Here is a 68,144-nt window from a genome sequence, read left to right as displayed (position 1 = left end):
ATGGAATCATAGAATGGTTCAAGTTGGAAGGGACTTTGGGGATCATCCCGTTCCACCCCCTGCCCTGGGCAGGGACACCTCCCACCAGACCAGGTTGCTCCAAGCCCCCTCCAACCTGGCCTTGAACCCCTCCAGGGATGGGGCAGCCACAGCTTCTCTGGGCAACCTGGGCCAGGCTCTCACCACCCTCACACCAAAGAAGTTCTTCCCCACATCTCAGCTCCATCTCCCCTTTTTCAGTGTCAAACCCTTCCCCCTCGTCCCATCGCTCCCCTCCCTGATCCAGAGTCCCTCCCCAGCTTTCCTGGAGCCCCTTTAGGGACTGGAAGGAGCTCCAAGGTCTCCCTGGAGCCTTCTCTTCTCCAGGCTGAACCCCCCCAACTCTCTCAGCCTGTCCTCCCAGCAGAGGGGCTCCAGCCCTCCCAGCATCTCCGTGGCCTCCTCTGGCCCCACTCCAACAGCTCCGTGTCCTTCTGATGTTGGGGGCTCCAGAGCTCCCAATATGTCCCACGTGAATCTCTCCAATTTCAGCCTCCTGCCAATGAACCACCATGGAGAACCTGACTCCATCTTCTCAATAACCTCCTTGTAGGTGCTCAAGGCTGCTGTTATGTCGCCTTAAGACTTTTCTCTTCTTTAGGTTGAATAAGCCCCTTTTCCTCAGCTTCTCATGAAGAAGCTCCAGCTTCCAACAATGCTCCAGCCTCCAGCAGTCTTGGTGGCCCTCCACTGAATTCACTCCAGTTCATTGATGTCTGTCTCATATTGGTGGCCCAAAACTGGACACAGCATTCAGATATGGTGCAATGAGCGCTGAGTGGAGGTGAAAAAGTGACAAACCATCGGAGAACGTGGGGAGGATGCAAAGGATCCTCGATTTTTGGAGGACAGGATGATGAGGACAGTTGTGGCGTGTCTGCAAAGGTTGACATTCACCAGGGCTGAGAGGTGGGGCTGAGGATTCAGCGCCGCCAGTTCAAGAGCAGGTCATGGGATCTGAGAGCGGAGAAGATGTTTATGCAGGGTGACCGACCCATGAAGCCTTATCACATTCTTGGCTGAAGAATCGGAAAAATTCACGGGGGAGCTCACCGCAGGGCTCGGAGGAGAAACAGCGTTTCTCAGCCGGCGCCGTGGGACATTATTCCATGCACACCTCACGCCTGAGGTGCTTAATGGGCACTGGTCACGGTCACTGGTGAAAACACGGATCATCTCACAGCTCGTTTGGATTCAGCAACTCCGAGTCTCAGCCTGAGACATCCCGGCGCTTGAGCGCGGTCCTCAAAGACTCAGTGACATTCATAAACTATTGGATGTCCTTGGGATGGGTGGCTGCCTGTCCTGGGTGCCTTTGCCTGGGGGAGGGACATGCTGTTAGTGGGTTTTTAGCATAAAAGCCCTGAGATCTGCAAAAAAACCCCTCTTTCCTGACGGCTCCTGCAGCGATCGCAGGAATTCAGATGCTGTGTGCACATACCTGAAAGAGCAATGAGCGGCGTCAGCAAATGCCCGTCAGCTCTTCTGTGTCAAAACAGGTGAAATCAGCTCCATCTCCGCTCTCTGCCCAGACTCTTCTCACACCTACTTTCCGCCAATTACCCAGCAGAAATTTGGAGACGACTTCTGTAGTGTCATCCCATCTCTGCTGAGGCTGCCCGAACGGCTGGGGCAAAGACAAAAAGATTTGGTGGAATAATTTTTTTTTACAGGTAGAAAATGTCTCTGCCCTTATCAGAAGCAAGAAAGTCTGTGGGGTTTTTTTATAGATGCCCAATGTTCAAATGGACCAGAGAAGCTGTGGCTGCCCCATCCCTGGAGGGGTTCAAGGCCAGGTTGGAGGGGGCTTGGAGCAACCTGGTCTGGTGGGAGGTGTCCCTGCCCAGGATGGGGCGGAGTGGTTTAAGGTCCCTTCCAACCCAAACTGTTCTGCTAGTCTATGATTTACAGAAGACCAGGCCACAGCAAAATGTCATCCAGAAGGATTTGGGGGCGTATAAGAAGGGGAGCATGTTTTGGGGAGTAGGTCTATCATTTAGACCAACCTCGGAGATGATCAATGTGTCTTTTAAAAAGCTGTGGGAGGGATCTGGAGATCACAAGTGGGTAGATCTGTCTCCAGGCTGGGTGCTGGGTTCAGGAGATCTTGGGCTGTTCCCACAGAAAATGACGGGACATCAACGCAGGTAAATACCGGGAAAGAGTAATTGCTGCTTTGGAAAGTGGAATGAAGTGGCCTTGTGGACATAATGTACATCGATTTCTAAAGAAATCCATTGTCTTGTGCTCCTTCACCTTTGCTGACGGGAAGGAAACGACTCTCCTTCATTAATAACCATTCACCAGACGATGCTCATGGGCTGATGGGGGATCGGCTGCCAGGTCCCTCCAGGTACCCAGGTCTGTGTTGGTGCATCCCAGCTCTGCACTGGGTGCGATGGGATCAGGGAGAACTGCTGGGATACAGGGCAGGTTTGGAGGACGGGTCTGTCGAGGAGCTCGGCTCAAGGCCATGGGTACCAGCTCTAGGATGCAGGAGCAGAACCAACGCACAGAAATACAATGGGCTGCAGCTGATACCAACCCCAGGCTGATGAAGAAGAGACCAACATGTGCGTCCCTTCGTCAGAAACAGGATGCGAGCGGTGATGTTCGTTGCGATAGGCACCCAGGAGAGGCTGACATCACCCTGGGCAGGCTGCTGCCCTGCAGACCTGCGTGTCTGGGCCAGCCACGGGGAGAGAAACGGGCACTTGAGGGCATGAGTCACCTCCTCCCGAGGTGAAGGTCTCAGCCAGCTCGGGAGAATCGCACCCCAGAAGCAGTTGCACCTCCAATTCCTGCCAGCACTGAAGGCAGGTCGGGCAGCTGGCACCAGCGTGCACCTCGATGCCTAAAGAGTGGTTTAGGGCAGTGATCTGCGTTTTGATCAGTTTGATGTCACAGTGCAAAAGCGTGTTGGTCCCCAGGTGGAAAAGCAGGGCCACCAGGATCAGCATCCCCCCAACACCCCCCCAGCAAATGGGATTTTCTACATCCATGGAGCAACAAACCCCAAATTTGCAGGAGGATTCTCCAGGTAAGGAGAAGCTGAGTGTGCCTGGAGGTGCCAGGGGGTGATCAGTCTCTACGTCCTCCTTCCTTGCCCAGGAGAGAAGCGCAATCACTGGACAGGAGTCCTGCCCCGTGTCCAGCTGATGGCCAGCTTTTTTGGGGATGTTAAGCTCGAGGAGATGTGGTTTCCACAATTCCCTCAGCCTCTGCATCGCCCCTGTCCATGACCGTGCCCCTTCTTGGACAAGAGGAGTTTGGAGCATCCCTGGCCAAGCGGAGGGGTGGGCAGTCACCGACACATGGGACGCAATGGCAACCTCAGGCTGGTCTGGGGATGAAGTTGATTAGAAGCTGCTGGAGTTTGCACGACCTAATTAAAGATTCACTGAGCTGACACAATGAGGGGAGCCAGAGCAGCAGTCCCGGCGCTCGCTCTGTGTTTCCCCGTGGGCTGCTCTGGGTGATGTCTCAGGGCAAGACACACATCACATCCTCAGGGAGTCCCTGCTCCCACGGGACCAGGTGGGACCTGTGTCCTCCGGCCACGTGGGGACACGATGGCCCCGGAGAACGGGGCAGTGGGGTGTTTTAATGCCCATTTTTCCACAGAGCTGTTCATTTTGCTGTGCGAGCAGTCTGAGGCTGAGTGAAATCCAGCTCCGTGTCCTGGCTGACCACACGGAGAGCCGGAGCCAGGGATGGCTGCCAGCACCTCGGCAGACCTTCTCCCGGCAGTTTGTGCCTGTTCTGCATTAGCAGGAGCCCACGGCAGCGGCTGCTGCCCACCCTGGGACATCATCCCCATCCCAGGACACCATCCCCACCCCAGGACATTCCCACCCCAGGACGTCCCCATCCCAGGACATCATCCCCAGCCCGAGCGACTGTGGGTGGCCCTACTCCGAGGGGTGGAAACCTCTGGCAAAGGCGGACGAGATGGGAATGAGCAAGCGGGGAAAAGGAGGAGGAACCGCTTCAGATGTTCCTGTTCAACAGCTCGGATTTGGCCCGCTCACATTTCTAAACCTAACGATGTTTTTTCACTTCTCCACCCACAAAGAGGCTTCCTGCCTCCTCGGCACTGCCCACAACAACCGGGCAACCCCGGATGGCATCTAAATTTTGCAGAGATTTGGACCTTGGCCCTTTTCTCCACCACCAGCACCTGGTGGCCAGGTTGCCCAGAGCAGAGTCTTCCTCCCGGTTATTGCTCCTGCAAAGTCACGGCAACAGCTGGGAAACAGCCGGATTTACCGGATGAGGCATCGCCTTCCTCCTCCTCCTCCCTCCGCCCCGCGCTGTAGGTGGGGAAGCTGGATGTTGCCTGGATCTGGGAACAAAAGGAGGAAAATCGCTGGAGATGGGGGTAGCCCTGTTTGTTTTCAGAGCACTGGAACCAGGTTGATATTTTATCCCGCTCATCTCCGGAGAATTTGTCCTTGAGGCTTTTTTTTTTTTTCTCCTTTAAAGAAGCATTTCATATATGGGAATGACTGGGGAAAAAAAATATAAATGTTTAGACCTTGTGAATATTAAAGACTCAGAGACAAAAGGAAGAAGGAAAAGTTAAGGAAATGGGGAGGTCCCAGCCCTTCCTGGTTCGAGGGAGGGTTAGAAATGCTGCCTTAAAATGCCCCTTTGGGAAAAACTATTGTTTTTTTCTTCTCTCATTAATCTTTATTTAACCCCCCCGCAGCTGCCTGCCGGTTCCTCACAGTCTCCACAGGCTCCCACCCACCCTGTGAACCCCACTGTGGTCTGTAATTCAGTGTGTTGGTGCTGGGTCTGGGGGACGTGGTCCCTCAGATGCCACCGAGCCACCCTGTCTCAGCCTCCCCCCGTTTCCGTCTCCTGCTGATGTAGTGTCTCGGTGACTCAGTGTCTCCTCCGTAGGTCTCAAGGACTTTGTAAAGCAAAACCTCTGAATGTGAGTGTTTCCAAGGGGCCTCAGCCGTGGTGGGAGCCCGGAGCGGTGCGTTTGCAGCCGGGAAAACTGACCCAGAGCCTGGTTTTCCTCCTTGTGTTGGTTCATGTCCGTAAATCAGACCTGCCTGGGACCATCCTCGGCACCCAGACCCGCTGGGCCAGGGGTGCTGACACCCAGGAGGGATGGACTGGGTTGGGGTTAGGGTTAATTTTAGGCTTAGGGTTGAGTTTAGGGCTGGATTTGGATTAAAAAATGCCCCTTTTCCAGGCAACCCCCACCCCTGCACAACCCAACGTGGCCAAGGGCTCGCTTTAATCTCGCTTTTCCCAAGTGAAATCTGCCACTTCTAGACCAACCGTAACGCTGATTGTTCCTGATTTAGAGATAGTTTGTCTGCGGAGGGGGGTGGAAGCCCTGGGTTTCTGGAGGGCTGATGATAAAGCCCTGCTGGACTCAGATCTGAAGCGTTCGCAGCTCTTCAGAGGCACAAATCTGGGAACCGTGTTTCAGGAAGGATTGGAAGCGGCGAAGTGGTATGGAAATACCGGGAGAACAAGATGCATCACGTTCTCCAAATGATAATTAAAGGAGTATCAACTGTGACTGCCGGGGAGATGGAAATCTTCCTTCCTGAGAGAGCAGCATCACCTCCACAGCAGCATATTCCTGCTCGAGTGACAATCCAATCGATGATCCCAAAATGGTTCATACGGCTATAGGTACTGCTAAACACTGCGGCTAAAATAATACCTATAGCTCTTTTCTTTTCCACAAAACAGAAAGAAAAAAAACCATACAATGGAGTGTGTTAATTCAAGAATAGCTGCTAATTCTGTACCAATTAGGAGATAAAATGCAGGAGTGGGACTGCTTATTAAATTACAAATCATGCAGACTAAATCTGAAGATTATTTAACACCAAGTGTTTCAGTAAGACACTTGCAAAACTGCATTGGAATAATAATGTCACCGTGGAAGCAGTATTAATCAAAGTAATGAAAATATAAATTAGGAAAGGCTTAGCCAATAAAAAGGAAATATATATAGTTTGAAGAAAAGAAATACATAAAGTAGCTACATTAAAGAATAAACCAACATGCTTAGAGTGCAGTAATTTAAAGACATTTTCCCTAGAATCATATTTTCAACACCAATTTGTTATCTTGTCCTGGTAAGCCAAAGAGATGATAAATATAAAAGATTTCTTCTATAACCATCTGCCAGCAAATAGACCCGTCAGCAACACAAAGAGTTCAGCCATTTCTTCTTGAGCTTCTTCTGTGCAAATGCACTAGACCCCGCCACTAATTTTCATGGAACAAAGGCAAAAGAGGTGGTGTAAGGGAAACATCAGCATTTGACTCCTTCTACCTCTGGGTAACGGTGGACGGAGGGGGAGCAGGTTTCGGCGTTTCGCTGCCCCACGTGTCTGCGGCTCCGCTTCAGGACAGCCCCGGGGCTATGAACAGCCCCCGCGCAGTTCACAGGGTCCCAGACTGGCCGGGGTGGGAAGGGACCTCTGGAGATCATCTCCGCCAGCCCCCTCCCAGAGCAAGGTCACCCAGAGCAGGTCCCACAAGGTCGTGTCCAGGGGGGTTGGAATCTCTCCAGAGCAGGAGACCCCACACCCTCTGGGCAGCCTCTTCCAGGGCTCTGCCACCCTCACAGCAAAGAAGTTCCTCCTCGTGTTGAGATGGAACTTCCCGTGTCCCAGTTTGTGCCCGTTCCTTCTTGTCCTGTCACTGGGCACCACTGGGAAGAGTCTGGCCCCATCCTCCTGACACCCACCCTTTAGCTATTGCTCAGCATCGATGAGATCCCCCCTCAGCCTTCTCTTCTTCAGCTGAACAGACCCAGGTCCCTCAGGGTCCAGCAGGGAGATGCTCCAGCCCCTCATCATCTTTGCAGCCTCCGCTGGACTCTCTCAAGCAGTTCCCACTCCTTCTCAAACTGGGGGGCCCAGAACTGGTCCCAGTCTCCAGCTGGGGCCTCCCCAGGGCAGAGCAGAGGTGGGGGATGACATCCCTCAACCCACTGGCCACCTCAGGAGACCATTGGCCTTCTTGGCCACAAGGGCACATTGTTGGCTCACAGGCAAGTTGTTGTCCACCAGGTCTCCCAGGTCCCTCTCTCAGAGCTGGTTTCCAGTAGGTCACCCCCAGCTTGTCCTGGTGCAGGAGGTGATTCTTCTCCAGGTGCAGGACCTTACACTTGCCCTGCTTGAACTTCATGAGGTTCCTCTTCGCCCAACTCTCCAGCCTGACCAGGTCTCGCTGGACGGCAGCACTGCCTTCTGGTGGGTCAGCCACCCCTCCCAGCTTTGTGTCACCAGCAAATCTGCTGTGAGAACAGGCTGAGAGAGTTGGGGGGGTTCAGCCTGGAGAAGAGAAGGCTCCGGGGAGACCTTGGAGCCCCTTCCAGTCCCTAAAGGGGCTTCCAGGAAAGCTGGGGAGGGACTCTGGATCAGGGAGGAGAGCAATGGGACGAGGGGGAAGGGTTTGACACTGAAAGAGGGGAGATTGAGGTGAGATGTGGGGAAGAACTTCTTTGGTGTGAGGGTCATGAGAGCCTGGCCCAGGTTGCCCAGAGAAGCTGTGGCTGCCCCATCCCTGGAGGGGTTCAAGGGCAGGTTGGAGGGGGCTTGGAGCAACCTGTTGTGGTGGGAGGTGTCCCTGCCCAGGGCAGGGGGTGGGACAAGATGATCTTTAAGGTCCCTTCCAACCTGAACCTTTCTATGAGTCTATGATTCTATGACGCTGCCCGTACAAATCCATTGCCCCAGTCCCGAGAACCCCTGAACCCCAAGAGCTGCCCATCGCAGTGCTGGGCTGGCACGGCCCCACTGCAGCAGGGGGAGTCCCCCGGGAGCCGCCGGCCGGCGTGGGTACCCCATCCTCGCTGGGAAAGGCCAGCCCTGGAGCTATAAAGAGAATTATTCTGACATCTCTCGAGCTTTATTCAGTGCTGACACTGTGCGTTTGCTGCTTTTCCCACAGAATGCCGGGGCTGGCCCACTGCGTTCCTGGAATGCTATTTCATCCCCAATTTGATTTACGAAAGAAGCCGAGAGGAGCCTGGAGGTGGAGAGGGCTTTAAATTGGCCTCGTAGATCTTTCTGGCACAAGGGAAAGGCTGGGAAAGCACCCCAGAAATGGCCTGGAGAGGGTTCTGGGGTGGGCTGGAGGGGTCTGAGCTGCCAGTGGTCCCCACCAAAGCAGCACCCCCTGGTGTGGGAACACATGGGGGCTCAGTGGTGACCGCTGCCCTTGGCAGAGCTGCACCCCAGCCCCATGGCAGCACCCCCTAATTTTTCCCCCTGCCCATTGCTTTCACCTCACCCTCCCAGTCCCTACCATCACTCCATCCTCCCAGTTCTCACCATCTCACCATCCTCCCAGCCCTCACCATCGCCCCATCCTCACAATCCTCACAATCTCACCATCCTCCCAGTCCTCAACATCACCCCGTCCTCCCAGCCCTCCCCATCACCCCAGGAATAGACTATTTCTGCTGCCACCTTTATTTATGCACAGCTATTTAAAGCTCCAGGCTGTAGGCAACGTCTGGGCACTCGCCCTGGGAATGCTGAGTCCCTCAACCAGGGAAACGACCCCAAAACACAGCCGCTGCCCCCTGTCCCGCTGCCGTCCCCACCACCGAGGGGATGGCTTTGCCGAGTGCCAGGAGATGGGGAGCCAGGGCCATGGGGAGCCCCGGGGAGCAAAAGCCAGCCTTCCCTGTCACCCTGCAAGCCCTGCTCTGATTTACAGCCCCTGGGAAGGGGCCAGGAAGGGTTTCCCAATCCCGCCGGTGGGGTTTATTGTAGCGATGCTGACTGGGAACACTGGCTGCAGCTCCCAGACCTCGGGGAGCTTCTCATCTCCCGGGGAACGGGCACGTCCTGCTGGAGACTGGGCTCCGGGAAACTGCCACCGCGGCCCCTTGGTGATGAGGGGTGGCGGGTGCATGTCAGAGCAGCTCTGAAATTAGTGATTTGTGCTAACGAACAATGGGGAGGCGGCCGGCAGCAGAGAGCCCTTGGCTCCAGCATTGCCAGGGGGGACTCCGGCTGCCGCGGGGGCTGCGGTGCCCACGCCGGGGGCACCACAACCCGGCAGTAAATCGCAGGGAGACAGGAGGTGACAACGCCACACTAAATCATTTGTGCCCTGAACTACCCGGGAAAATGGGAATAATTTATTTAACTTTTTTTTTTTTTTTTTCCAGAACGTGGCCCTCAACAGCTGTTCTTATGAATTATCCCAGTCCTGAAGGATCTTGTTAAGGGATGTGCATCGCTCCCACCGAAGGTCTGAGCACTGATGAGATTTGAGGGGTCAAACAGCACCGACACCAGCACCACCAGTTTCACCGGGAAAGACCCGGGAGCAGCAGCCCAAAGCTCTCCCTCCCCAAAGTCACCCGGCTCCGGCAGGTCCCCGGAGCCGAACACGCTCTGCACGAAGGGTGCATTTCCACGGGGCCGGGCCTGCCAGCTGCGGGAGATTAATTATTATTCAAGCGCAGATAAAACGAGCAAGTTAAATACAGCGATAAGGAGTTAGATAAAGCAGAGCTGCCCTGTTTGCATTTTATGGCGAGGCAGGAGCTCGCTGCTCGGAGCCAACCGGCCTCGGCAGCCGGGGCAGCCTGTTGGAAACGTGTCCCCGCGGCCGGAGCCAGTGACCCGGCACGATGGCTCGGCAGAGGGCTGTGGCTCCGGCAGCAATCCTCCGGCATTCCTGAGCCCGGCTTGCACCGGGGGAAGGGCACGGGCGTAGGAGCAGCCAGGGATGTTGGGTGCTGGGTTAATCCCCGATGGGATCCCACTCCCTGGTCAGGAGAGCTCTGCCATCAGATGAGCCACATCCCCTGTAGCTCACAGGACTGATTTGACCTCCTGAGAAAACTGCACTTTTAGTAGACTCTAGTGGCTGAATTGGTGACAATATTTACTTTATCGCCAGCTCTGGGGTGCAGGTTTCAAGGTCTCAGTGTTTTTGAGGTGTGGGGATGAGGAGGAGCGAAAACCGGGCACTTGCCCCAATCCAACGGGGTTATTTCATACCATGAACGGCACATTCCATAGAAATTAGAAACTTTGCTGAGGAGTTCTCTTTCTCTCTCTGTCCCTTGGTGGCTGCCACCCCGAGAACTCCTTGCCCCGGTGCCGGAGCCCTGAGCCCTTCCCTCCCTCCCGAAGCCCCAGCGCTCACAGGGTCCCACATTGGCTGTCCCTGCCAGGGGGGAACCAGCTTCTGCTGATGGGATGGGCTGGGGATGGTCCTTGGGTATTTTATATTGGTTTTGGGATCAGCAGTGTTTCTTTAGTGTTATTAATGTTAATTATTTAGTCTTATCCTATTGAATCTATTTCAACCCTCATGTTTCCTTGTTTTCCCCGATTCCCCTTCCCGGGTGGGGAGGGGTCATCAGGTGAGAGAATAATTGTCTGAACGACACTAAATTGTTAAGGGTCTCTCAAACTATAACAGGTACCCCGTCCCAGTACACCCCATCCCTAAAGCATCTTACTGGCCCAGCAAAGACAGGACACTGGGCTGGATGGAGCCAGTTCAGAGTATGCCGATCTGCCATCCCTGGAGATGCTGGACTGTGGTGGGATGCTAATCCCGAGGGATTGGGACCTCCAGTGGCACCCACGGCACACGGCGGCTGTGGGGTCCATGTGGATGGTTGCTGGCCCCACTTCCCACATGCCATCCCACTTCCCGAGTGGGGCCGCCCCGCACCATCCCTTCCAGCCCTGCTGCACTGGCCACAGCCTTGGAGCGTTTTCTAGACTCCAGCAGGGCTGGGAGCCGTTCCTAGGAATGCAGGGTGGGTGGAAGCAAGGAGACGGTGGAGAAGAGGCAGGGAGAGCACTTTGGCGAGGGTGGTGGGGCAGCCTTCATCACTGGGTTTAAACTGGGATGGGGTGGGATGGAATCAGATGGGGTGGAGTGGGGTGGGATGGAATGGAATGGAATAGGATGAGGTGGGATGGGAATGGGATGGGATGAGGTGGGGTGGGAATGGGATGGGATGAGGTGGGGTGGGATGGAATTGGATGTAGTGGGATAGGGTGGGGTGGGATGGGGATAGGACAGGATGGGGTGGGATGAAATGGTATGGAATAAGATGGGGTGGGATGGGAATGGGATGGAATTCGATGGGGTGGGGTAGGGATGGGATGGAATAGGATGGGGTGGGATGGGAATGGGATGGGGTTGGGGATGGGGTGGGGATGAGACGGGATGGGGTGGGAATGGATGGGTGGAGATGGGGATGGATGGGGTGGGGTGGTGGAAACATCAGCCAAGGTGTGGGGAGAGGGAGAGGAACCAGCCATGGTCCTTGGTGGGGCAAAGGCAGGTGTCACATCCTTGGCACATTGTGCTGCATCCGCAGCAGCTGCTCAGGTGGGGCTCCCCTGGGGAAACGCCACTCCAAGAGCCTCCTGCCTTCCTCACACCTCTTCCTCCTTCTCTTAATTGGCTCTAATTTGCATGGGGGTGCATGTCTGTGCAAGGTAGGGAGCACTCGCCCATGTCAGCAGAGACCCAGGGGCCTGTCAAAGGTGAGCAGATCCTTGATGTGCAAAGCACAAGGCAGCCCAGAGCACTTTCCATCGGGCCGGGGAACTTTCCAAAGGTTCCTCCCTGCAGCGGCTGAGCCAGCATCCTCCCTCGGACGGATCCTGGCCTGCTGCCCCGCCAGCGTTTCCATCCCAGCACCAGCTCCTCGAGAGCAGGAGCAGCTCTCAAGAATCCCTCCCGGGTGGGCTTTGCCAACTAGTGACAGGCAGCCAAGGAGGGGGTAGGTTCCTTGAACCCAGAGCCACCTTTGCCGGTGCCAAACTCTCCTTCCATCACCCCGCTTCGGGCTGCGGCAGGAGTGGGCTGCAGCCAGGGAGGTTTCCTTTAAAATGGGCTGCAGGGGCTGGGAGGGGTGGAAAAATGCGGTGCTGGGATCCCAGTATTGTTTAGTGCGAGGTTTGTGCGTGTTGCACACCCGGTGTCACCTGGAGTGGACAGACACCTGGGAAACGGCAGCTTTGGGGCTCTCCTGGGGTCATTGGTGCGACACGGGAGAGATGCCCACGCGGGTGGGGGAGATGCCCACGCGGGTGGGGGAGCTGCACACACAACCCCGAGGTGACTCAAAGCCAGAAGCCCCGTCTCACTGGGACGAGGCGCTGGCACAGCCCCCGCAGCAGTGTTTTGGGGTAGACCCCGGGCCCCCCATCGCCCCATCCCCTCCCCTCTGCGGTCCGTGCCCACAGCAAGGGGCTTGGTCTGGGGCTGAGAGGGGAAAAGCTTTCAGCCCTGGTGGTTTCCTGGGAAAGGGGGATATTTTAACGTTGTAAATGTAGAAAACACCCCGTGAGAAGGGCCAGGAGGAGCCCATGGTCTGCGCATTCACCCACCCCGTGCCAGGCTTCGAGACAGGGGTGCAGAGAACACATCTTTTGCAGCAGAATAATCAAAAGGGAACTTCTGCACCCGTTTCCACAGTGTCCCCAGTGCCCAGGACATGCCGCCTCCATCCAACCCACCCACGTCTGCTCTGCCCCTGGGGCCTCAGCGGGGAAACTGGGCCAGCAGCGCTGCAGGACGGGGAACTGCTCACCGTGCATTTTAAATGTCACTCACTGAAGTGTTTTCCAGCCAGAACCCGGCCTCATCCAGCCCCTGCATTGCCCCATCTTTCCCTGCCTGGCTGGGACCCACTCAGACCGGTACCCATACTGGGTTCCCAGTGAAAAATCCTGGGAGTCCTTTAGCGGGATCCTGGCAGGGATTTGCCCGGAGGCCGGTTACGCAGCAGCCCTGATGCTCCGGTTTGGAGACCCTGGACTGAATCACTGTGCAAGAGAGCGGACCCCGGGCACGGTGTCAGTGGTGACAGATCCCAGCGTGAGGCTCCTCCACGCGTGGGTGGCTGTTGTGATCCCCGCTGGCGGCAGAACCGGCGGCTGCAGCGGCGCCCGAAGCCTTGAGGTCTCCAAGAAAATGCCTTTTCTGCCTCCGAGGGTGCGGGGGCGAAGCGGGGGGTGGAGGAAGGATTGCTGTCCCCGTCCTGCACGGCTGCTCGGGGATTTGCCCAAGGCCACGCAGGGAGATCCTATCTCCCCAGGCCCGTGTGGGGTGGCCCCGAGGAGTGACAGTCCTGGGGAGCCTGGCGTGACCCCTAAAGTCCCTGGGGTGCCCGATCCAAAGAGGAAGCAGGAGTGTGTCAAGGACGCACATCCAAACTGCTTGGATCCAGCTGACAGTTCTCATCACTTCGCTATTTAGGGCTTATTTAAATATATATGTTTTTAAATATTTTTTTTTTTTTTAATAAAAAAATCCCAAATTCAGGGTTTATTTTAAAAGTAAGAGTTCCCTTTGGCAGAAACACCTTTCTTTTTAGCCAAAAGCCCCAGCACAAGCACTCCCAGGGCCGTTGGGCCACGCTCCAGCCCTGCTCCTTTGTCCTCCCTGGCCGGAGGCTGGGGGCCACCTCCCCAGTACAAATCACATCCCAGTTTCCAGCATCTCTGTGCCCTGTTCTCCCCGTCCCCCCAGGCTGGGCCCTGCAGGACCGGGCAGGGCAGGGGGGGGTCTCTGTGGTTCCCGAGCCTTGGGGTCTTGGTTGGGTGCACAGGGGAAGAGCAAGGGCTCCTGAAGATACCCTGAACCCCAGGGTCTTGACGGGGTGCTCAGGTGAAGGGCAGCGGCTCCTGGAGACACCCCAATCCCCAGGGTCTTGGTGGAGTATGCAGGGGAAGGGCAGGGACTCCTGGAGACACCCTGAACCCCGGGGACTTGTTGGGCTGCTCAGGGGCTCCTGGGGACACCCCAATCCCCAGGATCTTTGTGGGGTGTGTAGGGGCTCCTGGGGACACCCCGATCCCCAGGGTCTTGGTGGGGTTCACAGGGGAAGGGCAAGGGCTCCTGGAGATATCCCGATACCTGGAGTCTTAGTAGGGTGCGCAGGGGTTCTTGAGGACACCCCAATACCCAGGGTGTTGGTGGGGTGCACAGGGGCTTCTGGAGACACCCTGATCCCCAGGGTCTTTGTGGGGTGAGTAGGGATTCCTGGAGACACCTCGATCCCTGGAGTCTTGGTGGGGGATGCAGGGGAAGGGAAGGGACTCCTGGAAACACCCTGAACCCCGGGGACTTGTTGGGGTGCTCAGGGGGTCCTGGGGACACCCCAATCCCCGAGGTCTGGTGGGATGTGTAGGGGCTCCTGGGGACACCCCGGTCCCCAGGGTCTTGGTGGGGTTCGCAGGGGAAGGGCAGGGACTCCTGGAGACACCCTGAACCCCGGGTGTTGGGGTGCTCAGGGGCTCCTGGAGACCCCCCAGGGTTTTGGGTCGCCGGGGGCCGCGCAGGGCTCACGCTGGACGAGGGGGTCCGGCGGGTGTGTGTCCGGGCCGAGCCCCCCCAGGATGCTGAGGACCGGAGGGGTGTCCCGGTGCCGAGGGCGCGGGGGGGGGTGTGTGTGGTGGTGGGGGGGGTGTCTGACCGTGGGACCCCGGGGAGGGGCTGCGGGCGGGCCCCGATCCCGCTCCCGCTCCCGCTCCCGCTCCCGCTCCCAGCCCGCTCGGGGGCGGGGCGCGCCCAGCCCGGCGCGGCGGCGGCGGCGGCGCCGAGCCCGTCCCGTCCCGTCCCGTCCCGTCCCGTCCCGAGCAGCACCGCGGAGCCGCCGCCGGAGCAGCCCCGGGGGCTGCGGCCGCGATGGCTTCGCCCCCCCGCCCCGCCGCCGCATGAAGGTTGGCGGGGCCGGGGCGGCCGGGGAGGCGGCGCGGCGGGGCCCCGGAGCCCCGGTAACCCGCAGCCGTCAGGGCACACGGCGAGCCGGGCTGGAACCGGGGGCCGGTGCTGCTCGACCCCCCCCGCCGCCGCCGCGGCCGCCCCCCGGGGGAGCCGGGGCTGACGGTAACCGACTCTCGGTGCTCCTGAAGAGGATGCACTTGTTCCGGAGCTCCAGCTACGAGATCCGGCTGGAGGGCGAGGGGGGCAGCCTGCCCCGCATCCAGGGCATCCGCTGGGTGAGTGCGGGCTGGGCGGGAGGGGGGCGGCACGGCCGGGGGACCCCCTACCACCGAGAGCCGCGGGGGACGCTCCCCGGGCCAAGGAACCCCCTTCGCTGCTGGCTTTCCCCTCTTAACGTCCCTCCTTGCCCCCATGGATGGACTCCAGGCGAAGGAGCTCCCTTCGCCTCCAGCTTTCCCCTCTCGGCATCCCTCCTTGCCTCAGGGGACGGACCCCGGGCCAAGGAACCCCCTTTGCTGCCAGCTGTCCCCTCTCAGCATCCCTCCTGGCACCAGGGGACGGACCCTCGGCCAAGGACCCCCCTTTGCTGCTGCCTTTCCCCTCTCAGCGTCCCTCCTTGTCCTGGGATCCTGCACTTGGCCGAGGACAGGGTTCGGTGAAGTCGCCCTAAGAGCCAAGTGGGCCCCCCCCAAAGCTTATCGCCGCCTCCAGCCCCGCTTTCTGAGCAGGGCTTTGCCAGGGCAGGTCTGGCCTTTCCCTGCCTTCCCAGCTGGGCTGGCAGCGGGCTGTGATCTGTGACCCGCACCCTGCTCCCCCTTCCTGTTTGTTGGCTGGGAGGCCGGGCGTGCAGGGAGCCAGGGGTGCAGGGAGCTGGGTGTGCAAGGAGCCAGGGGTGCAAGGAGCCAGGGGTGCAAGGAACCAGGGGTGCAGGGAGCTGGGTGTGCAAGGAGCCAGGGGTGCAAGGAGCCAAGGGTGCAGGGAGCTGGGTGTGCAAGGAGCCGGGTGTGCAAGGAGCCAGGGGTGCAGGGAGCTGGGTGTGCAAGGAGCCAGGTGTGCAAGGAGACAGGGGTGCAGGGAGCCGGGTGTGCAAGGAGCCGGGTATGCAAGGAGCCAGGGGTGCAAGGAGCCAGGGGTGCAGGGAGCCAGGAGTGCAAGGATCCAGGGGTGCAGGGAGCCAGGCAAGGTGTGCAGGGAGCCGGGTGTGCAAGGAGCCGGGTGTGCAAGGAGCCAGGGGTGCAGGGAGCCAGGGGTGCAAGGAGCCAGGTGTGCAGGGAGCCAGGCAAGGTGTGCGGGGAGCTGGGCGTGCAAGAAGCCAGACGTGCAAGGAGCACGTTTCTGCCACTGCCTGCCCTCACCCCTTCTCCGGGCAGAGCTCGGCAGCCAGGCATGAAAGCAGCCCGTGCCATTGTGCCGCGGCGTGCGGGGCAGCGCACCCCAACCCCGAGCGTGTGAACAGGAAAGACCTTCCCCTGCGGCACACGGGGTTCAAAACGTTCCCTCCCCGCCAGGGCCAGGCCGTTTCTACAGGAGAAACCCGGCTCTTGGCAGCGGGACGATGCTCAACATCACGTCCTCCCTCCCCGGCTCTGTGCTGTCCCCTGGGGGGTCCCTGGGGTGCAAAAGGTCCCCGCTCTTGGCCTCTTGCTGTCCCCTTGGGACTGGGAGGTGACCCTGGAGCCTGTTCACCTGCCCGGGCTGAGCTTCGTGACCTTACCCTTCCCACACTGCTTGACACGAGGCAAATGTTTTTAAGGAAAAAAGGGGAATTTCTTTAAGGGATTACCCCCCCACCACCACCTTTCAGCATTTCTGTGCGGCCTGGAAAGCTCCTTCACAAAAATAAGAGTTTTCCTCTTGTTTTTTTTTTCCCCTACTTCCTGATTTTTTTCTCCCCAGAACTTTTTGGAACTTACTTTTGGGGAGGTTTTTTGGGTGGCAAAAAGCCAGGGAGGTCAAGGAAAGCAGCGGGCTGGGGCGTTACTGCCAGACTAGGACAAACCTGACAAAGTCTGGCTGCGCGGTGGCACGTGCAGGAGTGTCCCCCCCCCCCGAGTGGCTCCATGTGCACGGGGACAACTGTTTGAGGGGAGTGGAGCTGATCTTTCCTGGGAAAGGGGAAGGTTTCCCCACTTTTTGCAGGTGCCCGTTCCTCGGGGAAGGGGCGGGAGAGGTGAACGGAAAGGAACCGGCTGGCTGTGCCTTGGAGCAACAATATTGTCCCTTGTCCCCATCGCTGCAAGCCTATGGCTACTGGAAATAACTTCTCGCTTGGTGGCTCCGTCTCATCCCTCCTGGCGACCTGTTTCCCTGATCTCGGTGCCGGCAAATCCCTCCCAGCTCTTTCTTGCCACGAGGCTCCATCAGCGGGACATCGCAGCCCGGCGTCCCCGAGCAGCTCCGTCCTTCACCCTTCCCAGAGTACAAGTGCCATCGTGTCACCGCGTCCCTGGAGAGGACGGAGGGGACAGAGCGGGTCCCCCGAGCCCCCCTCCCTGACGAGGCTCCCGGGGGGGATGGCAAGCCCCTGGCTGGCTGCCGGGCCCGTGGAGGCTGCGGATGGGCGAGGACTTTCTCTGGAGCCGTAAAAGCCTGAAAATAACTCCTGTTGTTTTCCTCGGGATCCCAAACAAAAGCGGCGCGCGAGCGTGGAACGGTCGCTGCCGGCCTTGGCCCGCCGCCCGCCGCTGCCGGATTTCTGGAGACAGGCAGGATCCCAGCGCCCGCGTGTCCCGTAAGCAGGAAGATGGAAAGAGGCGACTCCTTCGGAAGCCGCTCGGAGACGGCAGCCACGATGGCTGCGACAATTAGGCAGGGGGTGAGGGTGGGGAGGGCATCCTGTGGGGCCGGACCCGGGAGCTGGGGAGCAGGGATGCTTTGGGAAGGGGTTTTCGGGGCCAGATGTGAGATTTTTGCGTGTGGTTCAGAGCTGGTCCGAGCGCTCATCCTTGGGCAGGGTTTTTCCGAGTCTCCTCTGGTGTCCTTGTCAGCGCGGCTCGGAGCAGGACCACGGCGTGTCCTGGCTCCCTGCCTCAAGGACAGACCTCACTTGTGGGGTGACGGCAGAGGCTGGCTGGGGACCGGAGCGGTTGGTGCTTGCACCTGAGAGGGGTGACGTGGACCCCCGGGTCCCACGGGAGGCAGCTCCGCTCTCCGGACACGGCCCGGCTCCTATTTGCAAACATTTGCTCCGCGATTGCCAGCGCGTTTCCTGCTCCATGGGGCGGTCACGAGGCTCGGGAAAGTTTGCAGAGTGAGTAAGTCACCGTGTCCCAGCCTCCGCGGCAGCGTGGCCGGGTCGGGAGTGTCCCCAGGGACCTGCTGCGTTCCCGCAGCCGCTTGTTTTCCATCCGCTGCCCAAATCTCTCCTAAACCAGTTGCAAAGTGCTGGGGGCAGGTTGGTGGCTCCAGAGGTGTCTGGAGGAGGATCTCATCCTCCCTGGGGTATGAAGCCCTGGGGGTATGGAAAGGGCTGGAGGAAATGAGGGAGCAGCTGGAGCCAGGCAGGGGATGGGACAGGAAGGCAGAGCACCCACCTGAGCACCCATGGGTGGGTGTCCACCTCCATCACCCTGCCAGCAGGTGCCAGGGCTTTTTTGGATTTCCCTCACCTCCTGGTCGATGGTTTTTGTCCTTTAATTCACTTGCAAAGAAGGCTTCTGCAACTAATTACTCCTGCCCTTAATTGAGGCTTTCATCCGGACTGTCCCTCTTGCTGGGATTGCTCAAACCTTCCCCACCAGCCCAGAACCAGCAGATCTGAGGAAAATTTGGCCCAGAAGATGCTGTGTTTTCAGTGCCCGCCCCCAGCCCGGAGTGCTGCAGACCTCTTAGAGCTGGGAAAAAATGGGGGAGACCACAAAACCGTCCCCTCGAGGTGAAGAAACCCCGAGGAAGGATGGTCCTCACCCCGTCTTGGGGTTAATGCTTTAAGTGCATTAACTGCTGGGGCCAGGGCAGCGCGTGGAGGAGAACAGGTCTGACGGGTGCTCACCTTCCCCAGCCTGTGATTTATGCAGCACACGCAGATGAAAAGGTTGTTTATTCAGGGAGCCCTTGTCCCTCTGGGCAGCACCTTGGATGGGAGTGGGGCCGCCTTTGCACCTGGATTGGGGCTGCAGCCGGGGTGGGCGATGCCTCATCCCTTCTCCCACACCTTTTTTTTTGTCCCTCTGCTTTTTTTTGTCCCTCTGCCCCTCTGCTCCGCTCTGGGGAGACACCCCCCCCAGTGCTGCCTCCAGCTCTGGGGACATCAGGAGAAGGAGCTGTTGGAGCGGGGCCAGAGGAGGCCCCAGAGATGCTGGGAGGGCTGGAGCCCCTCTGCTGTGAGGACAGGCTGAGAGAGTTGGGGGGGTTCAGCCTGGAGAAGAGAAGGCTCCGGGGAGACCTTGGAGCCCCTTCCAGTCCCTAAAGGGGCTCCAGGAAATCTTGGGGGGGGACTCTTGATGAGGGAGGGGAGCGATGGGACGAGGGGGAAGGGTTTGACACTGAAAGAGGGGAGATTGAGGTGAGATGTGGGGAAGAACTTCTTTGGTGTGAGGGTGGTGAGAGCCTGGCCCAGGTTGCCCAGAGAAGCTGTGGCTGCCCCATCCCTGGAGGGGTTCAAGGCCAGGTTGGAGGGGGCTTGGAGCAACCTGTTGTGCTGGGAGGTGTCCCTGCCCAGGGCAGGGGGTAGGACTTGGGGGGGCTTTAAGGTCCCTTCCAACCCAAACCTTTCTATGAGTCTATGGTTTTCGCTGGAACATCATAGAATCATGGAAATGAATTCTGTGATGGAGAAAAATGAACACGAGGATTAAAATCAGCTGCCAACAGGGGATAACCAGAGGGATGAGTGGTGGTGGAGAAGCCAAGGACTCAAGCGTGGCCCGATGGGAATCGGCATCACCACGGATGGTGGAGCTGGACCTGGATCCAGATCATGTCGCGGCTGTTGGCAGCCGGTGCATCCCCGACAGCCGGGACCCTGCTCAGACAGAGACGGTCCCCAGCCGTTCCCGACAGCCTGATGACAGATCCCTCCAGGAGGGACTTCCCGAGCCATTTCAGGGTCCCTGAGCTATTTTAGGAGTGGTAAACGGCATAGACATTAAAGACATAGACATTAAAGAGGAACCGGTTTAGAAAACAGCATTGGATCAGCTCATGGCGTGCAGATTTAAGTTAAATAGAATGAAAAACTCGGTGGGTGAGTGGGGTTTTCCACCCCCCAGGGGTGCCTTTTTCTCCTTTAGGCCAAGGGAGCACTGAGTTGCCGGTGGACCGGGTGTGCCATGGATGAGTGAGGTTTCCTATTTTCCTCTCTTCCTACTGACACCCATTCCACTATTTACTTTTTTTTTTTTACAGCTGCTGAGGCCTGAGTTCACATTTTCGGTCACCGCCACAGTCTCCTGCTGGAGCTCAGAGCCTCTGGCCACAAGGGAGGGAAAATTGAGCTTGTTTTCTTCTAATATGCCTTATTTTAGGCATGTCTGCTTTGAATTTTACCCACTGCTGTTTCCCTGTACCCAGCACGTGCTCGGTGACTTTCTGCCTTCGTTGGGCCATCGTTTCCAGCATCTCCCTTAAAATCCTTTGGAAAAACAGCTTCACATTCGCCGGCTCCAGGGTGAAACATCCCCCATAGCCATTCGGCTGTTTGGCTGCCGAGCTCCTCCCGGCACATGGAACCGCCACGTCCCAGTGGTTCATTACAGCTGATTTTTCAGGATTTATTGATTTATTTAAGTTTTTCTGGCTGTGCTGTGATTTGAAACCCATCCCCGGACATGGTACCTGCAGGGAAGGGTTCAGACACGTCCTCCTCATGGCTCTCTGCTCTCCTTGCCCTCTGCAGGAGCCCTTGCTCCCCATCATCTGGGGAGCGGATCTGGAGATCTGGTGGGACACCCTGGCCATGGCTTCTGTCCCTGGTGTCCTCTGCGAGCTGACCCTCCAGCTCTCTGAGGCTTTTTTGGGCCCTTCACATGACCCGCCGAAGTTTGGGATCTTTTCCGTCCTCTTTGTTTGGACCTGGCTTCAAAGCTGGAGGAAAAACCCCGGGCTCTGGACACCTCTCCCTCCCCGGGGGCTGTGCCAGCTTCCCCAAGCTCTCTCTGAAGTCCTTCTCCTCCGGTGGCAAGCTCCGTGCCTTGAATCCCGTGTCTTTGATCCCTGTTTGCAAGGATTTTACTTCTAACTTCCTCCTTTTATCTCCCGGCTCCCTCATTTGAATGCACTTCCCTTTCTGAAGTTAAACATAACTGGGGGGGGGGGTGTGGGGGGGGGTGAGGTCCCCCGGTGCTCACGTGGGGACGGTGGGACACGGTGGGACGACAGTGATGATCTGAGCTGGATCCAGGCTCGATTTCCTGTTGGGACATCACAACTCGCTGCTCCATGATGCAGGATTTTTAGTGGTACCCAAAGGGGTCACCCTGGGGGGGAGCCCTCCCTGCGAGCGCTGGTGTGGCGAGGGGCACGCGAGGGAAAATGGGTGTAAAGAAGTGAGGATTTAAGGTGACACAGAAAAAAAAAAAAGGCAGGTTTCTGGCTGCAAACGTTCACGGGGGCCGTTTTCTGCGAGATGGGACAGAGGGAAGGCTTTGCCACGGTTTGAGGAGGTGGTTGGAGGAGGTGGGTGCTGAGACCATGCAGGGACACTCGTCTCCTCGCCTGATGCAGAGCTGAGGCTGAGCTGTGCCTTGGGGGAGGCAGGAGCCCCCCCAGGGTGAAGGGGGGACACGGCAGAGCCCCCACGGCCACCGACCGTGCCCAGTGGTGTTCCTCAGGGGTCGGTACTGGGACTGGTGCTGTTTGACACCTTTGTTGGTGACACGGATGGTGGGATCAAGGGCACCCACAACGAGTTTGCTGACAACACCAAGCTGTGTGGGGCAGTGACACGCTGGAGGGATGGGATGGCATCCAGAAGGACCTGGACAGGCTGGAGAGGTGGGGCCATGCCAACCTCCTGAGGTTCAACCAGGCCGAGTGCAGGGTCCTGCCCCTGGGACATGACAATCCCAGGCACAAATCCAGGCTGGGCAGAGAATAGACTGGGAGCAGCCCTGAGGAGAAGGACTTGGGGGTGTTGGTGGGTGAGAAGCTCAACGCACCCCGGCAACATGCACTGGCAGCCCAGAAACCCCCACACCCTGGGCTGCATCCCCAGCAGCGTGGCCAGCAGGGCGAGGGGGGGGATTCTGCCCCTCTGCTCCGCTCTGGGGAGACACCCCCCCCAGTGCTACCTCCAGCTCTGGGGCCACCAACATCAGAAGGACACGGAGCTGTTGGAGTGGGGCCAGAGGAGGCCCCGGAGATGCTGGGAGGGCTGGAGCCCCTCTGCTGGGAGGGGGGGCTGAGAGAGTTGGGGGGGTTCAGCCTGGAGAAGAGGAGGCTCCGGGGAGACCTTGGAGCCCCTTCCAGTCCCTAAAGGGGGGGCTCCAGGAAAGCTGGGGAGGGACTCTGGATCAGGGAGGGGAGCGATGGGACGAGGGGGAAGGGTCTGACACTGAAAGAGGGGAGATTGAGGTGAGATGTGGGGAAGAAGTTCTTTGCTGTGAGGGTGGTGAGAGCCTGGCCCAGGTTGCCCAGAGAAGCTGTGGCTGCCCCATCCCTGGAGGGGTTCAAGGGCGGGTTGGAGGGGGCTTGGAGCAACCTGTTGTGGTGGGAGGTGTCCCTGCCCAGGGCACTGGATGGTCTTTAAGGTCTCTTCCAACCCAAACCATTCTGTGATTCTGATTCTAACACCCTTCTTTTTGGTTTTCCAGACCCCACTTTTGGACACTGAATCCACCCTGGACTATGGACACAGCCTCACCCAGGTGGGAAAACCCACAAGGACATGAGTTTGGGGAGGGGGGAGATGGCAAAACATGTCTTGAAGGCTGGGAGGGGTGGGGGGGCAGGGCACCCCCATGCCCTGGGGTCCTTGGCTCAGCTCTGGGATGCTCGGCCATTCGTGGGGATGGGTGATGGAGATCCTGGGGTGGGTGTGAGGTGCAGGGTGCTAGGGCACGGTTGACCATGCGAGGTGTCAATACAGTCAGGGTCCATGCCTCGCCACCCATGCCCTCCCCACTTCTTCTGCAAGCTATAAAATGCCTTTCCACCCCCAGGCCTCCTCGGAGAAGATCTGGCGAGCTGGGAAGCTCCTCTTCATCCACCTCACCAGCACCCGCCCCGGCCTCATCCGGGACCACAAGCATCACCTGCGGCATCACAGGTGGGACGGTGCCACCGTGCCATGGCGAGGACACCCTGGGCTGCCCAGGACCCCCACAGCCCTCCGAGGAGGGCAGCACTTCTCCTGCCCCTGTCTTCTGGTTTGAGGAACCCACAACAATTTATTGTTGTTTAGAAAATTATTGTCTCACCCAATGACCACTCCCCACCCCGGAAGGGGAATCGGGGAAAACCAAGGAAACATGAGGGTTGAAATATAAATAGATTTAATAGGAAAAGACAATAATTAACATTAATAACACTAAAGAAACAATATTGATCCTGATACCAACACAAGGACCATCCCCAGCCCATCCCATCAGCAGAAGCTGGTTCCCCCCCAGCAGGGACAGCCAATGTGGGACCCTGCGAGCGCTGGGGCTTCGGGAGGAAGGGAAGGGCTCAGGGCTCCAGCACCGGGGCAAGGAGTTCTTGGGGTGGCAGCCATCAAGGGGGTGGGAGAGCGTAAGGACTCCTCAACAAAGTTTCTAATTTCTATGGAATGTGCCGTTCATGGTATGAAATAACCCCGTTGGCAGCTTGGGGTGAGTGCCCGGCTCTCGCTCCTCCTCGTTCCCACCCCCCGAAACACTGAGACCTTGAAACCCACACCCCAGAGCTGGCGAAAAAGTAAATATTGTCACCAGTTCAGCCACTAAAGTCTTCTAAAAATGCAGTTTTCCTGGATGTTGGAAGAGAAATGAGTCCTGTGTCGCTCAGACCAGACACCGTCCCAGGCTGGGGCTCCCCTGGGGGTCTGGGCACCACAGCCCTGTTCTGGGGACAATTCTCATGTTTTTTGCCCTTGCAGGCAGTGCTGCTCGGGGAAGGAGCTGGTGGACTGGTTGCTGAGCGCGGGGCTGGCCGTGCAGACACGCAGCCAGGCCATCGGCGTCTGCCAGGTGCTGGTGGACGGAGGGGTCCTGACCCACGGTGAGGGCTGCCGGGGTCTCCGGTGGGTGCACGTGGCACCCCGTGGGTCTCCCGTGGGGGCACAGCCCAGCTCATGGCGCTCTCCCCCCGACCCCGCAGTGAAGCAGGAGTGGCATTTCCAGGACAAGGATACCCAGTTTTACCGCTTTGCTGAGCTGGAGCTGAGCCCCGAGCCCGGCGCTGGGCTGCGGGATGCGGAGGAGCTGCTGGAGGCACTGGCCTTCCTGGCCCAGCTGGGTCCCGACGCGCTGCTCACCATGGCCCTGCGCAAGCCGTGAGTGACATGGGGGCTCCCCAGGGGCAGGGAGGGCTCATTTTCACCCTGGAGTCCCAAAGGGATGGGGTGACCCAAGCATCCCTCCATGGCTGTCCGACCCGGGGGAGAAAGAGGGTGCTGGACCAGGGGGTTGTGCCTGGGGAGGGTTGTCTGTGCCCCGAGATGTGGTGGGGAGAGGGGGCACAGATGGCTGCTGACCCCCCCCCCTCCCTCCCAGGCCTGCCCAGCGCACAGAGGATGAGCTGGAGCTCATATTTGAGGAGCTTCTCCACATCAAAGCCGTGGCTCATCTCTCCAACTCGGTGAGCGCCGCTGTGCCTGGTGTCCCCTGCGGTGCCTGTGTGTGTCCCCAAACCACTCCTGGTCCCCAAATCCTCCTGCCTCCCATCGCCTCCCGCCTGGGCATCCTCTCCTGGTCCTCTCTGAGCATCTCTGGGCTCCCTTCCCAGCCTGTCCCCTGTCCCCATGCGTGTCCCCTCCTCACTCGGTTCCAGGCTGGGGTGACCCTGATGGCAGATTCCCTTCCCACCCTGTCCCTGTGTATGTCCCCTCCTTGCTTCGCTCCAGGCTGGGGTGACCCTGATGGCAGGTTCCTCTTGCCGCAGGTGAAGCGGGAGCTGGCATCCGTGCTGATGTTTGAGTCCCACCAGAGAGCAGGCACCGTGCGTGAGTATCATGTGGCCCAGGAGCTGCGCAGGGGGACCCCAGGACCCCCAGGAAAGGGTCCCCAGCCTGGGGAGGGTGGATGGAACCATTGCCATCAGTGTGGATGCTCCTGCTGTCTCCTGGTGGACCAGGGATAGAGGGGACCGCAGCACTTGCCGTGTTCACCTGGGCTGGGGGCTCAGGTTGAGGGGGCTGAAGAGGGATGCTTGTGGGCTCCCCCTCTTTGACTGCCCCCGTTTCCCCTGCAGTGTTCAGCCAAGGAGATAAAGGCACGTCCTGGTACATCATCTGGAAGGGCTCAGTCAATGTGGTGACCCATGGCAAGGTAGGGGTGTCCCTGTGCAGCCAGGCTCTCCAGACACCTCATGTCACTGTCCCCCAGTGGTGACGAGGGCTCCCACCCCATCCCTCACCCTCCTTGGCCTCTCCCCAGGGCTTGGTGGCCACCCTGCATGAGGGGGACGACTTTGGGCAGCTGGCATTGGTGAATGACGCGCCCCGGGCAGCCACCATCATCCTCCGAGAGGACAACTGCCACTTCCTCCGGGTGGACAAGCAGGACTTCAACCACATCCTCAAGGTGGGTAGGGGGCACCGAGACCCAGTTGGGACACACCGTCAGCCTCTGTGGTGTCTGCAGGGGAGGACACTTCTCTGCGTGCCCATACGGGGTTTTGAGGTGCCACCAGCCAGCCAGGGGTTGCTTGATGGATCCATACTGGGGTGATGGCTGGTTCTTCTCTCTAGGATGTGGAGGCCAACACCATGCGCCTGAAGGAGCACGGGAAGGTGGTGCTGGTCCTGCAGAAGAACCTGCAGGGTGGCAGCAACCAGCCAGCCGCAGCGCGGAGCAGCAGGTGACTTGATAATTCAACCAGGGCAAGTGCAGGGTCCTGCACCCCCTGTACCAGGACACATTGGGGGTGACCTGCTGGAGAACAGCTCTGTGGAAAAAGACCTGGGAGTCCTGGTGGTGTTGTCCACCTCCTATTGTGGAGGACCATGAGCCAGCAATGTGCCCTTGTGGCCAAGAAGGCCAATGGTCTCCTGGGGTGCTTCAAGAAGAGTGTGGCCAGCGGGTGGAGGGAGGTCATCCCCGCTCTCTGCTCTGCCCTGGGGAGGTCACAGCTGGAGACGGGGACCAGTTCTGGGCCCCCCAGTTCAAGAAGGACTGGGAGCTGCTGGAGAGAGTCCAGCGGAGGCTGCGAGGATGATGAGGGACTGGAGCATCTCCCTGCTGGACTCTGAGGGACCTGGGTCTGTTCAGCTGGAGAAGAGAAGACCGGGGCGGGGGGGGTGTCTCATTGATGCTTATAAATGCCTAAAGGGTGGGTGTCAGGAGGATGGGGCCAGACTCTTCCCAGTGGTGCCCAGTGACAGGACAAGAGGGAACGGGCACAAACTAGGACACGGGAAGTTCCATCTCAACACGAGGAGGAACTTCTCTCCTGTGAGGGTGGCAGAGCCCTGGAAGAGGCTGCCCAGACAGGGTGTGGGGTCTCCTGCTCTGGAGAGATTCCAACCCCCCTGGACACAACCCTGTGGGACCTGCTCTGGGTGACCCTGCTCTGGGAGGGGTTTGTGGGAGATGATCTCCAGAGGTCCCATCCCACCCCATATCATTCTGTGATTGTGTGACAGCAGCCTGTCCTTGTTCCCTCCTTGCAACCACGCTGCCTGTCCCGCTGCCTCCTCTGGCTTCCCTTGGAGGAGTCTCGATGGCCCCAGAGGGGGATCAGGGATGCCAGCCCATGTTGAGCAGCTGTGTCGAGTGGCCCGGTGGCCCGGGGTGGTGGCCTTGCCCACAGCTGAGGTGCTGTGTCCGTCCCTGATGAGCCTGCTGCTCTGCCCACCAGGTACTTCGTGATGGCTGGGACACCAGAGAAGATCCTCGAGCATCTGCTGGAGTTCATGAGGCTTGATGCCACACTCTACGATCCCGTGGGTAAGTGGGGGGTGTTCCCCCAGCTCCAGGGACCACATCCCCGAGCCACCCTGAGATGGGCAAGGGGACCAGCACCAAGCGGGCTTCCTTATTCCCGGTGTTCCACCCCAAAAGCTGCTCCTCTTACCCTAAAATCCCCCGTTGGGGCCGGGAGAGGAGGCAGCCCCGGGGCAGGGAGCGTCTCCTCTCTCGTCTGCTCCCGCGTCCCTCCGTCTCCCTCTACCTTTGGAGTGGAGCAAAACCGGGCGAGACAGGAACCAGGAGATGTCCCCAGCGGGTAAAAAATCCGAGCTGGCGTCATCGTCCTTGGGGCTCTCTCACGGCCAGCGCTGGCGCTTTTCCTCCAGCCCTTGGATTTTCTTTCAGCCCCCAAAACCTGCAGCTTTGCCAGCCCTTTCCGTCATTTTTAGAAGCAAAAACTGACCCGCAATGAGCACGGTCACTAGTGGGGGACACCACAGGCCAACCCCACACAGGGCAGGGGTGACTCGTTTCTGGCCAGCTGCACCCACCTGGCTGTGACCAGCGTGTCCCCAGCCCACTGGCCGTGGTGACGGGCAAATGATGGTGGCCTGGTCTCTTGCAGACACGCTGCTGGGGGATTTCCTGCTGACTTACACCGTGTTCATGCCGACCTCACAGCTCTGCAGAGCTCTGCTGCACCAGTATCCTTCTGCGGCTGGAACTTGGGGGGGACCGGGCTCCATCCTACGCCACGCACCCCCCTGCCAGGGGCCAGCGCACCCAGCGTGGTCCCTGTCACCCCAGTGGGACCTCAGGGGTTGGTCGGGGAGCCCCAAAACCCCCCAGGCTCTTGGGCACAGGGCACATCCCCATCTCCCATCCTATGGGGTGCGCAGCTATGGGGGGGTCCCCGTCACCCGTACTGGTGCCCTTGACTGGTCCCAGTTTCCGTGCAGAGCCGCTGGAGGGCTCGGAGCAGGAGAAGGCCACCTACTCCCTGCACAAGCGGCGGAAGATCCTGCGGCTGGTGAGCCAGTGGGTGCTGCTCTACGGGCGGCTGCTGCAGGGCGACCGCAGCACCATGGCTCTGCTGCAGGTACCGGCAGCGGGAGAGGGCCGGGGGGGGCGTCCCCAGAGGGGTCTGGCTGTCACCATCCCCTGCTGACCACTGGCCACCTTCCTCCCGCAGAACCTGGCCGACCTGGCCAGCCAGGACCCCCGCCTGGGCGGGCTGGTCCAGGAGCAAGCACAGGAGCGCCGACGGCCCCGAGCGTGAGTCCCCCCGGGGATGGAAGGGTGTCCCCATCCAAAACAGAGCCCATCCCTGTCCCTAGAGCCACCGCTGGTACCCGTGTCCCCAGGTCCCGCACCCCTCATGCCCGGGGGATGTTGTGCTTTTCATGGGGCTGAGCTTTTGGCCAGCAAAGCAATGATTGCCACAACTGAGGGGATGCCAGCAGCTCTTGGGCCACCTTGTCCCAAAGTGGGGGTTTCTCGGCCACAGGCAGGGTGTCAAACACTGCTAGGACCCTCTGGTGCCCAGGGATGCCTGGGGGCTTGGTGGTGGCCTGGATCCTGGGGGCTGCAGGACCCGGTTCTGTTTCCAGCACGGGCTGCAGGGCTCTGACACCCCCTTTATCCTCTCCCTGCAGGCTGGAGAACGGAGACGGCAGCGTTTCTCCCCAGCCCAAGGTAGGGGTGGCCCGGGGGGGGTGGAGTGCCAGGATGAGAGGGGGTGGAGAGTTGGGTCACCCCTGCCCTCTGGGGACCCCCGGCAGGAGGGGTGGTTGGTGGGGTGGCATCCTCCCCGCTCTCTCCCACCTTTCCCGCAGGCTCGGAGCTCAGGGAACTGGCTCTCGAGCCAGGAGGAGGCGATTCTGAGCAGCGGCTGTGCCTTAAGAGCCCAGGACAAAGGTATGGTTACACACAGCGGGGACTGTCCCCTCCCCAGCACCTGGGATGCTAAAACCCTTTCGTCCTCCCCTCGTAGTGCCCTACGAGATCTACAGACCCGACCACTCGTGCCTGATGACGGTGCTGCCCGTCAACGCCTCGGTGCGGGACATCCTGCGGTCCCTGGCCCCCCGGCTGGGCCGGGACCGGGAGCACATCCTAGTGAAGGTGAATTCGGCCGGAGGTGAGCGGGCTCCCCCCCGGGGGATGTCACTGTCCCAGGGTGGCAACTGCCCCCAGCCCAGCCAGGATCGGACCCCTTCTCCATCCCGGCACCGACCATCCCCTCTCCTGCAGATAAAGTGGGGCTGCAGCCGGATGCCGTGGGGGTGTTCACGGCGCTGGGGCTCAACGAGAGGCTCTTTGCTGTGAGCGTGGAGGAGCTGGGCAGCCTGGTGAGCAAGGGGCGGGGGGTTCTGGGGATGGACAACACTGGGATGTCCCCCCCTGAGCAGCATTTGGGGCTGTGGTGCTTCCACAGCAGCTCAGGGTTGGGGGTGTCCATCCCGGGAAGGAGCTGGTGTTGCCTTCCCTGCAGTGGCTAATGGCCCGAGGGGTCGAGCATCCTCTCTCCTGTGCACAGACCCCCCACCCTGAGCAGCTGGGCCCCCACGTCGGCTCCTCAGAGACCCTGGACCTCATCAGCTCCAAGGACCTGGCCAGCCACCTCACCGACTACGACTGGAACCTCTTCAAGAGCATCCACCAGGCAAGACCAGCCCCCACAGCAGGGCAGGAGATGCCCCCAGGGTAGCTTTCGGGGCACCCCTCAGCCACCACATTGGGCTTTGCAGGTGGAAATGATCCACTACATCGTGGGGCCGCAGAAGTTTCACGATGTGACCACGGCCAACCTGGAGCGGGTGATGCGGCGCTTCAACGAGCTGCAGTACTGGGTGGCCACAGAGCTGTGCCTCTGCCCCGAGGTGGGCAGGAGAGCCCAGCTCCTCCGCAAGTTCATCAAGCTGGCCGCACAGTAAGCGCCTTGCCACCCATGTCCCTGCGAGGATGGAGCCGGTGGTGGCCTCCTCACCTGACCCTGTCCTTGCCTGCAGCCTCAAGGAGCAGAAGAACCTGAATTCCTTCTTCGCGGTGATGTTTGGTGTGAGCAACACGGCTGTCAGCCGCCTGGCCAAGACCTGGGAGGTAACTGCCTCCGGGCTGCCTCCAGGTCCCTGGAGGTCCCTCGAGATCTGTGGTGATGGATCCGGGTACCCTGGCTTGGGCAAGGCTGGCCCCAGTGCTGGGGTCCAGGCAGACCCTGCCCCCCTAAGTTCTGAGCAAGGGAGATGCCAAGGGCAGGGAGTGTTTCCCACTGGGCAGGGGACCAGGATTAGCCCCAGGGTCTGGTTGGACCTAGTTGGGGGCCAAAGTGCCCCCCACCGGGGTGACAGTGGGCTCCGAGCATCTCTGGGGGAGAGAGAGCTGGGGTGCCAGGGACAGTGACCCTCTCTGGGAGGTCTCCTGGGGAGGGAGAGATGGGGTGCTGACAATGGTCACCCTCTCTTCCTCTCTGGGGATCTCTGGGGGTGGAAGAGCTGGGTTGCCAGTGATGGTGACCGTCTCTGGGGGATGTCTCTGGTGGTGGGAGAGCTGGGGTGATGGTGACCCTCTCTGGGGGTGGGAGAGCCGGGGTGTCAGAGATGGTGACCCTCTCACAGGGTCTCTGGAGGTGGGAGAGCCAGGGTGCCAGTGAACCTCTCTGGGGGTGAGACAGCCGGGGTAATGGTGACTCTCTATGGGGGTGGGAGAACTGGGGTGACAGTGACCCTCTCTCTGCACAGAGGCTGCCCCACAAGATCCGAAAGCTGCACTCAGCACTGGAGCGGATGCTGGTGAGTGCGGCCCCTTCCCACTCCGTATCCCCCCTCCCAGCAGGGTTTGTCCTTACTTCCCAAAGGGTGTGAGATCACAGGGGTGCCATGGAGGTGCTGGCCCCCCTTTTCTCCCCTGCACCCAGGGCAGGCAGCACCTGGGGCTGTGTTCCCTGCGCTGAGGTCCTGTTCCATCCCCAGGACCCGTCGTGGAACCACAGGGTCTATCGCCTGGCCGTTGCCAAGCTGAGCCCCCCCATCATCCCCTTCGTGCCCCTCCTCCTCAAAGGTGGGTACCTCGGCCTGGGAGCTGCAGGTGCAGGTGGGAACAGGTCAGACCGGGGTGATGGGGACCCTTTTGGATGCATCCAGCCCTCCCCGGGGACCAGGAGTCTGATCCCCCCAATCCCCCCCCCCCCCACAGACATGACCTTCATCCACGAGGGCAATCGCACGCTGGCCGAGAACCTCATCAACTTTGAGAAGATGGTGAGTGAGGCAGGTTGGCTCCCCCGTGGACCCCCACCTTGGGGGGATCTGCTTGTCCCCCCCATCCCCTGGGATGCAGATCCAGAGCGTCCCCGTGGAGTTGGCGCAGCCCCCCCATCCCCACCCCCCCCCCCGGCAGCCAGGACCCCTGGCCGTCCCTCGTGCCCTCGTGGGGGGACACGGGGCGGCCGCTGCTGAAGCCGGAGGGGACCGTGTTTCACCAGCCGGGGCCGGGTGACAGCAAGTGACCTTTGTGCATTGCCCACAGCACATGATGGCAAAGACGGTGCGTGTCCTGCAGCGCTGCCGGGGCCACGCACACGGTGAGTGCTCCCGGGGGTGGGGGGGGGGCTAAGAGGAGGGGCCTGGGGGTCAGCACCCCCCTGGGGATGGGGCTGAGCTCCCTCTCTCTCTCTCTCTGCCCCCAGCTCCGCTCTCCCCACTGAGAAATCGCTCCCCGCACCGGCCGGAGGACCCCAAAGCCGTCAGGATCTCCACGTGTACGTCTGGGGCTCACCCATCCCCACCCCCACCCCTGCCCTCGGGGGGACCCCCCACTCCTTGGGGCCAGCCTGGGGGAGCGGGCACCCACCGTCCTTGGGTGGGGGGTCCTGTGGGGACATCCCAGGGGCACCAGCCTGGCTACTGTGGGTGAAAGCTGGTCCCAATGCTGCTGATGCCTGGGAATACCCAAGGATGGAGGCCGAGCTCCCTCTCCTGCGTGGGGCAAACCCACGGGTCACTGGAGGCACCAGTGGGCAACTCCTGGGGCTGAAGAGGGTCAGGGGGTGCTTCCAGCATGTCGGAAGCGCTCTGGGTGTTAGGCAGCAGGATGGGGCACGCTTTGCCCCATGGAGCAAGGCTGTCCCCACTTTCTCCTGCTTCTTCAGCTCCAGCGGGTTCCTGGAGGTGATGGAGGGGGATCCATGAGCAGAGAGAGAGGGGATGGAGGGGATCCATGAGTCAAGGGAGAGGGGACGGAGGGATTCATGAGTCAAGGGAGAGGGGACAGAGGGGATCCATGAGTCAAGGGAGAGGGGATGGAGGGGATCCATGAGCAGAGAGAGAGGGGATGGAGGGGTCTTTGAGTCAAGGGAGAGGGGATGGAGGGATCCATGAGTCAAGGGAGAGGGGATGGAGGGGATCCATGAGCAGAGAGAGAGGGGATGGAGGGGTCTTTGAGTCAAGGGAGAGGGGATGGAGGGATCCATGAGTCAAGGGAGAGGGGATGGAGGGGATCCATGAGCAGAGGGAGAGGGGATAGAGGGGTCTGTGAGTCAAGGGAGAGGGGATGGAGGGATCCATGAGCAGAGAGAGAGGGGATGGAGGGGATCCATGAGTCAAGGGAGAGGGGATGGAGGGATCCATGAGCAGAGGGAGAGGGGATGGAGGGGGGATTTCAATGAGCTGAGCAAGAGGCCATAGAGGGGGATCAAGAAGATAACTGGAGATGATGGAGAGGTTCACTGAGCTGAGCTGGAGGTGCTGGAGGGGATCAGTGAGCCAAGCCAGCAGCAGTGGAAGGGGATCAGTGACTCAGGCGAGAGGCAGTGAAGGGGGATCCATGCAATGAACCAGTGTGATGGAGAGGGTTGGCAAGTGGAGCCGGAGGTGATGGAGGGGGATCGCTGAGCCCAGCCCTGATCTCGGCTCTCCTGGGCAGGCTCGGAGCAGTCCCTGAGCGTGCGGAGCCCTGTCTCCACCTGGGCCTACCTGCAGCACCTCAAAGCCATCGACAGCCAGAAGGAGCTGCTGCGTCTCTCGCACGACCTGGAGTCCTGAGGGGGCCGGAGGGGGACAGCGGGGATGTGGCAGCCCCTCTGCCAGCGGCAGGGACAGCCCCGGTGGCTCTGCTCCTGGTAGCACTGGGCACGGGGCTGTGCTGGAGCTGGCCAAGAGCAGCCTCTGGCTGCCGGCACCAGGTCCGGCACTGGGGTGCCGGGATGCAGCTGGGCTGTGGCCATCGAGGGCCAGGGACAGCGGAGTGAGCAATAGAGGTATTTTTGTACGCAAGGCTGCACTCTCCTTTCTTCTCTGTGCAGCAGCCTGGATTCACTCCCTGCACGGGCCAGGGGGGAGAACGGAGCCCTGGATGCGTCCCCTGATGCTGTGCCCCTTGGGGGTGCTGGGCTGGAAGATGCCCCTTGCTCCCGGAGGGACTCAAGCCAGATCATCCCTGTGAGCAGGGATGTCTCCATCGGGGTGCAGACACCTGGGCTGAGCCCAGGATCTGGCTCGTGCTGCTGCGTTGCCCCATGGATCCTAGGGGCAGCCCCAGAGGGGACCTGCCCTTTCCTCTGTCCTGTGTGTCCCATGGGAGGTGTTGGCTGCGTCCCCTGTCCCACCCTTTGGGAGCTGTGTGACCGCAGGAACCAAGGGGAAAGTATCTTGAGCCCCCCCAGGACTGTTGGGGCTTAAACCAGCCATGGGCTAATCACAGCCTTCTCTGTGCCTCAGTTTCCCCACATGGATGGGGCCAGGCATAGCCACGTACAGCCATGGCGTGGAGGTAGGAGAGCATCCCTCATGGAAGGAAGCTATGGTGGTCTTGTGATGGAGATGGTGACCTGCTCTGGCTGTCCCCAGCCCCTGACCAGTTGCTGTTGGGGGTTTGGGGGAGACGTCTCTGAAGGAGGCAGAACTGATGGACCCCGGGGGGGGGGACCCCTCTCCCTCCTCCCAGAGCATCCCTGTCTATGCATGGAGCAGTTTTAGCAATGACCTTCCCAACGCTCGGAGCAGGCCTGGGTGAAGCTGCGGGGTTCAGGGGAGTTCGCAGCCCCCCAAAGCTCCCGCATTGTCCAGGTCCCAGTGCAGGGGAGGCTCGTAGCCCCTGGCAGGTCTGTGCCCCAGCCAGGACACCATGGAGCCACAAGCCAAAGCCCCCCAAGCCTTGCCCCAAGGGCTGGGCTACAGGGGACCAGAGCTCTGCTGCATTAATTGCTCTTCTCAGTATCGCTGTGCGGATGAATGGGTTGCTTAAAATAAAAGTCCCCATCACACCTAAATAATGTTTCAGGCCATGCAGCCGGCTACGAGGGTTCCTGGCAGCTCCCAGCACCACGTCCATCCCAGGACCCCTGCCCCTCCCGCCCCAGTGTAAAGCTTGGCTTTGTGGTTCTCTGCTCCATTGGCCATGCTTGATGGGGACCAGGTTGTGACACCAGCCATCTCCCAGGTTCCTAACTCCAGCCCCATGCGTGGTCCCAGCAGCAAGCGTGTCCAGGCAAGCAAGGGAAGGGCAGAGAAGTGATGGCAATTCCTTGGCATCTGGACCCAAATCGGGCAGCCCAGACCTCCTGCAGTCACCTTTCCCCAGCTCTTTGCCCTGAAGGACCAAGGGAGCCTTGAAATGGAAGAGCTTGTCTGTGGGGAACGAAGGGTTAAACCAGAGTTGTGTGTTTTCCAGATGTTTCTGGGCCTGTGGATTACCTTCAGTCTGCAGGTTGGCTGGGTCGATGGATGTGTCTGGGGGCTTCCCCCTCGGCTGCTAGCGGGACACTGGCCCAATTGGCTGGAGAAATCTCCGCTTGAGTGGAAAAGCTGACCCTTGTCTGGTTTTCCTGGAGCAGGCTGTGGAGAGCATCCTGTTGGGGAGCTCAGGGCGGTCCGTGCCCCTTCATGAGCCTGTGTCGTCCACAAGCCGTGTCTTCCCAAGGAGCAGGAGTGTGAAGGTCCAGCCCCACCAGCAATTCCCATGGAGCTGCAGAAGCCCCAGAACATCCTGGGGGTGAGGGAAAACCTGGAGAAACAGTCCAGATAGTGGAGTGATGGGACGAGGAGGAAGGGTTTGACCCTGAAAGAGGGGAGATTGAGCTGAGATGTGGGGAAGAACTTCTTTGCTGTGAGGGTGGTGAGAGCCTGGCCCAGGTTGCCCAGAGAAGCTGTGGCTGCCCCATCCCTGGAGGGGTTCAAGGCCAGGTTGGAGGGGGCTTGGAGCAACCTGGTCTGGTGGGAGGTGTCCCTGCCCAGGGCAGGGGGTGGATTGGGATGAGCTTTAAGGTCCCTTCCAACCCAAACTGTTTTGTGATTCCATGATAAAAGGGCAGTGAACCCAGGGCGGATGTGAAGAGGAGGATGGTGGTAGGGGACGAGGATGAAGCTGGGTGTTGGGCAGCCCTGCTGGTAGAAAACACCGGACTGTGGAAAAATAAGAGGGTGGATGTTTGCGTCCTCAGGCAAGATCATGGGTAAAACTAAGGTCTGGACGAGGGTGTAGTGCAAGGGATGAGAGATACCAGAATTGTTGGGCACAGGAGCAAGCGTGGCCACCAGGACTCCGGGGCGGCTACCAGGGGCTCAGCATGAGCAATTGCCATCTCCTCTCCTTGGCTCTAACACAGGAGCAACATGGAGCCAGCCCCGGGGTGCTTGACTCACCCCTCGTGGGCGAGTGCCCTGAACAGGGTGACAGGGTTCGGTGACAGCCAGCAACACTGTCTGTCTGTCACCAGTGGTTGACTCTGGACCGTGGCCCAGCACACGCCGACCTGCTCCTGTCCCAGGATCTGCAAACCACGAGAGCGGGCCAGGAGAGGCAGGTTGTCCCCAGGGACATGGTGGGCTCTGGTGGCTGCAGGTCCAGCACCACTGGAAGGTTGAGGTGGGAACAAGGTGTGTGGGACTGTGGCGATGTGCGAGTACAGCCGGTGGGGAGTCTTCACACCCAGCCACCAGCTTCTGGAAGGTGTGGCTGAGGAACAAGGGCAAACACGCTGTTCCTGCATCTTTGCTGATGGAGCTGACGCTCCCAGTTCAGCCCAAGGCAAAAGGCTTCATCCTCCCCGGTGAGGCTGGGAAAGCAACCTTCTGCAAAAAGAGATGGGCTCCACCTCCACCATCCTCCATGGTGGGCTTCCAGCTCCCTCACCATGCTCTGAGGGACTTGCTCCAACTCCAGATGCTGCAGCTCCTGCTCTTCAGGGCATCTCAGAGGAACAAGATGGATGTGTGACGGCTGCGGCCAACCATCCAATGTCCAACCCCCAGCAGGGCCCGAGGCACCGCCTGGATCCTGGCAGGGCAGGGGTTGGCTTTTGCATGAACCAGTTGATGGACTCAAAGAGCAGCCCCAGCACGGGGTGACACAACGGCTGCTCTCGGGGAGGACAGGTCAGTGGGGTCACCAGCCGGGGGCGGAGGGTAGGAAATGACTGAGGCGTGAGAAAGAAGCCAAACCTGGTGCTTATTACACCAAACGCGGCTCTCCCGTGCCAGCTAACGCACCCGGGGGGGAATAAGGCTGTCGCAATGCTGCTGTGTTGGCAGGAGGAGGTGCAGGCAGCTGCCTGCTCTGCTGATGGGGGTTAGAAACTGCCCCCCCCTTGTCCCAGGGGGAATTTGGAGGTCAGTCCTCACCTGCCGAGGTGGAGATGGACAAGGAGTGACCCCCTCCTTGGTGGGGACACCCTGCCCTAGATCTGCTGATTCTGGTGATGAAAGCATTGGGAGCATGACTGTCTGGTAGCCACCATGGCAAGCTGCCCAGGAGAGCCTGGGGCTGTTTACAGAAGCTCCAGGAGCCTCCAGGTGAGGAGTCTTCCCGACATCGCATCAGACAAGCACCTGGCCAAACCAGAGGGACATGGGACACAGGGGACCAGCCAGTATTGGGCCATCCCTGGGTCTGTGGCAGTGCACGGGAGAGGAGGCGGAGAAGCGGCTGGTGGAAACCATTTGGGCTTTGGGCAAGGCTTGTGATGAGGCTTCCTGAGAAACCACCTCACCCTGTGAGGAGAAGCCAGAAACCAGGCGGTGCCTGTGATGGACCCTCGGGTGCAGCACCAGCGTCCGCTGCTGGTGTCTTCTTTATTTCCCTAGAAAGCCAAGGAAGGGCGATGCTTGGGGACAATACCCTGCTCCCAGGTGGATGAGCTGAGGTTAGCCCATGCTGGCCCTTGAGGGACCGTGGCTGGGAAGAGACAGGGAGATGTGAGGAAGAGCTGAACTTGCCCAACATCTTTCGGCAGCAAAACGGGTTGAGGAGGTTCCTTCCTGCTCATCCCAGGGCTCTGCTCTCCAGGCCAGAAGGGGAAAACAACAGTTTTTAAACCGGCCTCCAGGAGGATGGTGGCTTGAGTCTGGGTTATTTTGCTGACGTGGTGTTGAGCTGAGCTGGGTAGTGGAGGGACGAGGATGGAGATCGGCCCAGGGACAGTTGAGGTGCCCCTTTGAGGACAGGGAGGTTGAGCCACAGTTCAGAGGCAGCGCGAAGATGCCTTTGGAGGCAGGATGGGTGCTGATCTATTCCAGTCCAGTCACTCCCATGCATTTGGGTGTACTGGTCAGCACGTACAACACGCTCAAGGACAAGGAACAAGTGGGATCTGGGTCCCCCCCAGGCTGTGGTAGAATGGAAAGCTGTCTCCAGCCAGATACACCAAAACACCCACCATCTGGAAACATCTTCCACTGGGATACTCTGAATTGAGCCAGGGCTGGCCCTGCTGTGGGCAGGGAGGAGGTTGGTGACCACTCCAGGCATGGGCTGAGTTCCCCTCTTGGAGTTACCCGGGGCCATGGAGGCTCCCTGAGAAGGGCAGCCCCACGCAGGGTGGGGATGGACCAGCTCTGGGCTCGACCCAGGAGTGAGACCACACTGGGATGGCCCACAAAACCTGCTCCCTGAGCAGCCTCGATGCCGAAGCCTGGCTTATGGTTATGTCTCAGGGTTTCCTTGTGCTGCTGGAGGACCTGGAGGCTTCAGCCAAGGCTGGTCTCTGCCGTAAGGGGAGCACAGCCTCCAGAGACAGCGGCTGAGGAAGGAGAGATCGTTATCCCCAATTAACTGGGGAGCAAAAAGTTGTACCCAGTTAGCACCAGTTGTATGGGAGCGTGTGGCCCATCGAGGGACCAGGCTGTGGCACTGGCCACCAGGTTGCATCTCTAATGGACCCATTGGGCTCTGGGGGGGCAAAGACCCCCCTGAGAAGGTTTCCCTGTGCTCCTCAATCACCCCCGGGGGTCAGGCACACATGGAGTGGAGCAACACTGGGATACTGGATTTACCAGCCCTGCTCCCACTCCAGGCACCCTATAATTAAGCCGTGCACATAATGAGTTTTGCCAAAGTTTGGGTGCAGCTTGCCCGTGAAGTCCTCGGTGGCATCATGCTCCTCCTTCCCCCCCTTCCCCCCCCCCCCCCCCAAAGCTCCCGGGGGACCCACATATAGCAGGGAGTGCCAGGGAACAACGTCATTCCCAACCTGCTCTCTGGGAGGCTCTGGAACGCCCAGCCCCACGTCTACAGAGACGATGAAGAGCTGGATCCTCCTCGTCGGGGCAGGAATAGCCCTGGGCTGCGCGTCTGGCAGTGAGTAATGGAGCCTTGCTTTGGCAGAGGGGCTAAACCTGCCGGTGCCCCCGATGGTAAGGGGCCAGCGCCGGGATGAGAGCGGAGGGTGCTGAGGGCGATACCCTCAGCCGGGAGCTGGGCTGTACTGGGGAAGCTGGTTCCTCGCCAGGCTGGATCCAGCAGAGCTTTGGAGGGGAAAGGCTGAGGGATATTCTTGTGCTGGAGGGCTTCCTCCAGCCCTGGGGGGCTCAGCTGGTGGAGATGGTGGTTTATCCTTCTCTTGGATGGGTTGAGGCTTCTCCTGGGTCTTTAGCCTTCCCCACCAGTTGCTGCCCAGTGCATCTTGCTGTGCTCTGGTCATGCAAGCCCACCTTCCTCTGGCTCCTCCAGCCTCCCACACTGGGGGAGGACGAAGGGAAGTATTTTTCTCATACTTTATCCCCAATCTCCCCGTGGGCGGAGGGGCCAGTCAGATGTCATGCCAAACACAACGTGAACTCGGGTGTTTTGCCCTTTAGGACTCTGCGGTTGTTACAAGAGGAGACAGGCTGGGGGAGACGATAAAGAGTAGTGCTGTCTTTAAGGCAGATGCTGTGACAAGTAGTGGCTTGTGGGCACCAGGGTTTGGCTCTCGGTTGACCAGGATCCTGCTCGACTAAGGTACCCTCATTGCCATCATGTTGCACAAAATGTGAACTGTGATCTATTTGCAAGACAGGAGTTCCGTCACTCCTGAGGCTGCCAACGGGCTGGAGCTGGTGTTTCAGAGACAGATGAGTCCCCCCCGGGATTAATGGTGAGGAGTTTTGTGGGACCAGTGGCAGAAGAGGAGCTCCCAAATCTGGCAGGAGGATTTGCTGTGATCTCGTCTTGTTTAATGCAAGCGCCAAGTTATTCTTGCTTGAAGGTGTAACTGGGTTCGCTGTGGCTGGGAAGGTGGGCGGCTTTGCTGGCTTGTGTCGTGGTCTCTCCTTGGCACACGTGTGGGACCAGAGCTACCAGAGCATCACCCCGACGGACCTGTCTGAGCTGTGACACCTTCACAGTGTAATCACTTGGCTTATCCTGGGCTGGGCAGGACAGCGGTGGGAGGTTTTTGCTTGATCATCTCACAGACAGCTTGCACCCAGGGTTACATGTGGTTTCAGGGGCCAGGAGCATGTAAATAAAAATTTGGGGAGCTCAGTTCATCAATAGCTCTTTTGTTGCAGGTTAATTTGTCCTTCAAACGGGCCCTTTTAGAGTCGGGGTTGGTCTTCGGTCTGCGTTTGCACAGTGCAGTGAGTTTTTGAGTCAGGCCAAGGACTGAGGCTCTGAGAGGAGCCGTAACTCGTGTCCGTGCACTAAACGAGGCTGAGATCCGCCGGGAGGGCTCCGTCACGTCTCGGACGTTTCCCCACACCTTGGCGAATGGAGCCGCTCAGGAAACGGCCCTGCGCTTTTTCGGTCAAGGCTCTTCTTGGCGGAAACGAAAGGGAGTTTGTTCTTGTCCAAAAACCTGTGCTCAGGGGAGGGATGGATCTGGCCGAAGGGCTGAAAATGAGAAAGAAATGTTTGTCTGGCTTTTGTGCAGCCAGAAAATATCCTCTGGCTGGACCGGCCAGATACCGAGTGAGTATTGGAGCGTTGCTGGCCATGTCCTTCTGTGTTGGCCACTGTCCCTTGGATGGTGGAGAAGCCTCGGCAGCCCACAGCTGAACCCCTCGGGCAACGGTGCAATGCAGAGCCTCCTCTGCAAAGCTCCCGTCCTTGCCTGAGTCACTGCACGTCCCGGTATCAGGGCTTTGCTGGGACACGCTCCGGCAGCACGTGCCCCAGGACTGGGAACGTCTCAGCGGTGACTGATGTGTGGGCAGTTTCTGCCTTGCACAATTGCTCCAGGATTGCTGCTGGAAAACGAGCCTGGATGCATGATTCAGGATGATTTATCCTGGCTGTGGCTGCAGGAGTCAGAGGGATCCATCCTGGGGACAGGGATCTCAGGTGCCAGCACCATCGGAGCTCCAGACCCAGCTCCTGTGCTGAGTGGACTGGGGAGACTGGGGGTGTCTGGACACCATGAGCATCACTCGCCACCCAAACCATGGGATGGCCCTTCCCTCTGCAGCCCTTCCCAGGAGCAAAAATGGGACTAAAGTAGCATCAAGGGCTGGTGGTCTCCAGGAGCATCTCGAGCCACCCCTTCCTACTAACACCCCTCTTGTTATAAAGCGGGTTTGCAGAAAAGGACCCAGTGTCCAGAAGCCAAATGGGTGTCAGCAGTGTCTCTTTGCAGCAGGGTCCACCAGCTTGGTCTGGGTTGGCTGGTGGGGAGAAGAGGTTCTCCCCCTCTCATCAGCACCTGTGGGACCTTGGTGATGGGGTTCCGAAAAGCACAAGTAATTTGGGGGAAATGCCAGACAACAGAGTGAGCAATGCGGTTGTAGGGACAAGCCATCAAGCGTGACCAACACTTGGAGGTCACTCTGGTCGCTGCTGTATCAGGAGTTGCCCTGAGGGTGTGTTTCACCTGCTGGAGATCAAGGCAGGTGACCCAGAGGTGTCTAAGGTGCTGTGTGATTGCAGGGTTGCAAGGGAAAGCAACACCCTTTCCTCCAGGGATCCCTTTACAGGCAGCCGGGTTGGGACATGGCTTCTCAGGGTGTCCTTGGAGATGGTCACCTTCCTGGCTGGAGCAAAGGGATGCCCAGAAAGCCATGCCCAGGCTGTCTGGTGTCCCATTACAGAATCACAGACTGGTATGGGGTTGGAAGGGACCTCTGGAGATCATTTAGTCCACCCCTCCTGCCAAAGCAGGTCCACCCAGAGCAGGTTGCACAGGAACATGTCCAGGCAGGGTTTGAATGTCTCCAGAGAAGGAGACTCCACCACCTCCCTGGGCAGCCTCTTCCAGGGCTCTGCCACCCTCAAAGGAAAGAAGTTTCTCCTCATGTTTAGACGGAACTTCCTACGTACAATTTTGTGCCCATTTCCTCTTGTCCTGTCCCTGGGCACCACTGGAAAAAGACTGGCCCCATCGTCCTGACACCCCCCCCTTTAAGTATTTACAGGTGTTGATAAGATCCCCCCTCAGTCTTCTCTTCTCAAGCCTAAACAGACCCAAGTCCCTCAGCCTTTCCTCATAAGAGAGATGCTCCAGGCCCCTCAGCATCTTTGTAGCCCTCAGCGTACCCTCTCCAGCAGTTCCCTGTCCTTCTGGAACTGGGGAGCCCAGAACTGGACACCCCATTGCTCCCATCAGGAGCTGAGGATAAGGCACCTTCCCTAAACATGCAGTCTCTGGGCTGTCTCTTAGACAAACCCCATGTCCTTGTCCCCTACAGCCCCTCTTTACTTGACAGCAAGTGTCCACTGTCCTTCTGAGACATGGCACTTGCTCTACTCTGGCCACAGCTTGAGCTGCTGCATTATTTTTAGCTTTGCCACCGTGTGTAATAAAGCACACGCTCGACGATACATTTATCATCTAAATAGCTGGGGAAGGAGCTCCCAGTTTTCCCAGCATTGCAGAAAGAGTGATGGCCAGGTCACAAACAAGGGCGTCCGGAATGTGGCACCACTCCTCCGGGCCAGGGACAGTGGGACCTGGGGCACTCCTGCTAAGCCTGGCATTAAAGGGGTGAATCAGAAGGAGCAATTAATGGCCAAGAATGTGTTTCCTGGTGTGAAGTGGCCCTGACGTGGTGGTGGACGTCCATGGCCAAGGAGAAGTGACCCATGGAGATGGGTCCTGAGGATTCAGCCAGTCGAAATGCTACCCCTGAATGCTGACAAAGGACCCCAAACTGCTCCGGGACAGGAGCCTGGTCCTTCAGGCTCCCCCAGGAGGGGAGCGTGGGCAGGAGGAAGGATGCTCCTGGGTCATGGGTGGCTGGGGCAGGGTGGTGGGTCTGTCCTGAGGACCACCCTGTTGTTTCTCTCTCCCAAAGACCTCTACACGGCCCCTGACTCCTGCAAGGGACGCTGCCAGGAGCCCTACAGCCCGGAGGACGAGTGTCACTGCAACACTGAGTGCGAGTGGCACCGCAACTGCTGTGAGGATTACTACAGGCTCTGCCGAGAGGGTAAGCATCCGTCCCCGCTGCCGGGGGGCTCAGGGGAGGTTGCTCGCCCCCAGAACCCAGCTGAGGGGTGCAAAGGGATTGGTTTCAAGCCTGTGTCAATATGTGTGTGTTATGGTTTGAGGAACCCACAGCAATTTATTGTCGTTTAGACAATTATTCTCTCATGTGATGACCCCTCCCCAGCCAAGAAAGGGAATCAGGGAAAAACAAGGAAACACAAAGGCTGAAATATAATTAGATTTAATAGAATAAGACCATGTAATTAACATTAATAATACCACTATCGATCCCAATACCAACACAAGGACTATCCCCATCCCATCAGCAGAAGCTGGTCCCCCCCAGCAGGGACAGCCAATGTGGGACCCTGCGAGCGCTGGGGCTTCGGGAGGAAGGGAAGGGCTCAGGGCTCCGGCACCGGGGCAAGGAGTTCCCAGCCACCAAGGTGGGGGAAGAGAGAGAGAGAGAGAACTCCTCAGCAAAGTTTCTAATTTCTATGGAATGTGCTGTTCATGGTATGAAATAACCCTGTTGGCAGCTTGGGACAAGTGCCCAGGTCTCACACCTCCTCATCCCCGCACCTCGAAGCACTGTGATCTTGAATCCTGCACACCATAGTGGGCTATAAAGTAAATATTTTCACCGATTCAGACAGCAGAGGATTTTAAAAGTGCAGTTCTCCCAGGCATTAGAAGATAAATGAGTCCTGTGTCCCTCAGACCAGGGCAGAGTGGTCCTGGGCAGCCCCAGCCCGTGTCTTCATCACCCTGAGCTCCTTCTCCTTTCCCTGCAGGTGGGGAATGGGATGAGGATGCAGCTCGCACCCGCGGTGAGTAGCTCCGCTCCTGAGCGAGGGCCATAAACCACCCCCCCAGCTTCACCCCAGCTCGCTCCTCTGGGGGTCGGTGGCATCGGGGTGTCACGTTGGTATCTGTCCCTGTCCCTGCCCGTGTCACCCCATCACCCACTGCCCCACACCGTGGCGTGTCACTGAGGAGCAGACGGTGGAGTGAGAGCCCCGGCATCGCCTGTTCACCAGCAGCGTTACCTCCCTGCGCCCCAGCCAGGGGACGTGGGCCGGCACCGAGCCGCCAGGGATGGGGGCAAGTTGGCTTCTGCATCCCCTGGTCACCGCGGACCTGAAATGTGGGAGACGGAGGGGTGTTTCAAAGAGCAGTGTCATGTGGAGGCTGAGGGGAGACCTTCTAACTCTCTACAACTCCCTGAAAGGAGGGTGTAGAGAGTTGGGGGTCCGTCGCTTCTCCCAAGTGACAAGTGATAGAAGAGGAAATGGCCTCAAGTTGCGCCAGGGGAGGTTTAGGATGGATATTAGGAAAAATTTCTTCACTGAAAGGGTTATCAACCATTGGAAGAGGCTGCCCAGGGAAGGGGTAGAGTCACCATCCCTGGAGGTATTTAAAAGCCGGGCAGATGTGGTGGTGAGGGACATGGGTCAGTGGTGGTTTGGGCAGTGTTGGGTTGATGGTTGGACTCTATGTTCTGAAAGGTCCCTTCCAACTGAGACGATTCCATGATTCTGAACCTGGGAGACAGGGACTGATGCTTCCCAGCTCACCCAGTGCTTAATGAAAGGCTCTCATTCCTCCAGCCCAGGGGCTGGTTCTTGTCCCCAGGGCATGGTGTGTGTTGGGACACCCCTGCCACCATTGCACCCCTTGACCTGCTGTGTCCCAGGATTGTGACATCCTGATGCAGCACCCAACGCCGCGTCACCCTCGCTTCTCCGTGGCTGATCTGCAGCCTTAGGAGCTGCTGCCTGCTCTTGCCAACCTCCTGCCTCTCCTTTCAGAGGGTTTCTCCAGCAGCCGTGATGCCATCACTGACGAGGACCTCCTGCAGGTGTCAGAGCAGCTTTACAAGGCGGACCACAACAAAGCCCGGCCCACGGACATCGCCATTAACCCCCAGTACCAGGCGTCCCCCGACGAGACGGGTGACCAGGAGGACCGGTCCCCACTGCCGTGAGTCTGCACCAGCATCCTCAGGGGGGTGGCGAAGGGCCACCACAGCAGAGACCATCCAGCCAGGGAGGGCTAGTTTAGGAAGGGACCTCTGCTTCCTGGCTGAGTGCAGGATCCACTCTCTCCAGGCTCTACAGATACGTCAATGAGAAGCTTTTCTCCAAACCCACCTATGCCAGCTTCATCAAACTGCTGGACAACTACCAGAGGGCCACCGGCCGGGAGGAGGAGGTGACGGCTGAGGAGCTGAGGGAGCAGGACAACTTCCTCCGGGAAGTGATGAAAACCGAGCTCATGAAGAAACTCTTTGCCTTCCTCCACAAAAAAAGTGGGTCTGGAGCAGGGCAGAGCTGCTCGGGGTGGAGAGTGTGGTCCCTGCAGGTTGGGGATCCCAAAGGAGAGACCAGTGGAGTGGGGGATGAACTTGGAGGATACAGACTGGAGGGGAATGGGAGAGGGCTACCAGGACATGGGAGAATTGAGCTGGGTTGCTCTTGAGTGATAGAGGTGGGGGACCCCTGGCCCCCTCCCAGGACACTGCTCCCACCTCATGTCCCCTTCCCTGCAGACCGCTATGGCTCTGAGCAGGAGTTCCTTGCCGATTTGAAGGAGATGTGGTTCGGGCTCTACTCCAGAGGCGACGGCGAGCAGGACTCCAGCGGCTTCGAGCATGTCTTCTCAGGTAGAGCCCGCGCCAGGAGGACGGGGGCTTCGGGAAACGCTGGGCTTGGGGGAGCTCACCCCAGGGTCTCGCTTGTGTTTAGGGGAGGTGAAAAAAGGGAAGGTGTCTGGATTTCACAACTGGATTCGCTTCTACCTGCTGGAAAAGCAGGGCACTGTCAACTACTTCAGCCACAACTTTGAGGGGCCGGTAAGTGATCCCAGGGGGTCCACAGCTGTGCACCAGCTGGGAACACCCCGAATGTGCCACATCCTGAATCAGCCACATCCCAAATCAGCCACATCTCGAATGGAGTGAATCAGAGGCATCAGAGATGCTCACATCCCCTCTGGCTCCGTGTGTGGACCCTGGGATGGAGACAGGGTGGGAAGGTCCAGAAAAGACCATGAAATGGGCAAAAGGGGCTCCAAGCCCAAAAGTGAGAGATTTGAGGTTGGGGGCTCTGTCTGGTGGCCCCTCAGACCAGCTGAAAGCTGCTCTGGATCCATCCCTGGAGAGGTTGTGAGGATGCCCGGCTCCGTAGGCAGATGGGCTTTTCTTGAATTCCCTGCCCTGCGGCACCCGGAGCCCAGCGGGGCCAGGGGGCTGATCCCCGAACCCCCTTTCTTTAGTGGGACACCTACCCCGATGTGCTGGGGCTGCAGTTCAGCTGGGATGGCTTCTACAAGGAGGTGGGCTCTGCCTTCATCGGCTCCAGCCCCGAGTTTGAGTTTGGCCTCTATACCTTGTGCTTCATCGCGCGTCCTGGGAGGGCGTAAGTACCATGTGTCCGTCTGCATCCGTCTGTCTGTCCTCTGGCCCTGCAGCCAGCAGTGCCCTCCTGAGCCCCATCAGCAGCCGAGTGGGTCCCCAAGCCCCACACAGCTCTGGGGATGGAGCAGCGCTGGTTGGGGACACCAAGGGCACCCCAGAGATGCCGTTGTGGGGCTCAGGGGTGGAGCAGTGCTGACTGGGGACACCGAGGCCACCCCAAAGATGCCATTGTGGGGATCAGGGATGGAGCAGCACTGGTTGGGGACACCAAGGTGGGGATACCACTCCAGGACAGAGCAGGGCTATGATCCAGGCTGTGTCCCCACAGATGTCACCTGAGCCTGGGTGGCTACAGCCTGAGCATCCAGACCTACCCCTGGACCAAGTCCACCTATGGCGATGGCAAGAAGTACATTGCCACCGCCTATGTGATCTCATCCTGAGACTGGAAGATGGGGGGTGACCACAGCCCCACGCTGGGGCCCTGAGCTGCCCCACACCAGGGACCCACAGCACTGGGCAGGACTGGTCACACTGGAGGTGGACGGCCGTGCCCTGGGACCAGCGCAGGGCACTGGAGGGAGCCAGGCAGGACGGTGGTGGCCGTGCCCTGCGTGGAGGCAGCGAGAGGATGGAGGCAGCGGCTGTGGCATCCCCCCAGTGCCACCGAGTGTCATGTCCCCCAGTGGCAGCAGAAGAGCAGGAGGAAGCGGGGGGGGCTGGCAGTGGAAAGGAGCACCCCCAAGAGAAATAAATACTGACCCTGAACGGAGAAGTGTCCGATTCCTGGGTGCTGGTCCCCCTCCCCGCCACTTCTGTGCCAGGGACAGGGCAGGTACTGGCCCGGGGGGCCGTTGGGACCCCCAGCTGGTGCCAGGGCCACATCCACCCACACACCAAGCCTCCAGCCCCGGAGCTCCCCGGTACAGCTAGTGGCAGGGGAGGGGGGATACACGGACACAGAGCAAAGCCTGTGCCTGCGGTGATAGTCCCCCTCTACCACTCCAGGAGCCCTGTCTGGGGTTTGGGGGGGCTGCAGCCTCCCATTCCCCCCGGGCAGTTGGTCCCCCAGCTGCAGGGTGGCACTTGTGCCTGGCGCCATGGGAGGGCACTTGTGCCACTGGGAACTGGTTATTTGGGGAACCCAGGGGTGGGGGACAGCCGAGAGCCCCAGGACTGGGGCATCTTACCAGATCCAGCCCCTCACTGCCCTGGATCTACTGGTGTGAGATGGCGGAGGAGTGGGGATACTGGAAAAAGCAAGCTCCCACCAGACAGGGTCAGTAACACCATCTGTGCCACTTACCCCTCCAGTGTGGCACCCAAAACTTGTGCCCTAATTCCTTTATCCACCCCCCCACCCCAGCTTCTCCGGGTGCTGTGGGCTCAGCCTCACTCCCTGATGTCCCTGAGCCCTGGGGGTCCTGCCCCAAGGGTCCTGCCCCGAGGCTTCGCCCCACTCAGGGACCGAGGAGACATCTGAGCTGCTGGGCCCCTGGGTCTCTGTCCCCGAGGCAGCTTCTCCTTGGGGGCTGTCACAAGGATATTGGGGTCTGCAGAAGGTGCATCCTCCATCCTCGCCCAGCTGCGCCCTCCCTGGGGGGCTGTGGGCCCCCAGAGACCCCCCAACCCCACACCCAGAGCTGGGGCTGCTCAGGGCTCCAGGTGCTTTTCTCAACACTGCACTGGAGGGGGGGGGGCAACAAATCCAGAGCCTCCTTGGGCAGTGGGACCCCCAGGATGACACCTCCCATAACTCGATTCACTGCCCCCCAAGCTGGTCCGGGGAAAGGACGTGCCACTCTTGGGAGGTGACAAGGACCCCTGCCAGCCCCATCCCTGCCTGACGATGCCAGCCCTAACGAGAGCTCCCCGAGGCCCTGGGATCCCATCATTTCCCCCATCCTCAGCCCCCTCTCCCGCTTCCCCCCCCCCCCCCCCAGATTTGGGTGGGCAGGACTGCCACCAGCTCCGGGCAGCCTTTTGCCCCCCAGTTCTCCTGCCTGTCCCCCCCGCGCTGGCAGGGCAGGCAGCAGCCCAGGTCCCAGGGTGGGGATGCTGCGCGGCAGCTCCCGGGCGGGAGCGGGGAGATTGGAGCTGCCTGACAGATGGCCGGCTGCAACAGTTCCCGGAGAAGGGGTGGGAGTCCCCGCACCATCTGCCAGGGGTCACAGGTGACCCCCAAACCCCGCCGCAGGGGAGGGGGGCATGCCACAGCTTGATTTATAGAAATGTACTGGGAAAGAGGGGAAGAGGCGGTTTGGGGGGACCTGGGATGGGTGCGGGTCGGTGCCCTTCCATGGGCTTCCTGCCCGGCAGCGTGGGCTTCACTCCTCTCCCGTGCCCCAGAGCTGGGGTGCAGCGGGGGCTGTTTGCAGGAGCCGTGGGGGGGTTAAGCTGTGGGTTCAAGCGCTGTGGGGCAGCCCCGGGGCCCTGGCCAAGGCAGCTTGTGCCAGCTGGTAGATGCTCTCATGGGGGGGTGGTTTGTATGGGGCAGGGAACAGCCCGGCTGGGGGAGACGAGGATCTTCTGGGCACCTTCCTCCTTGCTCCAGCCCATCCTGAAGGTCTGGAGCGGAGCTGTCGGGAAGCAGTGGGTGGGTGCTGGCACTGGACCCAGTTCCTCCTCCTGGTTCTGCATCCCTCAGCCCACTCCCTTTCCTGCCAGCCTCCCCACCAGCATCCTTGATGCCAGACCTCTCATCTAGAAGGACCCTGGTGGCCCCAGGCATCACAGACCACAGTGACGTCCCCTGCCCACAGGTCCCCTGCACCCAACAGTCACAGCCAGCCCCACTCCCAGGGCTGGGAAGATGTTTTTCCAGCATCCATTTCTGGGGTGAAAGGAGGCAAAACCTTGCAGAGAAGGGTCACCCACCCTGGCTCAATTTGCTGCCGTGGTGGTGGGTGTAGTGCAGGGGGGACTGGCCAGTGCTTGGAGATACTCAGGTGATGCTGGGGAGCTGCTCTGCGCTTCGTCCACATCTAGAAGGAACCCCCCCTGGTTGCAGTAAGCTGGGCAAGGAGGGCTGAGGTGGGCACTTTTCAGGGTACCTGCTGGTCTGATGCAGTCCCTGCCTCCATCAGAGTGGGAGGCAGCAGCCTGCCAAGGTCATATCCAGCTGGCCAGGCCAGGGGGAGTACTGGAAATCCAGCCGTCAGTGGGGCTCCCCGTACCCTAAACTCCCTGGCAGAGGCTCCACAGCATCCTCCGCAGCATCATCCCTCTACCTGAAGGACCCCCTGGTCCTCCCCGGGGCCAGCACATCCCCCCTGCATCTTTCTGCCCTGGGGTCCTTCTCCCTTTGGCCAGGGGGGCCAGCATGGGGGGACCCTCCGGCTTCCCCCCAAAGTGTTGGGAACTCAAACAAAACGAGGGGAGAAGAAAGAGAAGGGCAGGAGAGGGGTGGAGAGGAGGGGCAGGTGTCAGCAAGCTGCCTCCAGCCATCTGTTGCCAGCTCGGGGACTCCGGGCCCCCCCCCCCCAGCTCCACGCCTGACGGGGACAACGCTCGCTCTCGGGGGGGGGACACACGACACTGTGCGGTCGCATCCCCCACCTGAGCGCAGCCACGTTGGGGAGTTTCGGAGGGGGGTGCAGCCCTCCCTCCGTGGGGCTCCTGGGCTGCCCGGGTGCCTTCACCACAGCTGAGCTCACGGGGGGCTCAGGGGAACGTTACCCCCCACTCCCTGCATGGAGGGAATATTGGGGTAACCCTTTGGCTCCCCCCAAAATCTGTCTGCCCAGATGTGTCCCCTCCTTGCAGACGGGAGGGGTGGGCGCAACGACCGCCTGCAAACCAGGGCCAGGGCTTGGGCTCCTTCACCTGATCTGGGCCAGCCCAGTCTGAAACCCGTTGCCTTGGCCCTGTGGTGGAGACGCTCCTGATTTACACCACTGTTAGGAGAGCCAGACCCTGGGCAGAGCTCTGTGGGTGTGATTTTAAGCTGCTAGCACACACAGGGTGGGTTTTTCCCTATGTTTTCCCCATTTTTCCCGTGCTGTGCCAGGCACAGAGGACCTGGAGGAGGAGAAATGAGAGTCTGGCCGTCTCCGCATCCCTCCCCTGCCCTGCCAGCCCAGGGACAGCAGTGCTCCCTCCGTCCCTGGAGCCTCTCAGCACTGAGGTTTATGCAAGGCCAAGATGAACGCCACCTGGATGAGCCGCTGTGCAGACAGTGGGGCAAGGAGGGCTTCCCTTTGAGTGCCCGGGGGGCTGGGAGACACCCACAGGGCGTGCAGAGCTCAGCTCCTCCAGAGAGGCAGGCGGGACACCCCAAGCATCTCCCAGGATACCCGCACGTGTGTGCCCCAATCATTCCCCTGCCCCTGGGCGAGGTGAACCACCCTGGGGGGCAGGCAGGGGAGGTCCCCCCTGTTTTGAAGGAGAGATGCTGGAAATGCGGGGTCCTGGGTGGAGGGATGCTCTGGCACCCACAGGTCCTTGGCCCAGCTCATCCGTCGGGTCTCACCTTGGGAATAGATGAGGTTTCTGAAGAGATCCCTCCAGGATTGATCCTGGCACGGCCCATGGCAGCCCAGGCGTTATATCCGAGCTCTGGAGAGCCGCAGCCCCGGGTATCACCACCAGCTCCCGGCCATTAGCGCTTTTGCAAAGTGAGGATGAAGAGGTTTAGGGCTCCATCTGAGCCCCCAAAAGGCAAAGCCTGCTGCATTATAGCCTAATCCGAGAGGCCTTGGGGACCGCGACTCTAAGTGGAGGCTCTCTAATCCCCTCCCGTAAACGATATGGCACTAACTACCCCGATGGGACTCTGGCCACATCTGGTAGGATGTTCCTGCCGGGAGTGCCCGGCAGTACCTTTTGCTAAGAGGATGAGGATGCAGAGGGGAATATGCTAAACCATTTACGCCGCGGGCACTTTTTTTATCTGCCACGATCAGATGTCTGAGCTGGCAGGATGGGATCTCCATCTGGATGTAGGGCCCCGGCGCTCGGCTTGTTCCCTCCTCACCACCGCCGCTGGAGAAGCACCGCTGGGGTGGTCCTACGAAAAGCCCAGTGTGGATGCATCCATCTCCCTCTCCTGGGGCTCAGAGTTTTAAGGGGAGGCAGAAATGCCCCCCATCGATGTTTCCCGTGCTGTGCCCCATTGCTGGCATTGCCATCCGTGGTGCTTGGCTGTATAGTGAGGGAGATGCTGTCCTGTGTATGGGAGACTCCGAGGTGGCTCAGGAACCCCCTTTCCCAGCCCTGAGCACAAGTTAACCGAGAAAATGACCCAAAACAACCCAGCCCCCGCATGCGCGGTGGGCTCCGTGACCAACCAACTAAAGGGACCCCAGGGGCAGCGTCCCTCTTCTCCCCCTGCACGCCCGGGGATGCCAGAGAGACGGTGGCAAGGGTCAAGCCCCACCGCAGTGGGGGTAGGAGAGTTTTCGATGGTAAATCCTCCTCTTACAGTGATTTACCCTGAGAATGAAAGGGGTGGGGAGAGCAGAGCTCCCCCCGCGACCCCCGAGCCACCAGGGAGGGGATGAGGAGCATCGCTGGCAGCTGGGCTGGGGGTCCCACCCCCGGAGCAGAGGTTAATGAGAGCCGCGGAGCCGCGGCGGCCGTTAGCCCATATGGACACACGAGCGGCGGCGGTCGAGGGGGGGTTGGCGCGTGCCAGCGTCCTGCCCCTCGTTTGGGGTGGCAGAGCCCCCCTCTCCTCTGGTGCTACCACAAGTCAGCTGAGATGCAGGGTGAGGGTGCTGATGCCCCAATCGGGAGCTGGTCCCCACATCCCTCCCATCACAGAGTCACAGAATCCCAGAGTCACAGAATCCCAGACTGGTGGGGGTGGGAAAGGACCCCTGGAAATCATCTCCCCCAACCCCTGGCCAGAGCAGGGTCACCCAGAGCAGGTCCCACAGAGTCATGTCCAGGCGGGTTTGGAATCTCTCCGGAGCAGGAGACCCCACACCCTCTGGGCAGCCTCTTCCAGGGCTTTGCCACCCTCACAAGAGAGAAGTTCCTCCTCATGTTGAGACGGAACTTCCCATGTCCCAGTTTGTGCCCGTTGCCCTTGTCCTGTCACTGGGCACCACTGGGAAGAGTCTGGCCCCATCCTCTTGTCCCCCCACCCTTTAGCTATTGCTCAGCATCGATGAGAACCCCCCTCAGCCTTCCCTCCTTCAGCTGAACAGCCCCAGGTCCCTCAGCCTTTCCCCAGCAGAGAGATGCTCCAGTCCCTCATCATCCTCGCAGCCTCCACTGGACTCTCTCCAGCAGCTCCCAGTCCTTCTTGAACTGGGGGACCCAGAACTGGTCCCAGTCTCCATCTGTGGCCTCCCCAGGGCAGAGCAGAGGTGGGGGATGACCTCCCTCCACCTGCTGGCCACACTCTTCAAGATGCACCCCAGTTTGTGTCCTGTCACTGGCCACCACTGGGGAGGGTCTGGCCCCATCCTCTTCCCCCCCCAACTTTAGATATTGCTCAGCATCGATGAGACCCCCCCTCAGCCTTCTCTTCTCCAGCTGAACAGCCCCAGGACTCTCCACATTTCCATCCCAGGGATGCCCTTCCCATGCTCAAATAAACACCACTGGGGAGAAGCAGGACCACAACATGTCACCTGGGGTGGGGTCCCAACACCTCCCAGGGCACGGCAAGGACCGTGATCCTGCCATCCCGGGGCAGGGATGCCTGCAGTGCCGCCCCACAGCTGCGTCCGGCCGTTGGAGAGACAAGCCGAGGTGGCGTCCGTCGCCCCCCTCCCCGCGGTTGGGCTAACGGCCTGGACCCCGCTGGGCCCCCTCCGCACCCCTCTCCCGCTCCCCGCGGGGACGCCGAGCAGCCAACTGTTCCCCGCCGAGGCCGGCGAGCTGCAGCCTGGGCTAATCCAATCCATCAGGGGGGTAATGAGCTATGAAAGTGCGGATTCAATTAAGGGGGATGGCGACGGAAGGCAGAGCCCGGCGGCAGACGGAGAAAGGAGCCCGCTCCCCTCTGAAAGGGTCCATCTGTGCCGCCGTGTCCCCTCTTTGTGCTCCCTGAAAGAGCCGCCGAGGCACAAAAGCCGCCGCGTCCCCGCCGGGCGCTGGCGCTGCACAAGGGTCCGGGGGTCCCGGCAGCCCGGGGGGGGGGGAAACTGAGGCACGGCATGGTTAAGGGAACCACTTACAGCACCCAGGGCAGGGTTTGGAGGGTAAAAGTGTGCACCCATCTCCCTGGATGGTGGGTGCAATCCCCTTTGTAGGTGATTTAATTTTGATTTGTGATTAGGTGGGGTTTGTGCAGGGCTGCTTGCCCAGGAGCTATTCCAATAGCCCAGCACGGCTGCTTGCCCAGGGTCCCATCCAGACCCCCCATGGGGGCCTGTGGGCGGCAGGATGAGCCCACAGTTTTGGGTTGGTCCCCAGGGCTGGGCTGGTCCTGGGGTCACCTGCCTTTCGGTGCCCGTCCCCTGGAGCAGAGGGGTTTCATGTTTGCTGGGCAGTGACATCCCAGTATCCCCAACAGCCTCCAGGCACCTCCAGGGCTGACACTGGCTTGGGCATCTCGTGGGCACGTGGCCGGACCCAGCAAGCTCAATCCTTTGCAGAAGCTTATATTGAGTCACCACATGGGGGAGAGCAAGAATTGGGGGCTGTGCCTCAGTTTCCCCCTCCGGGAAGGGCTGGAGGAGGTGGCAGTGCCCTGGGTAGGGGGCATGTGGGGTCCCCATCACCTGCCTGCCCTTGGCTCTGGGGCTCCTCCTGCATCACTTGGGCTGGAAATACCCCCCGAGGCCTCTTCATCTGAGAGGCTCCCGCCTGATTACAACTTGGGAGGGATTGGGCCGGGGACGAGTTTAAAGACGGGATTATTCCTGTACAAATTCTGATTAAACCGTCCCCAAACCCTCCTGCTACAAGATTAAGCCGAGCTCTAATCTCGCCCGAGCAGCAAGACTTCGTCAATAACTCCAAATCTCTCCGCTGTTAGTTTATCTGCTGGGGATTAAGCTGGGAGGTTCCTGAACTTGTATTATAATATAAAAATAAATAAATAAACCCAAACCCACTGTGTGTGTGCTCTGGGCAGTGCCCAACAGCCACCATCTCCCGTGTCTCAGCCAGGGATGGGGCTGAATGAAGCTCCCGGTGCCACCCAGATGCCAACGCAGGCTCTGGGGACTGCCCAGGGCTGCCTGTCCCTGCCTGTCCCTGCCTGTCCCTGCCTGTCCCTGCCTGCGCTACTGTCGGCCCAGGGTGGCCCTGGTCCCATCCCCTGAACTGGGGATGTTCGGGGCTGCCAGCCCTTGTGGGAGCCCAGGCCCTCATGTGCAGGACAGTGACATGCTCTGCTCTCGCAGGACACGATTTGTCACCCGACAGCAGCCCTGGGCGGTCACAGCCCCCAGCAGAGCAGTCTGTGGGATGGCTGTGGGGTGGCACAGCTTGGGGACAGGCTGCCGGGTCTCCACGAGCTCCTCTGGTTGCCCAAGTGTTTTCCACTTGCTCTGCTGGAGCACCAGGGCTCAGGTCCAAGTGACACCCCAGGAACGTCCCTCAAATGTGATTTCTGAGGCTTCCAGACCAGGGCAGATGGTGGGACAGGGGGAGAAGGATGAAGTGCTGCAAGTGGCATCCTCTGGTGCTCCTGGTCCTCCCCCACCCTGGCCACTGCTCCTGGCGAGCCCAGTGGGGTGAGACTCACGGTGACATCTGTGTCCCCTTCTCTCTGCATGCTCTGGCTCTGCTTGGGACACTGAAGAGGGGCTCAGGAAGGAGAGGACCCTGTGAGAAGGGCCCTTCTGCTGCTCAAGCTGGCACAGGGTAAATATTGCCCAGGTACCGAGGGGGTGACACCTCTCCCAGCCACATTGGCCCTCTTGGTCACCTTGAACTCCCCTCGGGGTCAGCCCAGCCCACCAGGACCCCCACCAGCATCAGGGTCAGACCAAGAGCCAGTAGCAAAATCCTTTTGGGTGTCAGGAGGACACCCAGCACCTTCGGAACCAACGTGGTCCCCGGATCCCATTGCAGGGTGGGGATGGGTATGTCCGGGAGACCCGGGGTGGCTGGGAGATCCGGGGGGGCCCCAGAGGCGAGGGATGCTCTAGTGCTGGCCATGACTGGACCGAGCAGATGCCGGGGGAGCGCTTCCCTTAATCCCCTGGCCCAGTCCCCGCTGCGTAAACACTCTGTACAGCTTTGCAAACAGATTGAACAGCGGCTGAGCCGGAGCACGGCAAAGAGCTTAGGGGCTTGGTGGAGCCAGCACCGGGATTTGTGCGAATTACCCGCCCCGCGCCACTGGGATGGGGAGCACCGTCCCATCTCCGCTGGGCTGGGTGTGGGAAGGGGTCCTCGCCTGTGTCCCCGGACGGGGAGGGCAGCAGGGTGGTGAGAGCAGCCATGGTTCCCCAGTTGGATGCATGAGGTGCAGCTTTTGAAAGTTCAGAGGGATTCCCAGCCTGGGACATCATAGAATCATGGAATGGTTTGGGTTGGAAGGGACCTTAAAGCTCATCCCGTTCCACCCCCTGCCCTGGGCAGGGACACCTCCCACCAGACCTGGTTGCTCCAAGCCCCGTCCAACCTGGCCTTGAACCCCTTGAACACAGTGGAGGGCCATGGAGATGCCAGGAGGGCTGGAGCCCCTCTGCTGGGAGGACAGGCTGAGAGAGTTGGGGGGGTTCAGCCTGGAGAAGAGAAGGCTCCGGGGAGACCTTGGAGGCCCTTCCAGTCCCTCAAGGGGCTCCAGGAAAGCTGGGGAGGGACTCTGGATCAGGGAGGGGAGCGATGGGACGAGGGGGAAGGGTTTGACACTGAAAGAGGGGAGATTGAGGTGAGATGTGGGGAAGAACTTCTTTGGTGTGAGGGTGGTGAGAGCCTGGCCCAGGTTGCCCAGAGAAGCTGTGGCTGCCCCATCCCTGGAGGGGTTCAAGGCCAGGTTGGAGGGGGCTTGGAGCAACCTGTTGTGGTGGGAGGTGTCCCTGCCCAGGGCAGGGGGTGGATTGGGATGAGCTTTAAGGTCCCTTCCAACTTGAACCATTCTATGATTCTATGACCTCCAGGGATGGGGCATCCACAGCTTCTCTGGGCAACCTGGACCAGTGTCTCATCGCCCTCAGAGTGAAAAATTTCTTCCTCATATCTCATCTATGATAGAGATGTGACAGCTGAGGCTGCCCAGGCTCTTCTCCCAGGTGTCCAGCCCCACAGCGCATCCAAAGGGACCATCTCCTCTCCTGTGACATTGCCTGGTCCCATGCTCCAAGGACCTGGGTGGCCGGAGACGCACACACACCGCGCTGGGGCTCGGTGGGATGCTGGGCGGGTAGACTGGGAGGTGCTGGATGGTGCAGGGATGGGGACACACCGTGCACAGGAGTCACCCGCCTGCACAGTTACATCCAGGACCAACTGCGACTCATGGAAAGAAGAGATTTGTCCTGGAGACTGCAAACATGCGAATGATGGGTGGGTTTGTCACACAACGGTGTGAGCCTGAGGGTCACGGCTTCGCACAAGCCCAGCACGAACCCTCGATGTCTGGTGGGTGCAGACGAGATGCCTCCTGGCACATCCCAGGTTCCCCAGCATCAAGCACAGTGCCACCATGTTGATCCTCTTGGGACCATGCGCGGCTCCTCTCCCACCGACCTGCACTAATCAGCAAGAAAGTTAGTTGCCAAAATCTGATGTCCCCAAGGGGGGAAAGACGATTAACTCAAGAATCAACAGTCTGATATTTCAGCTTAGTGGGAAAATCCTTGTGGTTTCCCAAGCTGGGCACATTAGGAGCTCAGTGGCTCACGGTGTTATCAGATTACAAACAATATCAGAATTACAGCTTTTAAATCTGGGTTTTAAAAAGACTTAGCAATTATACAGCTCTGGGCACTCCCCCGCCACTCGGGAAACCAGGGCGACTCAGAGCCAGGACCCTCAGAGCCAAGAGTTGCTCCCAACTGTGGTTTTGCCATCGTTGACCATGTGCCTGGCTGGTGCTGGACACCCCAACTGCTGCCATGGGAATGAGGGACAAAACATCCCTTCCTTGAGGTCTTCTCCACCTGCCCAGGAAAGGATGGTGTAGGAGGTTCTTCCCAGCTGGACTTTCCAGCTCTGATGGTCATCCTTCATCCTGCACGTTCCTCAGCCATCTTTCTCCCTCCAGTATCCTTGAAAAAAGAGTCCTGGTTTTCAGGCAGCTCCCTCAGGGATGGGGCTGGGTGCCGGGGGGACAGGAGGGGCTGGAAGGGCGGCTCTGCCACCTGAGCTGACCTCCATGTGGGCCCAGGTGGAGACCCCGGAGTCAAAGCAACATCCAAGAGGTGCCTGGAGTGGTCCCCGCTCTGCCTCCAAAACTGATGCTCATCCAGCCATGGGAGTTGCAGGAGGAGATGATGGACCATTGGAGGCTCCTGGTACCTGCTCCAGCCTCCTGAGGCCTTCTCCCAGGAGAAGGAGCATCCTCCAATCTCAGCTGTGTCGTTATATAGGAAGGGGAGAGTTTCTAACAAGGGCTCCTTTGTCCTCGATGCTAATTAGTCACTAAGGCTACATAAGTGCAGCTGAAGGACTCGCTCGCAGGGCTTGGCTCCTGGGTACCCAGTTGTCCCCAGCGTTTCTGTGGGTCCTCACTGGGGCTGGTGACCAGTGGTGCTGCCTCCCCAGATGCCCTTTCCCAGCACCCAGACCCCGCCTGCTCTGTCCCCCCCCGGCTGTGGGACCTCTCCCAGCCTCCCCCCACGCTGGGAAGGGGCTGCAGGGACCCACCAAGGCACAGTGGGAAGAGAGTCCCCACCTGGGCCACCCCGAGGGGAAGAGGGACCTGTGCCAGCCCTGGGGAGCATGCGGTGCAGCGAGTGTGCCAGTTCTCAGCTCCTGGCCATCCCACAGCCCCAGCAGAGCCAAGCGTCAGAGCCATAGGGGATTTGAAGGAGCCCAAGTGCCAGCCAGCAGAGCCACGGCCCCAGAGCTCCTTGTGGACTGCAGTCACACAGAGGTATTCCCTTGCCCCCCCACCCCCCCCAACACGCGTGCCGGGGGCCAGCTGTGTTCTCACACGCCCCTGCACACACGCAGCCCCGGGGGGGGCGGCGCAGGAGCAGGGCAGCGTTTGCCCCAGCCTGGCACGGCTCCCTGCCCTCTTGGCACAGACTGGGGCTGCTGGAAGGGGCGATTCCCCGGCTGTCGGGCACACACACGCCCGGAGGGACCTGGCACCGAGACGGGCTTGGCCACTGGCCAGCGAGTGAAGGGCCATGGCGGGGGGGGGAGGAGGAGGGGGCGCACAGCTGGACCCTGGGCACCAGCGGGCAGCCGGCCGCTGTCCTCATCCCACGGCTCCCAGAGCATCGCTGGGGGGTCACGCTGCCGCCAGGGGTGTGCTCGGGGGTGTGTGCACACGTGTGTGTGTCTGTAGGTGTCCAAGGGTGGGTTTGTGTGTATGTGTGTGGGTTTGTGTGCACACGTGCACATTTGTGCAAGGCCATAGGTACGCAATAACGGAGCTGCGGGAGGGTTGTGAGTCTGTGTGTGTGTGCACAGATGTTGTACCTCTGTACCTACACACGCATCTCCCCCTGTGTGCACACGTGTGTAAGTCTTGGTGTGGTTTGAATGAGTGTGTGCATATATATGTTGTGCACACAGGCTGGGAAGGGTCTCCCCACTTCCACAGACTGCAATAACCTCCAATCCACGGTACAGAATGGGCAGGGTAACACCCATCCCCAGGTAGAAGCATCCCCAGGAGGACCATTCCCCAGAGAAGCATTTCCAGGTAGGTGCATCCTCAAGTAGGTGTATCTCCAGGTGGGTGCGCTCCCAGGTAGGAACGTCTCCAGGAGGAGCATTCCCAGGTAGGTGCATCCTCAAGTAGGTGTAATCCCGGGAGGAGCATCCTCAAGTAGATGCATCCTCAAGTACATGCATCTCCAGGTAGATGCATCCCCAGGTAGGTGCGTCTCCAGGTAGGAGCATCGCCAAGTAGGTTTAATCCCGGGAGGAGCATCCTCAAGTAGATGCATCCTCAAGTACATGCATCTCCAGGTAGATGCATCCCCAGGTAGGTGCGTCTCCAGGTAGGAGCATCGCCAAGTCGGACCATCCCCAGGTAGGAGCATCCCCAAGTAGGAAGATCTCCAGGTAGGTGCATTCACAAGCAGGTGCATCCCCAGAAGAGACATCTCCAAGTAGGTGCATCCCCAGGTAGAAGCATCCCCAGGTAGGAAGATCCCAAGGTAGGTGCATCCCCAGGTAGGTGTATCCTCAGGTAGGTGCATCCTCAATAGGTGCAACCCCAGGTAGGATCATCCTCAGGAGGAGCATTCCCAGGTCAATGCATCCCCAGGTAGGGGCATCCCCGGCCCAGCCCACCCCCAAAATCCAATGCTCCCCCCTTCCTTGGGGACACACAGGAGCCCTCCTCTCCTCGCCAGCCCCTGCCCAGCTCCCTCCTGCTGTGCGGCTCAGCCCTGTCCCTGCTCGGGGCTGCAGCGTCTCCCCCAGCCCATCTTGGTGCAGCTACAGCTGCGGGTGCCCCCAGAGAGCCCCCCGCCCTCGCCCTGCGCCGGGCAGTGCCAGCCGTGTGCCGGGCACAGCTTGCGGGGATGCGGCGCTCGGCAGCTCCCACCGGGCTCCCGGCAGCAGCCGGCGCACAGGGTTTGGGGACGGAGACGCACTGAGGTGTGCGAGGACACGTGGAACGGGGGGTCCCCACGCGAGAGGCCCCCACGGCCGCCAGAAGCTGTTTTGGGCTTTTCAGTGCAGCTGGGAACCGAGGGCTCGTGGGTGCTGGGGGGGCCGGGTGACGCTCGCCCCGCTCTGGGGAGGGGTGAGGGCTTAGACGGGGTGAAGCCAGGTCACCCACGTCCCCCGTACCTTCCTGGAGCCTCTGCACGGCCACGGGAGCAGAGCCGACACACGTGTGTGTGTGCTGGCACGTGTCACACCCTTGTGTGCATGTATGGGCTGCTCACAAGAGTGTGCACACACAGATGTGCACAGGAGAGAGCATCAGCACGTCTGTGCACGGCGTGTCAGCGTGCACACGTGCAAAGGGCCACCTGCGTGTGGTTGTGCACATGGGTGATATGTGTGGGTATGGGCATGTCCATGGAGGTGCACACGTGTGTGCATGTCAGGAGCAGTACATGCGCGACTATGTGCATGTTCATGTGCGTGTCTACATGTGTGTGCATGTGTGTTCATGACATGCACCCCACACAGGCTGGGCAGAGCCAGCAGCAGCTCCGTAAATGCACCCACATTCACTCCACAGCCGAGTCCACCACCCCAGTGCCTCTGGAAATTACCTTCCCAGGGGATCCCATGGCCACTGCTGGTCCCATGGCCAGCACTAGCCACCACCAGCAGCCCATGGAGCCCAGCCATGGGTCAGAGATCCCAGCTGGACCTCAGCACAGGGGAACGGGGATCCTCTGATTCCCCCCAGGCAGCCCCTCAACACCACCACCACCACGCTGGAGACCACAGAAAAGGAGACAACAGCCCCAGGGCAACGCTGCTTGAAACAAGACCACAACTTTATTTGAGCTAAAAACCCGATTCTGCTTTCTTTACAAAAGGATAAACATTTGCTCTCGGTACAAAAGGGAAGAAGCCCCAGGACCCAGGGGCTGGGCTGGGATCTCCAGAGCTCAAATCATCTCCAAATTCCCAACTCTATACAAAACACCTCTGCAAAACAGGGAGGTTTGGCCAGTGGGACATCAAAAATAGTTGCCTGGATTTTCTTGAAAAAAAAAAAACAAACCCAAAAAATAGTTGCATAGCCTTTAAAAGTTATTGCTCATCTAGAAATAGAAGGGAATGGTTGGGAGCTGCTGGGCACCATCAGCCTCCAGAATCCAAGAAATGGCCCTGTTAAATATGTAGTTCAACATTAAATATGTAACCCCTTGGTTAAATACTTGGTTTCATCATCAGAAACTAGACCGTGAGGGCAGGAGGAAAATAAATTAAATAAATAATGGCTAATAAATAATCCTGGAGCAACAGCACTGCAAAAACCACACGTCTCCACAAAGCTAACTCCAACTAAGCACTTGGGAGTCAACTGGAACATGAGGAGGTTATTCAGCACATCCCACATTTCATGTAACATGGAAGGAAATAAATTAGACCCCCCCCAAACACACACACACAGAGTAAATAATAAATAAAACGGGAAATTAAGACACAATTCTTTTGGCAGGATGTTCTTCAGGACACGGATGGTGAGAAATGACACTACAGACCGTAAGAAGACGTGGTCCTAGTCAGGGTTCAGCTGAGAGCTCCTCTTCCAGCCAGGGTATTTGTGCTCTGGAAGATCAACACTCCCTTAACGAGGTTGCAGGAGCTGTGTGCTGAGCTCGTGGTGGTTGTGGGTCACAGGTGAGGTCTGAGGCTCAGAAGAAGATGGGCAACCAGGCTCAGTGCAGGAGGAGAGCGGTGGAGGGACCATCTCAGAGAAGCTCTGAGCCTGGCTGGACCACGGGACGATATGGTGACAGCAAAGATAAGGTTCTTCATTGGGTGGGAAGCTTCAAGTAGGAGCAACCATGTTGGTCTTCTGCAAGTGATTGAGATCATTCCCACCTCTGCCAGCCCATCTGGCCATGGCTGAACTGGGAAAACCATGACCCATCAGAGCCTGTGGAAGGGGAACCAGTCACCCCAAGGGGCAGGAGGGGCTCGTCTCCACCTGATGCGAGACAGAGGTGTGCCCATACCCCACCACCCCAAGGAGGGGGGAAAAGGAGCCGTAACATCTTGGCAATGGACCATCCCAAGTGCTGGAGTGCGTTCAGGCGGAAAGTCCTGCAGGGTGAAGCCACTTTCACGAGCATCTCTGGGGGAGAGGGAGTGGGAGGCAACGGCTCGGCTTTCGGTGGTGGCTCCTCAGGGTTCAGCCATAGGGAAGGGTTCACGTGGCTCCTGGGGACAGCTCGGAAACCAGCAGGGTGGTACCAGCGCAGAGCTGGTGGCAGAGGACAGAAGAGCCAGCTGAACCTCCCATGGTGATGTCCTGCAGAGATGCTCACAAGTCTCTCACCCCGTGGCAGCGATTTCCTCGCTCCGGTTGTGTCCGTTCTAGAAACAGCTCCACAAACTTCTCTCTGCGTCAAGAATTTGAGTCTAACTCTGCTTCGCTACTCATTGAAGATGGTGTTGAGCTGGGGCCCGGCCACGTGGTGTGGGTAGGACTCGTAGCTCATGTCTATGGGGATCTCATAGCGGGGGACCGTGTTTTGGAAGTGGGAGGCATGTCCATGTGCTCCCGCCAGGCTGACTGAGGGATAGTGGGCCATGAAGGTGTAGGATTTATCCAGGTCTGGAGACCCATCTTGCTTCAAGGAGAAGTTCCCGCTGATGCTCAGGGGTGGTGTCAGGGGACCCTCATAGGGGGGAGTGGTGCAGTCAGAGGGATGGTTTCCAAAAGAAGCATCCACCAAGCTCTTGAAGGTCGGAGGCTTTAAATGCAGCAGATGGGTTTCCATGGTCCCGTAGGGTGGGCTTGGGAGCCCTGGGGACTGGTAGCTGAAGGAGTGGCTGGATATGGCCGATTCACACACCGGGGACTTCTCTTCATGCTTCTCCAGGAACAGGGTCTGCGGTCCCAGCTGCAGACAGCCAGCCACCAGGTTGCTGGTGGGCTGGGACAAGCCCTTGCAGAGCATCTCCACAAAGCTCTTCCCTTCAGGAGTCTGCCCCGTCTCGAGCACCTCAGAGAGAGCCCAGATGTAGTTCCTCGCAAGCCTCAGTGTCTCAATCTTGGACAATTTCTGAGTCTTGGAGTAGCAGGGCATCACCCTCCGCAGGTTGTCAAGAGCATCGTTCAGACCATGCATCCGCGTGCGCTCCCGGGCGTTGGCCTTCACCCGTCGGGCCCTGAACCGCTCCAGCCTCGCCTTGGTCATTTTCTTCTTCTTTGGTCCTCTCCTCTTCGGTTTTTCCCCATCATCCTCTTCCTCCTCTTCTTCCTCAATGCTGTCGTGTTCTTCATTCAAGCCAGACATCAATCCAAAAGTACCTTGCCTGCTGTCCTCCTCCTTTAGCTCCTCTTTGGAGCCCAACGTTTCATCCATCCAGGTTTGGGTGCTCACGAGCTCTGCCATCTCTTTGGGCTTGGCATACGTCTTGGTCATCTCTGACCTCTGCAACGAGGGGACAAGGAGATGTTAGGGAATTCCAGCAGGAGAATGGTGGAATGGTGAGGGCATTAGGAACTGGGGTCAAAATCATCTTCCAGAGGCATCAACTGCTTTCTGTCCACCAAAGGTACTTACAAAATCTATTTATCCATCACCTCTCTATTTACCTACCTACAGTAACTTCTGCTGAATTTTTTGGGGAGCCACTGAAGCCTCTCCATGGGCCCCAGCAGCTCCTTTCTAGGGCTCAGGACTTCTAACAATTCCATTTTGGGGTTATTCCCACTCATGAGTCCCTCCCCTCGTGGCTTCAACCCTGACTGCGGGTTGCAAAAGGGAGCACAAAAGTCAAGGTCCTCCATCTCCGGAGATTTTCCTGCCTGAGCTCTTCTAACCTGAGCATGTTTGCTTCAACCTTCGTTCCCCTCGGCTGTAACAAACACAGTCACACCGCACGGACCAGCCTGGGTTTCATGTTAATCAGCCCCCCAAATCCTGTCATCGTGCCTGACTCATTTAATAAAGCTTAGCATCTAAGCAGCTTTGCTGAAAGTGTGCTGCCCAAGCCCTGGCTCCATGGGCCCTGGCCACCCCATGTGGAAAATCCTGCTTTTAATATGCGTGATGGAGCCCACGGGCTGGATTAGGGTGTTAATTGCTGCCCACAGCCATCGTATCCCCAGAGGACCATGTGGCCCCAATTAACTCTTCAGCGAAGTAATAGGGGGTCCGTCAGATACTTGAAAATCTGGTGGGTGAAGGTGGTGAGGGGACCATCTCTTGGACAGGATGGTCTTTCCATCTCTTGGATGGGTCTGGCTGAGGCAGGATGGAGAAGGTCCAAAATGTGAAGGTTCTGGTGGGACCATGGGGCTGCACCTGCTTTGTGTGGTGAAAGCAGCCCAGAAAAGGCTGCAGATCTTCTCTAAACCCCCTCCAGGCTGCACTCTGAGGGTTATTTCACTCCACCCTTGGAGACCTACCCCAAACGCAGCATCCCTGCCTCCACCTCCTGTCCTCATTGGTCCCGCACACCACAATCCATCCCAGAAGAAAACCAGCCGGTTTGGGGCTGTGTTCAAGAGGAGACCCCAGGGTCCTCCCCCGTTCCCTGCACCCCACAGCACAGTATTCCCATGGAAATGTTTCAGAGCACTGTCTCTTTGGAAATCCAGTTTGAATTTTTAGGGATGTTGCTCTCTTTCTCCAGAATATTGACTTTTTTAAAAGTAGGGGGAAAGTAGACAAAGCGGGAATTGCCTGATGAAGTCATTTTGGTGATTTCCCCAGTTTCCTAAGTAAGGAGATGGTGGGAACCCACTGCGGAATGGGAAGCTGGTCCAGCCCCTTATACTTTTCATTTTCGAATGTCTCCATCCCACATTGTCTGAAAGAACCGCCACAAACCCATTGCAGGAAAAAGCCTGCTGTAGCCGAAAAGTTAATTTTCAAGTGGGGATGGCTCCGCTCCCGGCACAGGGAGATGCTCTCCCTTTGTGTCACCGAGCTCCTGTCCCAAAACAAGTGGGTTCAATTCCTTCTCCTTTCCTGTAGGACCAGGAACTTGGTTTCAACCCGCCGCTGGTTTCTTCTCAAGGCACTCGATGGCCCAGAGGAGGAGAGTTGGTTCCGGACAAAGACAGACTGACTCCAGCCCTGTACTGACAGCCCCTGTACGAAGTCCCTGGACAGGGCCACCCAAGGCAAAAGAAGCACAGAGGGCTGAGGAAGAGGATGCAGGAAAGATGCTGGCACAAGAGCCAGGAACAAAATGGGCAGCTGGGACTGGGAATTCATCCTGGAGAGGGGCAGGAGGGACAAGAAACCCACAAGCAGACCACGAAAATTAGGATTTGTTTGAGAGCTCTGCACCACGTCCTGCCTGGGAACACAGCAGGACGTGGCCCAGCTGTATGTGGACCCGGTGGGCTCCAGCTGCAGGGCAGATTAAAAGCCCTACAGCTGCTCCATCAGCTCCAGCGTGGCCAATGGGGTGACTACAGGGACACCGGTGTCAGCTGAGTCCTGAATCCGGAATCTGGGTTCAGGGGCTGCCCACAGCTCCCAGTCCCATTCATGGTCCCAGTCCCACTCCCACCCTCAGCCAACTGCGGTAGGGGAGGGGGGATGCAATGTCATCTGATGGGGGAAAATCTGCTCAAGGGCAGCCCTGCAGCATCCACACAGACCTGGAAAAGTGGGAGGACGGTGCGAGAAGCTGGTTTCCTCCCTTCTGGAGTCCTGGCCCCGGGCAGGACTCGCTGTGGAGGGGGCTGCCCCTACAGAGCACCGGGTTCCCCTCCCCGGGGCTGCTCCCTCCGGGAGCGGAGAAACAAAAGCCAGGGGCTGTGGCAGGTCCTTCATCACCTCCTTCACCTTCATCACTTCCATCCCCAGCGAAAGCCACCCCCGGGGGCGGCCGGACCCACCGCCAGCCAGTGCCCGGCTCCGGGACAGGGCAGAGCCCCCAGCACGGGGGTCCCCGCCGGGCTCCAGGGCTGCGGCTCCATCCCCGACGGCTGCGGGGATGCGGAGGGGCGGCTGGGACTCGGTGCCGCCGGCTCCATCTCACCCTTCTCCCGCCACCCCCGCCGGAGCCCCCTCCGGGACGGCGTCCCGCTGTTCCCCCGTCGGGACAGAGCCCCCCCCGCGCCGTCCCAGGGAACCGGGGGCACCGACCGGCCGCGGAGCCCCGTTGGAGGGAGCCGACACGTCCCTTCGGGTCGCCCCGCACCCCCGGGGGTCCCAGTCCGCCCTTACCTGGGCACCGGAGCGAGTCCCCGCTGTCACTTGCCGGGGCGCATGGTGTCTCCAGCCCCGGGGGCGCGGGCAGCTCCCGCGGCGACGGCACCGGGAGCTGCCGGGCGGTTTTGAGAGCTCCGCGCCGCCGGTGGCTCCTGCCCGGCCGCCGATCCCCCCTGGCTCCTCCCACGGGGGGAGGTGACCGAGCCCGGCTCCTCCCGCCCCCCCGGGGCCCCGACGGCAGCCCCGGGCATCCCTGGTTTAGTGCCCCTGGGTGGGGACCCCCGGTCCCTGGGCATCGCTGGGTGGGTGCCCCCCGACGAGCACCCTCGGGTGGGTTCATGGTCCCGCATTGGCCGGGGTCCCGTGGGTGGGCACCCTTGGGTGAGCATCCCTAGAGCAGCACTCTTGGAAGAGCACCCTGGGATGGGCATCCCTGGACCAGTACCCTTGGATGAGCACCCTGGGATGAACACCTTAGGATGGGCATCACTAGGTGACCACTCCTAGATGGGCACCCCTGAATAGGGTCCCCTAGATGAGGACCCTTGAATGAGCACCCCTGGATGGGCTCCCTGGGATGGGCTCCCTGGGATGGGCACCCCTGGACCAGCACCTTTGGAAGAGCACCCTGGGATGAATACCTTGAGATGGGCACCCCAGAGTGGGCACCCCTGAGTGGGCGCCCCTGGATCGGCATCCCTGGACCCTTGGAAAAGAACCCTTGGAACCCTTGGTACCCTTGGAAGAGAACTCTGGGATGGGCACCCCTAGATGGGCACCCCTGAATGGGGACCCCTAGATGGGCATCCCTAGGTGGGTACTCCTGGACCAGCACCCTTGGAAGAGCACCCTGGGATGAATACCTTGGGATGGGAATCCCTAGATGGGGACCCCTGAATGATGACCCCTAGATGGGCACCCCTAGTTGGCCACCCTTGATGGGCTACCCTGTATGGACACCCCAGTTTGCCCAGCACCAGGACAGACCCCACCATGCAGCTCCCTCCATGGGGGTGTCCCCCAGGGGGTCCCCATCCAACATGGCATGGCCAAGCATGATTGTGACAGTGACACAGGGCTGCCGGGGTGTCAGACTCGGGTGTCATCACCCTCTGCCACCCCTTGGCCAGACACTGCCGTGGTGACAGGGGCGCTGGGGACAGCAGGGGGGCAGGCCCTGGGTGACGCTGGCTCCGACCCAGGTGCTGGGGGTGGGCGCAGGGGCCGCGGCTCCCTCCCCACTGTAATGAGAGAGCAAAGGGGGAGTAATTAGTGGCTGGTGCAGCCAGAAGGGGCCTGGCTGAGCTCGCCGCCGCTCAGACAAGGGAAGGGGCCCCGGGGCTCCACAGCCCCCGGCCAGTGGGGGGGGTGATGGAAAAAGACCCCCCATTAATTAAGGGAGGAGCGTTATGGGTCACCTTGCTCTGTCCCCCCTGGACGTGGGGCTCGGCTCCTCCAAGCTCGGAGGCTGCAGCCACCCAGCCTGGGCGAGGGGCTGGGCTGGGACCCCCCGCAGCAGTGGGGCTGGAAACGGGGGACGGCAGTGACACCCCAAAAGTCCTCCCTTCCCCCCCACCCCCTCCATCCCTGCCTGGACCCAGAGCTCGGCGTCACCGCGTGGGAGCCCCCCGGCACGTGTCAGCCCCCCAGGACTCTCCACCTTAATTTAGAGTGCCGGCAATCATGTCCTTGGCAGCCTGGGATTACAGGGAATACTAATTAATTCATTAGTGGATTCATGGCTTACTGCCCACCGCCGGGCTGGGCCGGGCCGGGCCGGCGAGAACAGATTGCGGCCAATAAATCTGCCTGTTGCCACACTGCCCGGCTCAGTGGCCGCTCCGTCCCCTCCCTGACAGATGGCTCCAACAGGTCCGGGCACCCGCACAAAGGGGCCGGTGGGCGCCCGGAGTCGGGAGAGAGGGGGGGGGACACAACGAAACCTCCCCTGGGGCTGGCGGTGGCCCCCAGATGCTGGGAGCGGGGGTGACCCCCAAGGAGGGAGGGGGGCGATGGCGGGGGCATTGTCTGCCGGGCCACGTGCCGCTGGCTAATCCCATTGTGCGGGGGCTTTGCATCTGTTGGGGTTACAGGGGGGGCTCTGGCCCCCCCGGGACCCCTCTTGCAAGATGTTCCACCTTCCCGCTCCCGCCTCTGTCGCCAGCCCCGGGACGGGGACCTCGCTGGGCAGAGCGTGGGGGGGCTGTGGTGGGGGTGTAGCCCCCCCCCCCCCCCCCATCCCAGGTGGGTGTTGGGGGTCCCCGGGGTCGACTGGCATTACCAGTTGCCAGCTGGACTCAGCCCTGCTGATCCCCAAACCCCAAGCTGTGCCCACCCCAGGAGCCTCCCACCCTTCCTGAGAGCCCCCTCACCCTCCCACGTGACTTTTCTTTGTGTCCCCCCCGTCCTCGATGCCTTCCTCATAGCCCCCTCATCCCCCACGTGTCTTTCCATCCCTCCCAGGTGTCCTCCATGCCCCATTTACCCCTCCCATCTCTCAGGGGTTGTCCCCCCAGGTCCCC

The 68,144-nt window shown here is 59.7% G+C and overlaps 3 protein-coding genes across 3 annotated transcripts; 2 read left to right on the top strand and 1 right to left on the bottom strand.

Moving 5' to 3' along the window:
• The first annotated feature begins 14,741 nt into the window (after positions 1-14,741).
• On the top strand, positions 14,742-34,002 carry RAPGEF3 (Rap guanine nucleotide exchange factor 3). The gene is made up of 27 exons (XM_074164964.1): positions 14,742-15,026; positions 22,503-22,556; positions 22,851-22,957; positions 23,768-23,889; positions 23,989-24,163; positions 24,384-24,468; positions 24,772-24,832; positions 25,081-25,157; positions 25,266-25,412; positions 25,580-25,689; positions 26,689-26,777; positions 27,364-27,442; positions 27,687-27,837; positions 27,931-28,013; positions 28,394-28,433; positions 28,574-28,655; positions 28,732-28,878; positions 28,992-29,089; positions 29,278-29,403; positions 29,489-29,670; positions 29,750-29,840; positions 30,479-30,529; positions 30,710-30,797; positions 30,933-30,997; positions 31,266-31,320; positions 31,426-31,497; positions 32,661-34,002. Exons 1-27 carry the CDS (start codon positions 14,742-14,744, stop codon positions 32,777-32,779), a joined length of 2,841 nt encoding a protein of 946 aa, XP_074021065.1. The 3' UTR covers positions 32,780-34,002.
• Positions 34,003-38,251: 4,249 nt separating this feature from the next.
• On the top strand, positions 38,252-46,215 carry ENDOU (endonuclease, poly(U) specific). The gene is made up of 9 exons (XM_074164981.1): positions 38,252-38,309; positions 42,221-42,355; positions 43,149-43,184; positions 44,166-44,337; positions 44,466-44,665; positions 44,906-45,019; positions 45,102-45,208; positions 45,631-45,773; positions 46,101-46,215. The coding sequence occupies exons 1-9, from the start codon at positions 38,252-38,254 to the stop codon at positions 46,213-46,215; spliced, it is 1,080 nt and encodes a 359-aa protein (XP_074021082.1).
• Positions 46,216-61,875: 15,660 nt separating this feature from the next.
• NEUROD4 (neuronal differentiation 4) lies at positions 61,876-62,871 on the bottom strand. The gene has a single exon (XM_074164965.1). The coding sequence runs from the start codon at positions 62,869-62,871 to the stop codon at positions 61,876-61,878; it is 996 nt and encodes a 331-aa protein (XP_074021066.1).
• Positions 62,872-68,144: the final 5,273 nt, after the last annotated feature.

The sequence above is a fragment of the Numenius arquata genome, chromosome 29, assembly GCF_964106895.1.
Source record: "Numenius arquata chromosome 29, bNumArq3.hap1.1, whole genome shotgun sequence".
In the NCBI taxonomy this organism is placed as follows: Eukaryota; Metazoa; Chordata; class Aves; order Charadriiformes; family Scolopacidae; genus Numenius; species Numenius arquata.
The sequence above is the reverse complement of the archived record's forward strand: the minus strand, read 5'-3'. Positions and strand labels throughout refer to the sequence as shown.

Coding starts and splice junctions, on each gene's coding strand:
- NEUROD4 (XM_074164965.1), bottom strand. CDS start 62,871: ATGACCAAGACGTATGCCAAGCCCAAAGAGATGGCAGAGCTCGTGAGC.
- RAPGEF3 (XM_074164964.1), top strand. CDS start 14,742: ATGAAGGTTGGCGGGGCCGGGGCGGCCGGGGAGGCGGCGCGGCGGGGC. Junction 30,530..30,709: donor CAGCACTGGAGCGGATGCTG/GTGAGTGCGGCC, acceptor TTCCATCCCCAG/GACCCGTCGTGGAACCACAG. Junction 30,998..31,265: donor TCATCAACTTTGAGAAGATG/GTGAGTGAGGCA, acceptor CATTGCCCACAG/CACATGATGGCAAAGACGGT.
- ENDOU (XM_074164981.1), top strand. CDS start 38,252: ATGAAGAGCTGGATCCTCCTCGTCGGGGCAGGAATAGCCCTGGGCTGC. Junction 38,310..42,220: donor CCTGGGCTGCGCGTCTGGCA/GTGAGTAATGGA, acceptor TCTCTCCCAAAG/ACCTCTACACGGCCCCTGAC. Junction 42,356..43,148: donor CTACAGGCTCTGCCGAGAGG/GTAAGCATCCGT, acceptor CTTTCCCTGCAG/GTGGGGAATGGGATGAGGAT.